Genomic DNA, 72089 nt, shown 5'->3' with positions numbered 1-72089 from the left:
GTATAAGAAAGAAATTGTAAGATTAAAAGAAAACCTGTAATCAACTATATGCATGCATACACACAAACACAAGTATACATACATATCCCTATATGCACACAAAATCATTCGCAGAATATGTAATTGTAACTACAAGAGTGATTTAATTCCTTCCTCTTAATAAATCTATTGCTAGCTCCAAGGCAAAGTGGACTGATTAGCCTCAAGAGTTTATATCAAATGGACTAAATAGCTCATAATTGTCCAAAAATAATTGTTTTTCAACCATTTATTTCGAGGAAGAATATAAAATAGAGGAGAAGGAGAATTTGATGCCCAGGATTAATTATTATTTTTTCTTTTTTATTCATTTTGGACATTTCTAATTTTCTACCCAGTAATGTATTTTGTTTCTTTTTCTTTGTACAAATTATGAAGAAATATGTCCATATTTAAATGTTTAGAAACTATAAATAATTATGCAATTATCAACAATGTTATCACGTTTGTCATATATTCTTATAACCAAAATATCTTTCACATAGGAGTTAAGAGAAGGTCATTAGGACAAGCAGATATTGTTTAAGTAATTGTGATGTTTTGGAAGCTATATAACATGGTATATATCTAATTTTCTCTGATCCTATAAATATTTAAGTGCCATTCCCCATTTTCCTTTTTCGCATATACTTGTTGAACACCATGCTATGAAGATGACTCTTCCAAGAATATGTCTTTTTTTTCTTTTGTTAAATTAATTTAAAAGAATCCAAAAGTATATTCCATCTTCATAAACAGAAAGTAGTTCTTCAGATTGAAAATAAAGTTGGCAGGGTGGTTTTTGTTGATTTTTGTTTTTGTGATTTTTTCTTTCCTTCAGTAGACTTTCTTTTACCAGAAACTGGAATTCTGGGAAGGTATTCTCATGGTTAACTGTTCTCTCAAATCCGGAATAGTTTCTCCCACCCCCCAATATATGTCCATGCAACAGAATTCTATTTATGCTACAAGAAGAGTGCATAATAGCGAGGATATGTTAACGACAGGTACTAGGAATGCAGAAGTATATGGTGAGGAGAAACGGAGGACTGAAGCACAGCTCTAAATGTCACGACGACTGAAAATTATGAACTTAATGAGGTGCTGCTACTCCTACAGGACTCTGGGAGCTGCTTAGTAAGCTTTGGCTGTGTCTATAGGGTCTTTGAAAGGTGATTCTTGAGGTAGAGCTCAAGTACATCAAATTATGTAGCTTGTTTTAATTGTGCCACTTGTTGTGGCAAAAACCTCCATATGAACAAGTTACTGATGTTGTCTTATCTTGCTGGCTAGGTAGTCAGCACCTAATTCCTTAGTAAGATAACAAGAAACACAACAGGCAGGTACTTTGTTGGATCGATTAGTTTAAGCTCGAGCATGAGTTTTAGTTCCAAGATAACTTGACTACATAAAGTACTGTACGTTTTTTTCCAAGAAGGTCTGCAGTAGCACTGTGAACTTCCATCAGCACAGGTAGAACTCACGTGAAACTGAGATCCAAAACTGGATCAGAAAGTTCCTAAGAGGCTGCAGTTGATAATGTTGCTGCTGATATTCTATCATCTCCTCTTTTGCAGAGCTAGCAAAATTCAGGGTTTTGTGAGTCATTCTATTCAGGGGGAGAAACTGATGATTCAGTCAGGCATTACTTTCTTGATGAAATTCGCTTTACAAATAAAGTTTTGATTCCCTGAACACAGCAAAAATCAAACAATAAGGCACAGTACTTTTGTTCACTGCTCCAAAACCTTTTTAGGTAGTATGAAAACTCTTTAGTTTCCTTTTTAGCTTAAGGTAAAGCTATCTTCTCCTCTTTGCTATGTATGTGGTTCTCTGAAAGTGACACCCACACAGAACATTGTCTAAGTTCCTGCAGCCCCGTTCTCTCAGCTGGTTTATTTATGTCTTAAGTTGTACAGGGCAAAAGCTTTTGTAAGCAAATACGTTGTCATGATCTAATTTAGTTCATGGCACCACAGGTGTGATCAAGGAGGGCAATGCATCATGGCAGAAGGGCAGAAAGTTTCCAATTTTATGTCCTTAGGCAAAACACTGGCCAGAAAACATCTTCATCATATGCAACTTGTTGTTAGCACAGATTTGTGTGTTTGGCATGGGACTAGTTAGTGGTTTAACCATCTTTCTCCTTGTGTGTTAGCATATCTTATATGAAAAGTGGTGATTATGGGTGTCAGGTTCAGTGACGTCTAATCTAAACATAATAAGAATGAGCAATGATTTGGCAGCAGATAGCTCATTAACACTAAATAGTACCTTCTTGTACTGGCACTAAGTTTCTGGCACTCAGTTTCTTCCTAAAGGGATTTCTCTATCTGTGCAGAAGTTTGACCACAGCACTTTTCTTGCCTATCCTAAGAGGTCTGAAGGATCAGGTTATATCACATGTTAGAGCACTGATATCTCTTGCTTAAATTTGGGCTGTGAAATGTATTTCAGGCAAATACGTTACATTTCACTTTTTGTTTTCGTTTTGTAAATGAGAGGGATTTTAAATCTCTAGGAAAAAAGCTAACATTGTCCCTAACAATAGAATATACTCATAACAAATTATTTCTATGATACAGAATAGATCCTTCAGCTTCACTTTGATATTTATCAACTTATAAAAGCAATCTGCTTCTTTAAGTACTCCATGGCCTTGAACATTAGTAGTTCAAACTATAATTTTCTTTGGATGAAACCGCTCTTTCTCAATTCAAATAGCAGCAGCTTTGATTGCTGACAAAAGGCAGAAAATAACACATCAAAATGAACTAGGTTAAATTAATAACAGAGGAAAAGTAGTAGAATATAATAAATAGCAAAGTAAAACACAATTTTACTATTCTGAGGTGCTCACTAAATAGACATCTTGTTTTTCAAGTGGTCATTAAAGAGCAGAAGTATGAGATTTACTAGAAGAACATAGATCAGTGAACTAAACAAATTAAACCTTAACAGCTTGCTCATTCAAACAGGAATCTATTTTTAAATATGCATCCTCAAAAAATCAGCACAGCCCAAATCTAGAGCTATACCATTCACTATAATAGTCACATGCTAAGTGTTGCATGCAAATACTTTAAAAGGTGATGTGACATTATTGCACATTCAATAGGAAGGGGCCACACTGCCCATAACAGCCCCATAATGGGGCTTAGAACGCCATTATTCCCTGTAACTTCTGCCTACGTTCCTCTCTCTTTCATGGATCTCTTGAAAATCATTTCATTATTGCCAGGGTTTTGGTGTCTGTTTATTCCCCTATATCCAAATTCTCTACTCCATCGTGCCTCCCATTTTCCCATGCCATATCTCCATATAACTCACTTACGTGAAGGCTGATATTCAGATTATATAGGCAGATATTTTCCCCTTTTTTCGGAAGGGTCTGTCACGTTCACTCCTTAAGAAAGGGCCACTTTTCACTACCACTTTTTCTTACCTTGTCATTACAAGGTTCCCAGATCTTTCACTGTCATAAATTCTTTATCCTAGATCAAGTATATCCATACTTTCATTTAATCTCCCACCTTACCAGGAGTCAAAATATCTTCAATTTCAGCTTGTTTTCTTGCTGAAACACAATGCTCTCCCATTCTTATTAATACTCATAGTGCCATATGCCTTGCTTTTACCTCTGTTCTCTCCTTCACATTTCTCGCTAATAATTCCTCTGTTTTATTCTCTTGCTAAAGTCCCTGCATTCTCCCCACTCCTTCACAACCATCATTTCTGTCATCTGCTATTTTTTTCTGTTTTCTGTCAGAGAGGTAAGCCTTTCATGATGTTCTCATTTTGAACTGTAATAGGAGGAGGTGCTGAAAGAAGACAAAAGGAACGAAGGTAATGATTCATGTCATTATCAAAGTAGTAGAATATTTTAAGCTGTGGAACATCTGCACTGGTCAGATTAATTGCACATATTTGTTATTTCTTAGGACAAAATGAACCAATTGCATGCACCAAGACTATGGATATTGGGCATATAAGCAGACAGGTAAATTAGCCTGTTACAGGAGATTCTGTTAGAATCAGATATTTGAGTTGTTTTGCATGTTCTAGTTCTTATGCTAAATAATAAAAAATAAGAGATTGTGTGCTAAGCATTTAGTATGTAATTTTCTTCTATCTCAAACTCCGGCAATATAGCTTTCCTATATAGATCACAGCAATGGGTCCTATAACGCCAGTGAAGCACAAAACATACAGATGCCATTAGAAGACATCCAATTTATGCAGAGCCAATAAAGTAGCAATTAGATAACTTACATCTGCATAAGCTAAAATAGGCAAGAGGAGTTAATTAGAAAATGTTTTGTCTGCTTGTTTTCTTGAGGAAATTACATTACTAAATTCTTCTGCCTTGTCCCTCAGAATCCCTTTCAGAGAACACGTGTGGAAGAGAAGGAAAGAGCTAAATTAACTCTTAAATACTTTCAAATAGCTAGAAATTTACCTGATGACAATGCATTCTCTTGAAAAAAATCAGATCAGGCTAACAGAGTGCTTCCACTCAAGGATTCTTAAATAAGTGACTCACTGATGCTAACAAAGCCACAAAATATTTTATGCCTGTATAATCTGTTCATCTCTTGCACTTTGCTCTCTGACTAGGAAGACAGGCAAAGAACTGTGTATCACTTACCAATATCCCTATCTCTATTACAAAAGCTCAAAATCAGCTCAGTCATAAATTTTTGAACACCTTTCGCTTCTCAGCAAGCAGAAGACTGTGAGTTGGACCTTGAAAATTATATGCTATGGAATTAACATCATTTTTTTCTGGCAGTTTAGTTGCTCAGTGATAGAGCCCGTCAGGTCTTTTTTTCTTACAAACTGAATAGTCAAATGAAAATGAGCTTACAAGCTAAAGCCCATAGAATTAGAGGAGTTCTTGCCTAGAGTTTGACTTTCTGACAAACCTTTGCTTTTCCTCTTCCACTCTCCTTAATGATAGTTTATTATGAACTACATCCTGTGTGGCAAAGATTTCCATTCCATATATTTTTACCGTTCTTAGCTTCTTCAGCTTCTGCTCCCTGGATGCAGATATTTTCTTCTAGTAGAAGCTTCAAAAGCCCAAGAAGAATTAAAACAAAGTCACATTTGGATCATGGCAATAATGGTCAATTTCTTCCCTGTATGTCTTGTCCTGAGGAAATGCCTTACATGTTTTTCCTGAAAAAGGCAAAAAATATACACACGCATGCACACACAAATAGTGGTAAAGATGCTTTCCAGTAGGTAAGCAAATGAACCTTTGTCAGAAGAATAATTTCTAAATATAAAAAGTATGTTAAAAGGAGTCTAAATAAATGATATAGCAACATAATGATGTGTTTAAATAGAATTTATGTATTTGGAAAAATATGAGGAGTCATTAAATGTTCGGGTGATCATTTTTCAGAATTGTCTTCTATGCAAAATATAAAAGCAGTTAGGGGTTAACACAGTCAACCTGAAACTGATGAATCCTCAAGATATTTACAATTCTATCTCCACAACTTCATTTATTGATCAAGTTGATTTATGCCTTTACCTCTGCAATTCCTGTAAGAGCTACAGACGTGGAAAAGTGAGGTGATTTCTGTTTTTACAAAGGCTTGTTAACTGTACTTTAGTTTTCCAAACCAAAATAAATGACATTTCAGATGCAGTTCTAATGGTATGTGAGCCCTGCTAAGTTCACAGAGATGAAAGGAAAATAATAATTACGCTATTTGTTATAAATGATTGTATTCTTGATTATTGTAAAAATTTATTTATAGAATTTCCTCATTGTCTTCATTCTTTTGTTTAATTTTCCCTATTTATTTTTTCTAATTTTCTTTCTTTTCTCTCACTTTAATAAATATTAAAGAATAATAAGAAGAATATTCTTCTTATAAGAAGAATAAGAAGAAGAAAAGAATATTCTTTTCTTTGGATTCCTTCCCATTCTTTTTGCCTTATAATGTATTTCTTTTCTCTGCCATTTCTCTGCTTATTTCTCAAGACTAGTGGGTTTTCTTTGTTATTGTTTTCATGATCTCCCGATAGTCAAGAAATGATGAAAACACTATATTAAAAATATTTAGAGTGAAATTCTGCCTTCACATACCCATATACAGTATCCAAGCTCTCAGACAGGTTTAAACTCACAAACCAGTCATGAACTCTACATATAATTTGACATTATCTGCAGAGGTCCTATATATCTATGTATTTTATGTTTCAAATTGTATTGCTGGGTTGTGTTTTCAGTTCTATTCACTCCTTAATGTCCTTTATTCACAGTCTGCTGAGTTTTCCTCTCCTTAGTCTATGCATTCTTGAGTAATTTGAAGTGCTTGTCTTCTCATAGGGGCTTTTGTTGTGCCTAATGTCCTCCTAATATACTATTTTCATGCAACCATCTTGTTTATTAATGGAATCCAGATAAGAGAAAAAAAAAAGATTAAACGTCTTCAATCCACTCCTGCTTATTCTTAGACTAGCAGCTTCAGATGAGACTGTCCTGAAGTGGTTGATAGCACTTTTTTGAGCACGTAACTTGAAAGTCCATAATCCTACCTTTTGAAAGCTACTCACAAAAGCCTCTAGTACTTTAAGTAACTGAGATTGCACCACCTATGTACAACAAGTTTCCCATCTAGCTGCCATCTCTATTAAAATTTCTTCTAAAATATTTTTGTCAGCATTTATGGGAACATTTATGCTTGACGTTTGACTGGGTTAGCTCATCTGTGTTCAGAAATTTACACGCTACATGTGTCAATATTCTCACGTGAAATACTTATGGGCCTAACCTACCACCAGATCATGGTGTTCATTGAGGCTGACAAAATTTCAGACATATTTCAAACATCATCCTGTGTCATAAAAACTCAGTGAACTGGCAACAGTTAATTTCATCTCATTCAAGTTTAATCAGTTTTTTCACATGGGCGTCTTCCAGACCAGAGGAATTTTCCTATAAAAGAATCAGACTAGATCATGGAAAAAAACCCAAGCCCCTTCCTCCCATTCGCTTATTTGAAGGACTGGAGAGGAAATTCCCTCTGTTTATTTTTCCTAATATATTATTTTGTTTCAGGTTGCACTACTTCAGTGAAGTGAGCAGACCACATACTCTTTAGATGGATCCCCCAGCCTTTAAAACAAGTCAAGTTCAGCTGTATTTCTGCTGAAGCCCAGATCCCGTTCCATGTTATTCCTTCCTGCCTTATTATTACTTGACAGGACAGCTCCCTGGGGGAACTGTGAATATTTTACCAACAGCCATCCCAACTACTGTCTCCAGACAAAAGAAAGTGGGGTCCTCCTTGCTGCACACAACAAGAATTCAAATCCTTAGTTTTTTTTCTCCAGGTAATGACTCCTCCATGATCCTTTTTTTTCCTGTTAAGAGGTCAGATTTGGCCAAATGGGGAAGAAAAGGCAGGAACTTTGGCTTTATTCTGGCAGAGTGGAGCATAGGGCCTTGCTTTTTAAATAACTTAAATGTATGTTAGTGAACCCTTCCTCCTCTGAAACAAAGATTTATTCATTCAGGCTTACCTTACCAGCATTACTTCTTACTGGCTCCACCACATTTTAATGTGGTTTTGCAGTAGTGTCATAGCGTAAATTGTTTAACCATTCCTACATTAATTGTCAATTTTCTGTGGTCAGAATAATATACTTCAACGCTGTGTTATGTTTGTACTGATACAAAAAGTAGAAATTTTTATAGTGGCGATGAAGCAAAATCAGCAGGTGTGATTATCATGATAACTACACCCCTGGGTGCTTAGAAGCACATGGCTGCATCTGGTCCATAGTTATCTCTCCAGGGGTGAGATTATTTCATGATAACCACACCGCCCTAATGGCCCATTGCTTAAGTAGTATTCATGACCCTGACATAGAATCCTGCTCACATTGAACAGACTGAATTTCTCCCCCATCCCAGCTGTCTCTACTTTTATGTTTTTAATTTAATTGTTTCTTCATTCATTTCTACTCATTAAAGAGGTGCATTTAATATAAATGCAGAGTGCATTGTGTTTAATAGCACAATTGCAGATGAATAAAATGGATACTTCAGACTAAAAGCGATCTAGATTCTAGGTACAGCACAGCTGATTTTGTACCACACATCTGGTGGAACCTGACCAGCATTACTTGCCATGAAAGTCTCAAACCAAGATTCAGGGATTTTTCCAGTGCTCTGAACAAAGAATAATGGCCATTACTCCATCCCTGTACTATTGCTAGGAAAGATGTAAATAAAGAAAAGAGGGCAATGACAGGAATTTTCTTGCCCTGGTCACCTCCCATAGTCATTGACGAATAGTGCAATTTGGAATTAGGCTAGGAATGCTCTAAGCTACTACACACGAAGGACTCCAGAGGTCAAGGACCTAGGTTTGGGAAATGCAGAAATGAGTTTATTGTCAGCCTTGGGTTTTCTCTCATCTTCTGCCCCATGGCATATGCCTTTACCTGTGGCAGGGCTCTGTTGCTGTATTTCTATGCCATATGTCACTTAATTAAATCTAGCTAATAGTGTGGCATGGTAAACACTGCATAAGTATTCTGTGAGTCCTGAAAGAAAATAAGTACTACAGCTGAAGAAATTATTTTTTATACTTCATACAATAAATTATTTTGCCACTTCCCTTTAAAGGTTAATGTATTTTCCCAGCAGTTTAAGCTGAGCACAAAGGCTCAGAAAGAGACACAATGACAGGCAAGTGAGTGCTACCAAGTAAAAAACAAAGGCTTTCTTCCCTTTAATGGGACTCAAGACACCAATAATCTCGTCTGGTTTAGCTGATAAGGGAAGGCACAAGATGGTGAAATGGATTCAAAAGAGAAATATTTCTTTATTAGACACATTCAACTTACTTTTTTTTTCTTTTTTCATAGTAATGAAAAGCTAAGATGCTCACATTTCACAAGGTACTAACCATTCAATGAGTTAAATCAATATTTTATTTTTAAATTGAGGGGATGCCACAAGATATTTCTTAATTAATTTTGTAATTCCTAAGAGCAATTAAAAGGATTATTGTGAGAATGACTGTTGTAATTTAAATCAATTTTAGTCATAAAGTCATTTTACCATGATATCCTTTCTCCCTAGCAACAGTGGATCAGAGCATGTCAGAGAAGTGAAATATGCCCACTGAATCTAGGCAGAGTAAGCACAAATTAGAATATCTGATTGCCTGAGTCTCACATCTTCATTCAGTCTGAGCAACATGGCTTTTATCTTTTAAGGTTATACTTCAAGAAATTTCTATAAACTATTTTGCACATAGAATACAAAGAAAAACTATTTTTAAATTAAAAAATAAATTTGTATTTTCTGTGCCTTTTTTATGAAGCGTTTGACACAAAAGATATTGTGTCATGAATGAAAAAGCTGGGAGGAACGGAAGATCTATGATAGGGATGCGAGTCATTCAAAAAAATTGTTACACACATTATTTTTAACATTAATAAGTAATATAAAACTTAGAAAAAGCAAACAAGCATGAGCTTTTAGACAACTTACTTTTTTACATCTAAACTTCAGATCCACAAGTATATTCAAGAGGTAAGGAGCAACATAGCACAGCACTTCATTTTCTCTTTTAACTTCAGGAATCCCAGCTCAGTAATCCCTCGAGAGCTCAGTGAATAGTTTAATTCTCCCTCTAAAAGGGAAAAATGTCAAAATCCACAGGCTTTCCCTCTTAGAACATCTAAACAAAATTGTCTTCCAACGCAAATTATAGCTTTGCTTCTCAGGTAGCCACTCAAGTGCCTGTCTAACGTTGTTCTGTGTCACATACTACACATGGGAGAAGCAACATGCAGTTACATTCTACAGCAACTTCAGATATTCCAAGTTACTTCTTTGTGTACTTTTTCTTTAATAGCACTTTTGTGGAAGCAGGGGGAAAACATTACTGTTTATCTCTCATCCTTTTCTTGAATTTTACTAGTAAATACCTCTTTTCCCTAATAGAATATGAATTAGTGAGACATAAGGGGACAAGCGAGACATTTAAATAAATTCACCAAGCTCCTTCATTCTCCTGGTGATACCTCAGCAGTTCTCACTGATCAACAGTGCATGAGGTACTTCTGCAGAAAGAATGACTACCCATTCAACAATTTCAAATGCAAATTAGAGGTGTAGAATGCAATTTTTCATTTCTAAACTGTAAAACAAAATGAAAGGAATTTCCCTTGCTTAACATAATATTCTTTCAATTTTAGTTGTGTCAGCCACAGGAGCAAACGTTATGCTACTTTACTGAATTGTAGTCTATTTGGGAAAACATGTAGTTGTGCAGAATTTTAAGCACTTGGGCAAAGCTGAAATGACATGATTTAAAAAGATTGTTCATGTCCTTAAAGCTAAGCTATATTCAACTGTTATCTTCTACGGAGGCCACGTTGCTTAGCAGTGTGAAGTACTGCGTATCAGAGTGTTTATATGTAGCTCAACTTATTTATGGAAACATATTTTCAGCTGAAAGGAAGAATTAATTATTGCATTCTTAGGCTTTTAAATATATTTCTTGTCATATGCCTTTTCAAAGAGGGAAAAACTTTTTTTTTGAATGAAACACACTTATCAAAGAACAGGAAACATTGAAACCTGCCTATTTGTTGCATGCCTCGTTTGGAACTGACAAATTATAAGACAGTCAAGAAAGAAATTACCTTTTTCTGTTAAGTATGGAGCTGTTTCAGATATAAGAAAGTGCGCGGTAATTAGATAAGGAAAGTAAGACAGCGGAAAATAATGATGAAGAACACCATTACTAAGTCTGAAGAAATGAACCCTAGGTATCCATACCACAAGGTAAAACTTGGCAAGTAGATAAAGGGGAAGTATCTTCAATATTAATCCAGCATTATATGTAATAATACCATTATGATTCATTCTTTTAACGTTACACTATTGTTGAACTTTTAATATATTCACTGTGGTTTATATTCATGATTAAAGTGTACAGCAATCCATACATACAGGTTCAGTTGTATATTTTATTTCACTAAATAAGCTAGCTGACTTAAACAAAGCCTTTCAAAGGTTTCTACATTCTATAACCTAAGAAAAAGCCTGCATTATTAGTGATGATAATACTACCAATGATAAAGGACCAGTTTTCTAACTTTTATCTTGCTTTAGCGTTCTCTCATCAAATTCGAACTCTGCTTTATACAATTTTTTTGAAGGATGAATTAAGTTTATGTTTTCTCTGAACCACTGACAAACTGTACTCTGCATAGCAGATTGCAAAGATAGAAACTTTTGGTCAGGAGATAGCCAAACACTAAGCATGCCTTTTTAAAGAGCAGACTCTTCTTATATGAGACATAGGCTAACGTAAGAGTAACTGTTTATTACAAAAAAAGTTTATGAGGTTTGTATTCTGATTTTACCTACATGTACAGAGAGAGAGAAAGATACAGAAATGTTGCAAAAATTCTCTAGAAGAGTAAAAAAGAACTAAGGCTACTTTCAAAGCCTTAGATTATGTGACAAAAAAGGAGCCTTATTTTTATTCCTCTTTGAAAGTAAAAGAGAACTTTGAAAAAACAGCAATTTTTTAAAAAAGCTCTTTCATTTTTACTCATTTAAGCTCCTTAAAATCTTCAGAACGTAAACAAGAATAGCAATGTTTAGAAAATGTTCCAATTAAGAAATTGGTTAATTCAGAGATGTTCTAAAGAAAAAGGAAACACAGGACTCTGGAGTACTATTTTCAGTTCTACCCAGTGTAAACATAGCCCGTACAGTGAAACAAGATCACTTCACTTTTGGTGGAGAGCTGCCCTGGCAGTACCAGGACAGGCCTTCCAAAATCCTTTCAAACAGTGTACATGCAGGTTGTTCCTTGCGTAACTGAGATGACAAACTTCTTCAAAAGGTAAGTTATAATTTCCTGGTGCTCCTACTGCCTGAATAGTGAAACTATGCATAATAAAGCGAGACCATTTAGGCTACCAAATAGAAAAGAGCCATGTAAGCATAAAAAGACATATATTAACCAAGTAATGCATTTTATGACAATGGTTAAGCAACTTCCTTTACGTATTGAATAGTCTCTACCCTCAAGAATGCTGAGGGGAAGAAACAATGCAATTATTCTCAATAAGACAATGTGACCAAATCACTATTAAAATGAAAGATACTTTTAAAAATCCAATTTACGCAAAAATTTTAAGAGCTGAAAGCTTTTATATGCAATTGAATGTTTTGATTTATTAGAACAAACATTTCAGGTCTTGTTAAAACAGATGAAACTAAAAGAATCTATCAGAAGAAGAACTGGATGAATATATTTTAAAGAATTTCCACCATAGAGACAAAGACTATCTCCCTATCAAATTGATGGAAGGGTATTATCCTACTACATATAATGTAGCAAATTGCCTATTCATGAGCTAAAGTGTATAGCGAAAGATCTCGTGAAGGAGCGGAGCCAGCTGAAAAATGGCAACACCTCATTTTGAACCCAGAAAAACATGAATGAGATATGATCTCCTTCTTCTATGGATTTATGGACAAGGAACATTTGTAAAGCACTTGGAACTGATCCAGCTCATCTCTCTGACTTTCTCATCAACCCTAGATCACTCTTCCCAGACCAACTTCTCCACTGCTGTAACAAGCAGAAGCTAAGGACAGCAACTCTTCCCTTCCCCCCTGCAACCCCTGTCTGAATCTACACAGCAAGTTTTCAGGTCGGTATGTTTCTACCTTATGATTTCATAGAGACATACTAAAAAGGTGAAATGGAGTTGTGAAGGGCTAGTTAGTAATAATTTTATTTCAAAGCTTTCAAATAGGTGATTTGAATGGGCATCTTGTGAACAGATGGTTTTCTAAGTTAAGCACCAACAGCTTCTTTAGTTAAATGCCTTATCATTTAGACCACTTATTTCTGGAGAGGCTATATAAGCTAAGCTTTGGTAAGCCAAAATAAACAGAGGAATTAAATTCACATCTCACATTCATTTTTCATTCTCAAGACAGTGCTTTGAATGGTTTCTTCTGAGGACTGGCTTGCTTACTTTAGGATTATGAAAGTTAGGAATTTTTTTATAGATGATTTAGATAATCTACAATAACCCAGCCAAGACTGGTAATCTCATCAATGAAAATTTTTAACCTATTTGTAAATATTTTAATTACCAGGAATACAATGAAAAGGCATGGTATAACTTTTGGAAGTAAGGTGCTGAAGTAATCATAATAAGGTACTACAGGTAAATAATATAGATAAATACAGGTATATAGTAATAATAAGGTGATACAGATGAAACCACAAATTAAATTTTATTTTTATTTAAAAATTTAGGCAAAAAATTAGGCAAAGGAGACTGCCTCTGGAGTCACTGTCTTTTATATTGGTGCTTTTCAATTATCCTTTTCTTCCTCTAATAAAGAAATTATCATAATAGTCATTATCATTTTGTTTTTCCGTAGTGTTGACTCTCTATCAAATGCAGATGACTGCAGGAGGCCAAAATTGTGCTAGTCATGATACTAAGCCTGGGGTCAGGTATCTGCAGTAAGAACTGACCTATATATTTTATAGAATATATTTGGAAATTATCTTAACACTTTCAGGATTGGAAAATGAAACAAAACGCTTTATAACTTTTTGTAACCTCTTATAAATTATATCCTTGCTTTTGAAAGTTATTCTGCATTTCTGTTCTACATTTATGCTCACCATTGTACATTCTTAGATCTCTGTCAGGCCAAAGATCCCATTGTCACAGTTTTCTTTACAATAATGCAAGTGTATAATATGCTCAAGCCAAACCTGATCTTTTCTAAGTTACCTAATTTAAACTTATAGACTTTTTCATTATTAAAGATATTTTTCAGTCTTGCAGTCACTCTCATTATCTTCTCTGAAACATCTATTAAAGTCTATTTACGTCCCTCTAAAAAAGTGAAAACACTTCATTGTTGCCATAACAGGAGTATAAGGATGTTTATATAAAAATGGATAATGTTTACAATTATTCTTCTCACAGAGAAAATATGAGCTGGATATGGTAACTAACACCTTCTATATAATAATTCCAAATTATTATTGTCTTTTCTTTTCTTGAAGTTTGAGGATACTGCTAGAGTAAGAAAATCATTAAATAACTTAGGTAACAGTTTTGAACTGTTGTAAGGGATTTCTTCATCATTCTGAAATGTAATGGTCTCATCCATTTCTTTTTCCTCTTTTGCATCTTCAGTAGGGGACAGAAATATCTATTTAATATTTCTATATTTTATGTATGTTAATTGCCATATAAAATGACCAGTCAGCACCTCTCTGTTCTATGACATATTAGCAGTTTTAAAACTAAAGCCATTAGTTACAGGGTCCAATAGGGATTTTCCATCCCTCAAAACGTTAGAATCTGTATTTTCTATTATAAAACAAGCTATTTTGAAGTTGAATTAATTTAATTAAATTCTTTATGAAGTCAGATTAGATGCTTAGAATGATACCTTCTGGCCTTACCTCCTGTGAAAGTATGACTGAAAAGCTATTTTTTAAAAAAAACACTTATGCTAAGTACTTTTCTAGATTCTGATTACTTTTGACAGGAAAAGATATACATTAAAAACCAAAAAAGGCTCAGGATGTTGTCTTTAATGCAACCATTCTTACCATAGCTAGTTATTTTGAAGTCTGATCTTTAAAGTCTAGTATAGTGAGGTTTGATTTTAACACATACCTATACACAAAATTTAAAAGAAAGCCACTTTTAAAAACTGCGTACGTAGATATAGGGAATTTTGAATATATTGACAGCACTATAGATTCAGGATTGTTTTTCTGATCTAATCAAAAAGTCAGGCAGAAAGCATCCTTATATTTTAATCTCTAAGGGAGTGGACTTTCTCACTAGAAAAACTCCTTAAGTATTATGGTTTAACAGAGTGTAAGCACACAGTACTTGGCCTGTCATTACCTTAAATACCGTGCATTCAATTCATAAAGTTGTGTAAAACACAGAATATACGTGCCACTCTGTATTTAATCACTCCTGTAAGTGAGCACACATAGGTGCAGATGAGAACAGGCCAGTCATGTTGCTAATACGTGGAAGCCTTGGTCCTGAGCTGTTTGATGGGACAAGATAAAATGTACAAGGCAATAAGGAAAGGAGTTAAATGGCTGAAACAAGGAAGTGAGTGAGGGCTAGACATCTATATAGGACAGAGGAGGGATTGAGGTCTGCTCAGGTTATTTACTTATCCGATAATTTGGATATATAGCATTTTGCTTGCATTTCAGTTGGTCAGTACATAGACAGTAGGCTGCAAACTGATATTTAGCTACTGAAAACCTTTATGAGCTGCTAGAGATGCCACGATATAGGGTAGTTGATATCACCCCCTAATGGGCTTTAAAGTATAGATCATTTTCTAATGATGAATATTTTTCACAAAAATATTACTATTAGGTAAGAATATTACAGTTGCTAATCATATCTTAAAGAATATCCTGCAAAAGTTGAAACCCAGTATGTTATACAGTATGTGTTTATCATACCAATGGCCAGACAGAACTCAGAGTGGGACAGAATCCTTGTATCTGAGTGTTTTCTTAACAGGATAGTAACTTTAAGAATCCAGGTGGAACCTATTAAAGTTCTTTCTTCAAAGTCTGACATTAAGCTCAGCAAGAATCTAAGCTCTTCACGGCCCAGCTGTTTACCATGAATGTACATTGTGTAACACACACTATCTTGTCTCTAGACACTGGGAGAATAAATAACACAAAGAATACAGAAAACACAGAGAAAACAAAGAATAAATAGAGGAATAACATTAATTCATTCACGAACCTAAATTTTGCCTAGTTTTCAAAACATCTCTGTTTATATATTAATTACCTAATATATGGCTACGGTATAACATACGTTATGAAATGGCATGTCAGTCTTCATTCTCAGTCTCCCTAAAATCTAAATTTCCTAGAGCCATTTGATATTTTTCCCCACTGGAAAGTAAAATCCTGCATTTTACAATTAACCAGAGAAAGATGAGGGAAAGGACCCGCTCCTGTTCTCCAAAAGACTGTATTGCCTTGTAAAGGCACACAAAAAGATTGTTGTAACTGATCCAAATTGCAGACACTTCACTGTAAACTATCATAAACTTCTTCAAATTGTATTAGTAGCGGTCTTCGACTATGGCTGGGTTTTTATGCATTTTCTTTTGACACTGGTGGCCGTAATTGATACATATTTTTCCTTACAACACGATTTTCTTATCAACATGAATGCTGCATTTCAAATTAGGACAAGGAATAAAATGCTTTTGACAGTTCTTCAGAATTTTTCAAACGAATTCTTATTCCTTGTGACAAGTATTAGGATACTTGTGAAATTTCATTAATAATAAAACAATATTTTTGGAAGGTAAAATTGCATGAAATTCTATAAATGTGTTTGATTTAGCCGGGGTTACTGAGTAAAATAAATAAATAAATAAATAATAAATAAAATAGTTATCTGGAGAAAAACATTCCTGAAAAGAGTTTTTGTAGGTGCTTGATGCAAAATTAGCATAGTCCTACTGCAAATTTTAGACTGCTAAATCCTTTCTGGTAATTTTTGGAAGAGTTTGTTAGTTGTGTTCACCACTGGAAAACTATTTTTGTGCTTTTACACACATTTCTGTTGTTGTCTGAGACTTCGTGCTACCTTTCTGTGGCTATCGGTATCCTGTATAGTATGTGCCTTAAAGTGTTTTTTTAAATTGCTAAATTTGAGGGCAAGAAGGACCTAAATTTCTCTTATTTTCTACCTTTAGGGCTGAGGATGTCCCAAGATAAAGGTGGTTCATTCTTCTTTAACTTACTAATATTTTTCAGAACATCCTAAGTTTCAAAGTAAGCTGACTTGGCTCTGTATGCTGTGGATAAAAAGGTTTAAGATTCAGCGAGCTTTTGATCTCTTTGGAAGATATGATTTTATTTTTTTTTCTGAAGTGTTCATTCCTTTCAGTCCTTTTCATTAAACTATAGAAGAGAACTAACTTAACTAAACACTGCAGAAACTTGGGGGAAAAAAAGAGATCTGGTGCAAATTCGTCCCTAGAAATGAATGAGATGGTGTAATTCAACCTTAGTAGGGAAACTGGCAGCTATTCATGATTCACAGTTTCATTATACCTACCTGTTCCTGTGTAGACTAAACTCACAGAGCTTAACATACATGTCCTCTTCTGTTTCCAGTTTTGGATAGCTATCAAAGGCATATTATCTAAGTTCTTTGTATGAAACAATATTAAAATTGTTATGTAAAGGGAAAAAGTGCCAGTTAAACACAATGTCATAAAAAACCATCTTGGCAATATCCTTTGATATTATAATATCCAACAATCCCTTTAGATTTTTAACACATAGCACCTCGTGTATTTTAGAATCATTTTGTAAAATTCTAATAAATGGATTTGACAACTGCTGCTTATTATTGCATTCATGCTTTCACAATATATATGTTTCAATGATACTGACACTTTTCATGCCAGTTCAGGGAGCTTTCATGCTGGAATTTGACTTCTTGGACCTTTGAATGGTGTTAGTGATCCCAGTAAAGTTCTGATACAAGGAGGATACCCTCAATGACATTGGTGTCATTTTTTAGATGGAGTTAGATTTAGATTACTTCCTTTAGCAGTTTGTCATTGTCCACCTTGTCCCATCTGTTCTTGAGATATACAAGATATATTTGTCCTTACAAAGTCATTTCTTTTGCCTATTTGTTTCTAAGAATCGGGAAAAAAATGACTTAGGTAATAAAAAAATTACCTGGTTCAGCTTATACTCCCAGTTTTGAAGGTGCAATCCCTAACATAATGAAAGAGAAGAATCCTTCTTTCTTCAGACATTTCAGATCTTCTTGAACTGAAAGTTCAGCTTACTTTTTTCACAGAGGTTTTGAAGCTGTTGCCTACTAAGAGTTACTGATGTAGTCACTTGGCATAGCTGGAGAGGCACATTACAACAGTTCTGTTTTCCAAAAGGATTCAAACAGTAGCACAGACTCTACTGGCTGGTGTTCTTTTCCCCACAAAATCCTCCCATCCTGACACTCCTGCCCATTCATGAAGAATTCTGCATTCTTTATAAAGCAGACCGCCAGCAGTACATACCAATGCCTCTCAGTATGTCTGGTACTATGTCAGGGTTTTCATGTTTCAAGTCAGTTAAACTAGCCAGCATGCATATATTAACTGATTTTAGTAAGACATTATCATTGTTTTCCACCAGGACCAGGGTGACAAAGTTATTCACATGATCTGAACACATTTAACCACTACCACACTGATGATAGCTTAGCCATTCCTTCAACCAATGAAGAATTTCGTTGTTATTTTTGGTTTTTCTTATTTGGCAACTTTTGGTAGATTTTTTATTGCCTTAATTAGTGGCAATTTCAGGTTTACTGAAAATAGCAGCTACACTTTGGCATATACCATTAAATATTTACTTTGTGCCCAAGAGTATTTTTACTGTCATTTCTTTTATGAAAGCTGAAAGATTGGTTTATGATTGCTGGAGTGACATCTCTTCTATGGAGATTAAAGCCATGTTTCCCAGTTTCATACACTAGATGCAAAAATTCCTTTATTAAGAAATCTATACCTCAAATAGCCCAGGAAAGCTTGAAAATTGGGAAATTAACTGGTATAGAAAGCTGCACAGTTAATATTCTAAGGCTCTTTCTTTTTTCTGCAGTGTTCCCATCACCTTTTGCAAATACCCCAAAAAGCAAACAATCCAATAGCAAGATTCATTTACAGGAATATAACACATCAGCTCAGCAAAGAGTGGCAACCATTTCCATTTCAAAATAGATACAGTTCTATAGCTGGTTATCTGAACTGTAAGTACACAGAAGCATAGGAATTGAAATTAATACTATATGGTGGAGAAAGACAAAATGGCTGGAGAGGGCTGAAGAGAACAGAAGGTGATGAACTCCTTATGTTCAACTCAAAAAGAGCAGAAAGAAGCAGCCAGATGTGGATATGCCTAGTTTCACTCCGATCATGTTGTTTCTTGTGTTCCTTTCTGTATTTTTCACCTTTGCCACTTTAGATTGCAAGCTGTTTGTGAGTTAAAAAAAAAAAAAGGTCTCCTGTGTGTTTAGAAAGCACTTTCTAGTTTTTAATACTACGAAATTCTACTTAATAAATATATTTTTAAAATGTATTTTTGGTTTCATTTGCAGTATGTTTGCCAGAAACAGAGGTCAATACATTTATAGCCAGTAATTGGGCAGGAGGTCAGAAACATTATCCAATGTAACTTTTTTCATCTTTAATTAAATTTCACTTGCATGCACTGCAGGAATAGCTACTAAAATTAAGTTAAATAGCTCTGTATTTTAATGTTTATTAGTAGAAGGTTTAATGACAACAACCCCCTTCTGCAAGATGAACAATTTTAGTCTAGAAACCAGTCCATATATGGTTTTTGTCAGTTTTATTTCTTATATGCCTAAAATTTTCATTTTTATCAAAGCACAATAGTGGCTGTTGATAAGAAAATTAGCAACTGCTTCTTGCTCTTCCTTCATGAGATTAGGCAATTCTTTATCATCATAGGCAGATACAATGACACACTGTAGGTCAAGAATGAGAAAATTTAATTGTAATCCTCTATCATATTCCTTATTAGACAAGCAGATTAAGAAACCAGACCTCAAGATATTCTCGGTGTCTATCATTGTGACAAATTACTGCTGAATAAAGTCAAGAGACATACAGAACACAGGGGCCAAATCCAGCTTCGTCAATATTAACTATAAATTTTCCTATAATTTCAAAGGAAAAAGGATGGCTTTACCAGCAGTTCTGCATGTCTTCTAAAGCTAATAATGCATTTAGTTTATATTCTGTGTCCTGAAATGCAAGCATTGTCCCCCCTGTTAGGTTTGCCTAGAAGCATTGTGTGTGCTCTCACCTGGTAACAGAATGTATAGTGTATTTATGCTTGGAAATATTATACTGTTGTTTATGCACAGAAAAAAGCCTTGAAAAAACCTTTGGAAGCTGTCTAATCCACTTCACTGTCCCTGGACAAGATCAGTTGTATTTAAACCGTTCCAAAGAGGTATTTTTTAAACTTGTTTATGAAAATCTCCAGTTACGCAGAGTCCACGATTTCCTCACTTGAACTCGTGCTTACCTACTCTTACTGCTGGCAAGTGTTTTCTGCTGTCTAATGCTATACCTTCCTTGGTTCAGTTTTATTCATTATTTCCTGCCTTATTTCCATGACAGTTTGTTTACGCTCTTCTTATTTTCACAAATCTGGTATATACATACTTAGAAAAGGTGATCCTGATACCCGCAGCATTCTCTTCCCTAAACTAATCAGCTCCAAATATTTCAGTCCTTGTAGATTGCCTTATTATCCTTCTGCACTAATCTCTCAGTAGTTATTTTGTTATATCTTTTCTGAAAGAATAATGCCTGCAGCGGGATACGAAACACTAGTGGAAGCTTTATTAGCGCAGAGCAGAATAGAGGGCAGACTTTATGTGTCTTTCCTGGGGCTCCAATGGGATAGTCTTTTTCTGCAGCAGTGTTGCACTGAGCCACTCCACAAGATCTGGTCCAATTCCTAAATTCTTACTTATGTTCTTATGGGTTCCTGGTCCCCTAACCATCCACATTGTACTCATATAGGATTACTCTCAGGATCCCTTTTGCTGTAAATTATCCTAATCTTTCTCCATTTCAAATAAACTCAGTGGCTAGGTCGAGCTAGGGACTCTTCCAGTAGTGTCTATGGATGGGACTGCATTAAGTCTTGCTGCTTCTGTACTTCCAAGGGTCCACCAATATTCCAGCAGGCCTTACCTTCTCACTTGCCATCAGGACACACTGTACAGCAAACATCTTTGTGATTATGCAAGAAAACTAATACTGAGCTACATTAAGTTCCTTGTTAAGAAATAGTCTCATAACAATCATCGGGCAAAGAACTGCTGGGCAGAATATACAGCTCTGCTCTAGAAAGGCCTGTGAGGCAAAAAGCTGAAGACGTTCAAGCGCCTTGTGAGAGGTACCAGACTTAGAGCACTCTAAGTGGTACACTCTAGACTGCTCAAGAAGGGACTAGCCACAGATGCTAATAGTAAACCAATTGCCCAGGCAGGCAGAAATCACCTTGGAGTGGATCGCAAGGACACTATAGATTGCTAGATATTGTTGACTTGTGCTGCTTAAAAAATAGCCATGACTGACCTGATCTAGTGCTTCTGATAGACTGACTGAGACTGGATTTGATGACCTCCAGAAGTCCCTGCAACCAGCACGTCTACTACTACACAATTCTGGGAATCTGTGAAGGTCCATTATAAGCCCAGGTCATATCCGCAGAACTACTGTCTGGCCAGTCATTCCTCACCTAGCATTTCTGTAGCTGTTTACTCCTCAGTGTAGCACTTTGAAATTGTCTATCTTGAATGGCATCATCCTGTTTATTTCAAAGAGGTGTCCTAATTTGTCAGGATCATTCTAATCTTGCTTTTCAGAAGGGTATCCTTCGCAGCCTGGTATCCTGTGCAGACTTAGTAGGCGTACTGCACACTCCATCACTCGGGTAACTAAGGAAATGTCAAATAGCATCAAACCAGGGAAAAGACTTGCATAATGTCATGCAATAAACCCACTGAATTTGACAGAATTCATTTCTGAGGGATCAGTTTAATTGTTAAGTACAGCTTCAGTAGTGTATGCTAGCTAATTTTGTCTTTACTTTGCGGACTGGCTTGTGTCCACATTGCTCCTTCTACAAAGTATGGAAATACCCTTCCAGATCACATTACTGTGGCTTCGTATGAAAGTGCCGTGGGACAAAACACAGCTTTCTTAAGTGAATTCTGGGGACCTACATTCAAGTACCTGATTCAGCCTGTTCATTGTCCAACTGATAATTTTGTCTCTGTTCTCAGGCCTGAATTTCCTTAAATATTTAACTGTGGATATAATTCTGCATAAAATGCATGTGATGTAAGGTGATAGGCTCCTCGGCAATCCAGAAAACAGTCTCAAAGTGTCTGAAGTCTCTCTGCATCTAAAGAAAGTTTCCAATTAACACATACACTAACTGAATTATGCCATTAAAAAAAACAAAAAGAAAACTATACATTCCAGATGTTCACACGCACTGAAATGGAGGCCAGGTTAAAGTCCCCTGTGTTTTCACAATGCAGATGGAACTACTTTTTTATATGAAAATGCACTTGATATAGTCAGTAGAACTGTGGCCTCTCCAGAATGCTCTTTCCTGGAAAGGATATTAACATACCACAACATCTAATAATATAGGATTAAGGATAATAAGGAATAACAAAGAAAGCAAGGAAAACCAGGACTTAAGTAATTGCGTTCAAGAACTGGTTACTGTTTATCTAACCCTTCACTCAGTGACTTTGCCAAATTACACAGGAAATGTAGCTGAGAAAATGTGTGGTTTGATCTATTATAGGTAAATCCTGGCAATATTATTCAATTACTCATTTCTGGAGTATTTTTTCCATCATATAGCTACTTCTTTCCAAACATATTTTGGATGTGTTTGCACAGCTCTCATTGTTTGTGCAATCTGAAGAAAGCTGCCACTCATTTGCACTTCAGCTGTTTTGTTCTTCATTTTAACTGGGATATTGTTATTGCTTTTTTCTTTTTCTTTTCTTTTTTTCTCACTATTATTCTGGCTGACATGTTACTTAGTTTTTTATTTTTTTAGATCTGGCAGATGTCTTCATCATCATCATCCAATTAGAAGAGAGTCAATGAGCATGCATGGACACTAAACAGCAGTATGGTAAACAGTAAAATGCATAGCACTTACAGGTTATCTCTTTGGGGCTGTATTACTATTAATATTAAAATCTCATATACAGAGAGTTAGAGCACAACTCTAAATGTTTTAGGTATCTATGCAAGATTCTAAAGCCATGGAGTTTATACCTAATGTGTAAAACTATGCTTTGAATATATAGAGGACATAATATGACATTTTTTTCTTTCACCTAAAATGTCCGTGTTTTCTAACATCTGTAACATCTAACGTCATCTATTGCAACACTTGCAACAATTTTTAGGTATTTTTTCCCTCTGAGAACATTTGTCTAACACTTTTTTACTCTTCTATTGGTGAATCAGCCAGTCTCTTCACAGAGTTTCAAATCGATTTTGGACTTAGTCATTCTAATCAATACAATGAATCTTATGAAAAAAGTCTTCCAACATGTTGCTTGCAGTAAATAAAAATTCCAAAGGTGTTCAGCAGTCTGCCAGAGCCAGAAGTGAAGCTAGCATCTTAAAAAACACAAAATTGGGGAAGACATGCACTCTTTGTGGGGTCACCTACTTCTTCTAATTTTATGCTGTGCATCACAGTATTTATTAAACAATGATGGAAATGGCATAAAAATCTTTAAAGTATTAAATAGGGAAAAAATAAAATTTAAAACAACTATGTAGTCTAATAGTTGTGGTTTTGGATAAATAAGCACACTGTAGATTTAAAGTGTTACTTTTCACTGTAGGAGTGTATTTGAAGACAGTGTAATTATTACATATACAAAGAACCGGAAAAGCACAAAAATAAAAGAAAAATGTACTTATCCCATGCCATGACAAGCTTACTGAGGCTTTAAATGAATATATATATTTATAAAATTGCCTTTGACAATTCACAAGATCTGATTATGTGGCAGGATGCTCTGACAAAAGATTTGATTATATGGTGCACTGAGCTGTGGCTAGTAAATAATAACCTTCTCCATTCATGCTTCTACTTGTTATTGTTAGAAAAGTGGCACAATATTGAAAATTAGTAAGTGCCATAAACAAATCAATTATTGATGCAGGACAGCATGTACCATTTGGAAAAGGTAACTTATTTTACTTCTGCTGCATCAAGGAATTTCATAAGTGGCTGCAAGTGAAATGTCGATCCTTATGCACAGGCCATAAGTGAGCCAGAGTGAGTGACACAGGAAAAGTTTTTGAATATTTTGTTAGAAAAATATTGTAAACTTATATAGATACCAGTGTTTCAGTGAGTGTTATTAGATCAGCTCTGGTCTGAAGTGAGAATGTGCTTGGTGATAGGTAAAACGTTCAAAGTGGTTTAAATGATTTGGCTGGCTGTGGCAAATCTAGTCCGGTGGTGCAGACAGATGAGAATGTATTTTGCCTGCACCCTTAACTATCTGGAGGCAAGTCAGTTCCTTCCACATGGTGCATTCCCTGGTTTGCGAAACGCTGTGCTCTACAGCTCTGTGCATTACAGTGGGCAGAGGGTTGTTATAATGCAAGCACAGTACTCAATTCCCAGCCCTAGCCTCCCAGCACAGCATCTGGGTAAATGAATTCAGTACTCTCTGAACACACTCATGTAGAAGGATGTAAGACCCAAATCTGATGTTGACGTTTAGGATCTTAAGTCTTAAGTCAATAAACTTTAGAATCCACTCTTGCTTTAGAAAATGGAAGCAGAAAGTTAGTTACTAATGTTCTGCAAATTTTATCGCAAATTTTATCTGAAACCTGCATGGACTTGGGCATTTGTATATAATATGAAAGCACCATTAAATCTGGCCTTGATTTTATTAACCGGTCTTGTCCCCTTATCTTCATTCTTCTAATTACTAAACTGTCATACTCTGTCATCCATGACTGCAACAGTAAAGCCTTTTTAAAAAACACTATTACTGTATGGTTTGTAAGCAAAAAGCCTGAGTTTAAAAGAAGAGTGACAATAAACCTCACAAAATGTTTTTTGCCACTTTCAGTGTATTTGCAGTATGTGAAAGAATAAATTGCAGCAATTTCAAATTTCAGCAATGAGCTGACAAAGGTGGAGTTTGGCAGGACAACAAACATATCTATGTAAAGATAAAAGTGTTGAGGAAACTTCACACAGTAAGAGAAATAGTGTCTTGTCTGTTTAGCATACCATAGTAAATCTGCCATGTAATAACATGAATGGGTAACACAAAAGTAAGAAAGAACAAAATAAAACAAAATAAAGCAAAATCTTATGTGGAATTTGACATTCTTATTAACTACATTTTTCCTTTTCTTATTATGGACATTCAAGTCTGCTCCAAATCTTTTGTCTCTTTCAAAATTAGTTTTCAGATCTGTATCTTATTTAAGAAACACATTACATTAGAAATAATAGCAATAATAAAAACTTCTTACCACTTTCTGAAATAACAAACTCTAAATAATAGTTTCTGTAAGAATAGCACATTTAATATACTTGAGGCTGTTGGAAGTGTCATTTTAACATTTTCTGTGAGTATTTAATAGAATCAAACAGTAAACCATAATATCTGAACAACTACAAAAACTCTGTGTTTGACACAGACATACCACAGTTCAGTCAAGCAGCATAGCATGGAGGTTAATAGAAAAATATTTTGAAGTCAGGGGCTTGTAAGGATTTGAACAGATAATATATAAACTCACAGCATAGTATTCTAACCCACTGTATTCTGCAGGTACTCAGGTACGATACTGGCAGAATGGCCAGGTTATGAAGCCTGCTAAACCTGTTGACTTGAACAGAACAAAGTCCTCTAGTGATATAGAAACGATGTTAGTCAAAAGTAATATTCCTGTCACAGTATCTCAGCATGCTTTTCTTCATACTTAACAGTACTTACTCATCAGAAAGTCACGGTAATATGCCATTTATACTGCAGAAAACTGAGCAAAGACACCAGTTAGTTAGGTATTAGCCTGCATGCTACTAGATGCCATAAAGACTCAGAAAGATTTTTTTCTTCAAAATAATTTTCTTCTGTTCTCTCTTCCAAAGCAGTTTTCATTCATATGAAAATATTTATTAAATAGAATGCTTGGATAGGTAGGATTTTTTTTTGAAATCTTACAAAGATTGACAAAACTTATAATGCAAAAACGTACTTAAAATATGTTTAAGTCTTTCCACTCTGGAAAATCACGTTTCACAATAGAAACTGAAATTTTCCAGCAAAATCTTGTGTTGTTTTTAACCACGCTCTTAAGTGTTTATTTCTATCATACACTGCATAATGATAGGCTTGAAATTCTTTGCACAATGAAGTGTCATGTGATCTCACTTATCTGGTCATACTGAATCATAAAAAGAATATATATATCTTATCTACCTGCTATATGTATAGACCTTTGTATACCTTTCCCTCACATAGCTGAAATATTTAGTTATGATTTTAAGTGCTAAAAGGTCCAACTCTTCTCTAAGATATGTAAGTACAGCATAGGCAGGTGATTACAGCATAAAATTCTACCTTTGTTAATACTCATACTATCAGGAAAAATCAGCATACTAAATTTCCTAGTTCAAAGTATCAAATTGCTTCTTAGAAGAGAAACATGAAACACTTGAGTCTAAAAATAAATTAACATTAACTGAATGGGTAGAACTTAAAAGCCCTCCTAAATCATTTTAAAATAAAATGAAATTTAATTTTATAGTAACCAGTGTACAACATATCAATTTTAGTAGTCTATAAGATGTTATAATAATACAGGGTATGTAACACTGTGAAATATTATTTTCAATATATTGAAATATTTCAACAAAGTGAAATATTATTTTTAACAAAAATACACAGAAAAAATAGATAATTTGCAAATTTTGTTTTAAGGCAAATAGCAAAATTGCTCCTAATATTTCTACCTTGTTGATTTTTTTAAGTTTTAATTATAAATGGGAATGAAAACAAAAATGGCTTAATTTATAATCTGTTAAATAACAAGAACATCTAAAATAAAACTTTACTTAGAAATTATGTTCTTTAGTAGGTTGCTAAAGAGGAAAAATGCCCAAATATTAACAATCATATCACCCATCTGCTAAGCAGTGCAATGCTCCCTATTAAAATCAGAAAGGTTTCAAACTAAACTGAGGAGCCAGAGTCAGAGGGATGTATATGACTGAAATGGAAGCTGTTGAAATTTCTCTGTTAAAAATTGTTTCCGAACTATAATGGTATACGGTTCCCTCATCTTAAACCAGAATCACCTAAAAATATACACGACATTTTTTAAAAATGGGGAAGGAGATGGAATTTATCTTAGATAAAGCTAGACAAGTAAATTTTCAAGTGTTTAAAGAACATATTTTGAATGCAGTGGAAATACATATTGAAACAAAACTTATTTGAAGTTGGAGAATCAAAAGTGTTGAAATAGTATTTATAAGGGTTTTATCTTTTTTTTTCCTGATTATTTATCACTGTAAAAAAACATGACATACCCAACAAAAATTCATGAAATGTTTTGGTTTGGTTAACATAAATGTTTATATTTTGAGGAAAATAAAATCAGTTAAAAATGTTAGCTATATCCATCAACAGCTTTGTCAGTGTAACTGGTTGCCTATTCTTTGTCTAATGGACAATTTTGACTACCTCCTTCAGTTTCCAGAGAGAAAACAATGTTTTCAACAGCCTTTCATTACACTACAAAATTTGAAGTTTAAATTTAAAAATATACTGTACAAAGACAAGGATGCATAAAATAATTCTGTTAAAAATAAGTGTAATATTATGCAAGATATTTCCATTTAAGAACCGAGTAAAAGATCACACCTCTGTAAGACATTAATACAGTGTGATTAACAACAAACGTTTTTTCCCACAGATTTATTGCAATTAAAATTAAGAATGCATAACCTACAGCATACTCTCAAACAAGAAAATATGAACGTCACAGCCTAGTTTTACATGGTGTAGAAAGATTTGCAGATTACTCCTCAGAGAAAACAAGATTACAAATGATTCAAGTGATAGAGAGATGAATAATTCTTAAGGACATAGTAAAGATGTCAGTGGAAGATGTAGGCCATTGGGAATGGCGCATACATCAAGTTGTTCAACCGAGACTGCCATACAAACCTCTCACGCAAATTTTTGGGGTAGATACAGCATGAGAGTGAAGTATTTATATAATTGATGTACTTGTTTTCTCTTAGAGTGAGACCAATCAAGAAATCATTTATAAAACCAGAAGAAACCCAGACATTTTTAGTAGATTTTTGTTGGTAGTTTTGGCAATTTCTCCATTTACTTTAACTGATCTCTCTCTCTATTCCCACACTGTCTATGCTAGAGATTATTTGGAATATAGATGTAGACATATTGCAGGGATTTTGCCTGTAGAGGATTTTTCAATGGTTTCATGGTACTATTGGGAACTAATTTACTTAAAAAGATAGGTGAGAGAAAGAGATACATGGAATATGAGCTGAATTGAATAGGTGGATTCTGTTCTCTTCAAAACCAAATCCCTCATATAAAGCAAGTATTTTGATATTCCTGCTTTGTCTCTAATTTCAAGGGGACTTCCAACACCATAAACTATATGGAAGCTTGGAGAATTTAAAAAATAGCAGACAGTAGAACATGTTAGATAAAGGAAACCAAAAATGAAAAACAGTTGAAAGAGAAAAAGGAAAGTATAAAAAATCAGCAAAGAGCAGATTGTTGGAGTCAGGAAAGAAAGATGGTTGAGAAGACAAAGAAATAAGGGGAAAAAAGAAGAAAAAATAAAACAGATTAAGCAAGAGAAATATCAAATCAATTATGAGTTTGGTTACCTAGCCAACAGATTAGAAATAGAAAAATAATAAATAATAGATATACAGTGAGAGCATGAAAATTGGAAAGACTGCTTAACAAAAAAACATATAAAAAGAAACAATGGGCTTTAGCTAGGTATTATATATGGGCTCACAGGTCCATGTGGCCATGACAGACATCTATGTAATTCTACATAGTGACTTAAGCCATCTTCTATGGGGGCATGTGATAATTTCTTTGGAGGTTTTAAAACTAATGTGAGTAAAATGCCTCATTCTTCAGACACTGTCTTACACAATTGGATATAGCTGAAAATGAACATTAAAAGAAAAATAGGACACTCTTCCCTGTTTTATAACCTGATTATGTCTGTTTATAGTATACTCTGATCTACAGCTTCACATCAGCTCAAGAGTGGATCAGTCCAGGAATGCTGATTTTATAAATGTATATGTTCAATAAGAAAATGTTTCCCATTAACAGGAAAACCTATGAGCTTATAACATTACATATTTAAAAAATATACATGTGAGAGAGATAGAACTTCTATTTTTTCACTTTCCTGCCTTCTCTCCCTTTATGCTTTCTACATATTCTATGTTTCACTGCAAAAGTGATACTGTGCCTGCACCCATGACAAAGCTGTACCTGTAACTTACAGAGCTGCCATAAAACTGTTGTGTTACAGACAAAAATGGTCCAGAAACTTCTTACCTCTCAGACTTACAGAACAAGCTGCAGAATTTATGTGTGTTAGTACTTTATGAAATCTCCTTGTAGGTTTATGCAAGTTTAAATAAATGCTCATTCTAATCTGAGAATTCGAGCCTACTTATCTTTTGCATGCTTACATATCCTGGTAGCAGATGTTGGGGAAGCACTTGAAAGGAAGAAAAAGCTTTCCATTTTTAACTCAGTGAATTTCAGAACAGAGCAAGCAACACATGGACTTTTAATGATAATGTTTGCCTACAGTAAACAGTGCACTTGGTAAGTCTTGGTTTTATTTGGGCTGCATATACATAATTTCTAAAGTACATTTTACAAAATGAAGAAAATTCCTGCAAAGTACACTTGTGAATGAGTAAACAGTGTAGGGGATTAAGGATCTGATAGTCCTGAAATACAACCCAATAACGGGCAATCTAGCTGGATTCAGAAGCATTTTAATTTACTGAGATGAACTTTTCCCTTGTATTCACAGTAAAAAAATATAGATTTTTTTTTTAACTTTGGAAACTAGGATTTAAGCTATAAAGCCAAGGCATGCCAGGATTTTCCATACAGTGTTTTAGCCACAATTGTCTTTATATTCAGCTTTGTAGAGAAGTTTTGGAATACAAATTGTACTCCCAGTACTGAAGTGCAGCAAGATGAAGATAAAATATGTATAAAAATAATTAAAGGAAATAAAAGAGAAAAAAAAAGGTAATGATAGACAACAGAACCCAAGCTTTTGGAAACATTTCTAAACCTAAAGCTAGCTAGAAGTTAGCATAATTCATCCATTCAGGTGTACATCTTTCCTCCTAAACTTAGTGTGATTAGCCCTATACAACGAAAAGGAACCCAGGAAGATCTCTGAAACAGCTGGAAATATCATCCTGACTGAGAATGGACAAACTGAGACCTTCTGTCATGCTTCCCAAGGAAAAGAGGAAAAAGAAGTGCTACAAATTCCTAATAGATGAAAATGAGAAAACCTTCTATCCCAGAACAGTGAGTTGCCTGGTGTTAAAGTCTTAGGATGTAAGAAAAAGTGACTAGTCTAAAACCATTAGATTTAGAACCTATCAATGTAAAAAGTAGAGATTGGACTGGGGTGACTGTGTCTCTTGGTAAAGAACTACCTCAACCAAGGAAACTTTTGCCCAACTTTACTTTTTAGGTGATTTGCTATTGAAGGTGAAAATATCAAAGTCACAATTTTAGGAGATAGAACTAATGATGCCCATCAAGTATCTGCATTTGAAGTGAGCTGTTAGTACACCATTTACTTTTTCTCCAGATTTCAGTAATTTAGTGCTTGAAACAAACTGTAACTGTAAGAAGATCTATGAAAATTCTTAAATTCTGGTAAAATTATTCCTTCTCTTGAGAAAAATAATTGAAAATCTAAAGTGAAAACTGAAAATAGAAAATCTCACTTTACTTTGTCTCTTTTGCACTTTAAAGCAGCAAAATATTATTCTCACTCTTTTGCCTACTGTATGAGAAACTATTTTCACCCAACCAATCCCAAAAGTTGTTTTTTCAGGACAATTTCTGGTTTACTACCCACCTAAGTCTATTGAGAGCTGACACTATGATCTCCCTATCTTTTTAAATATTCCCTTACTGGAGATAGATTGCATTCATTTCCTTGTTCTCCTTGTTCTCAATCAGGTACTTCACAGAAATTCTTTGCGTACTGGAGGCTGGTATGGTTATGCTGATTACGCTGAATTATATCATGATGACTCTGTACACGGGCAGTACTCCTCATATGATAGTCAATTCATTGTATTGTACTACAAGAGCCAGATACCCAACCCAGGTAGGTCTCCACTTGAATAAGTATCCTACTGCAAGCTTTTTCTCATAGCTCTGAGCATCCCTTTAGGAAATATGGTTATTTTTATTCTAGCAAGGTCTGATGTGAAGAAAAGAGCTGCTTACTGCTTACTCTGAGCAAAGTATCAGCTCAGAGTGAAAAAGTAGCTCCTAGTAGGAATGCTCTCCTTAGAGATTATAGCCATTCTAAGTAATACTTCATTTCATTTTGGTGCCTCGTATTGAAATTTGTCCACTTCATTGCAGAACCTTCCAAAACAGAAATATGGAGTTTATGTGTACACCAGCTCATGCTTAGAGCAGTCTGTAATGCATCTTTTATCAGCTGATGTATAACCAGGGCTACCTCAGATTTTCTGCTTCTCTGTGAATGAGGGAAAATTCATGAACATTTTCACCACCGATGACGGATACTGGATTTTATGGCAGCAGTGATGCAATAAAGTGCTTGGAAAATAATAACTACAGACTATTAGGAAAGGCACTTAGGTAGTCCTCTATTTTTTATTATAATTTTTATCTGAATATCAAAAGATCACTCTGCAGAACGCTCTGGTCAGGAGGTGATGCAATTAGCTATCAAGAAGTCACCCCAGAGGTTCAAAGTTACAACCAGTGAAAAGTTAATGTTCTGTTTATTACTGATAGATTCTTAAGACCTCAGCCAAACCAATTTGTTTGTTTTGTTATCTACTCTTGTTTAGACTGTTCATCAGGTTTATCATATTGTGCAGTTTAACAGTCCCTCACCCTTTCAACAACAGCCAAAATAGATTAGTTTTTGTGCCATTAAAATTACCTTTCCTTTCCTTCTTCTATAGGAGCTTGTGCTGTTTAATAAAGTATTTAGCTAAGGCTAAGGGAAAGCAAGCAAACCATCTTAATCAGGAAATCTTGACAGTTTGGGGCTATGTTTTAAGAACTCCTTTAGATAATTTCCTCTTACATATGAAAATATTGGAGAGTTCTTGAGAAAACAGTGTGGTAAAATTTTTGACTGAGAAGAGATAATATGAACTTTACATTTTTCAAATACAGCTGGATGCAAATAAACACTTTCAGTTAAATAAAATAAATTTAATTTTTATAAATTAGTCCAAGTTTAAATTAATTTGAAAATTTAATGATCTTGAGTGCTATACATTTATTTACTTTTTAAATAGGATGAGTTTTAGGGGTTTATATGTAGCTGTAAAAAATTTGGATTTGAGTGCCATCTCTGGCATGAAAAGAAATGCCCCTTCTGTTGCTGCATACTGTTAACATGCACGTAAAAATTCTTCTTGTTTCACAAGTTCTGCAGACTTGATGCTAATGGAAAGTAATAGAGAGGAATCCATATCATTAGGTCATTTTTTTCCTGACCAGATACATAATAAAAATTGTTGGGTTTGCTTTGCTTACCTTTGATTATTCTTATATTGCCATAGGCTTTCACTTTCAAGAAAAGCATTGCTATAAGACATTATTAATTGTAAGACATGACTCTAAAATGCTTAGCTTACACAGCTATTCAAAGCTGGTACTCTGTACTACACCTAGTCTATCTATTCCTTATTACTTTTGGAACAGGTGCAGTTCACAGTAAATTTTACACCAGTCTCATAAATACAGCCTACATTCCTGCACTGTTAGGCAGATGAAGGCTGCAATAATGAGTTGCCAATTTGTTGAACACCTGCCATGCTGCTAGCCATAGCTCTGAACCTCCACATTATCTCATATTGTAGTTGTGCAGGCATGTGCACGCTGGCTTTGGGAAAAATAATTTGCATGATCCAGAATAGCTTGAAAGAGCCTGCTGACACTGGAACTGGTAGGAATACATATAACTACTCTTTCTCCTCAAAATATTAAAAATGCCATTCCAACATGAAAATAAATCTTAATCAATAATTAAATAATATTCATGATAAAACACTAATACAATAATACAACAGAGCACAAATACCTGGGGAAGAAATGAAAAGACCCTCAGAATTGCCTTTGCCATGGAAAGGGTAAGACTTTCTCCATTTTTTCCTTATTAGTAGTATTATGTTTCACTATTCATTGATATATGTTTTTTTGTCAGAATTGTGCATCCAACATTTTCATAATAGAAAATTCTTACACCATTAGGTGTAATAACGAACAAAAAATAAATAAAATTTATATTCTGGATTTGGTCATATTGTGAGAATTTCATTTCCATTATTTTACTTTTTACTGTAATAAGGTTGCATTTAGAAAATGAATCACTTTGAATCGGAAAAAAAAGGAAATCTTCGGATTGGCCAAAACATCTCATTAATTTCAATATTTTTTCAGATTTGTAAGTGAAAGTATTTCTGAGTGACACACTAGATCATAATGTATGTTCTTCAGTACTGCAGCATTTACAGATTTGGGGAGCAGCAGAAGAGGCTGACTTTGTAGCTTAGTATGCAGTCACTTTTAGAGAAGGAATAGAGTCAAATATCTGCTCTAAACAAAAAATAGCAAAAATTTGTAACTCTACTGCTTTATCAAGTGTAGGTACCTTACTTACTTAGTTACCAATATACAAGATATACAACCAGAATTGTCTTACCTAAGACAGTGAGAAGGTTAAGGAGTTGGACTCTACAGTATGAGAGTCTTGGAGACTCGTCTGAATCTTTCTCAAAGGTTTCTTGGCATAAAGATTTCCATTTGTGTCCATGAGTTGCTTAAAAGATATAGTTAGAGTGACTGAAGAAGAAAGGCAGGTTTCTGCATAAGCAGCAGTATTAACAATGCTTGGTTTCCTATGACAAGTGCTCTTTATTCCTTAATCCACCCAGACCATATGCCAATGTCTTCTCCGTCAGCCCTGCCAGTCAACAAACAGCACAGTCTTGTTGCTGTACTAGTAATGCTAATTGTTCAACTGCATACACATGCTGACTGGATGGCTATATGCTCATGCTATGTACACTAGGCACAGCCAGTAAATGTATGTTGGGTAATTCTCTAATATGGACCGTTTGCAAAACTGGTACAAGAGCAACTTCTAACCTTTGGCTAAACTTAGTTAAAACTGACTAATCAGTTCAATTGCTATTGGGGAGACACTGAAAAATAGACACAATAACCATCAACACAACCACATTGGCCTCTTTTTCTTAGTTTAAATGCTAAAAATAAATTTGCTAGTCCAGAAATTGCCTGTATTTCTTAAGCTTCAAAATCTAGAAATATATATGAATTTTTGAATATCCTCCTGAATCTTATTTTCAGATATCATGGTGTGGACTCGTGAACTACTGGTGATGTAGTTATAATGCAAGTTCCCTTAGGAGATAATTTGTCTTTGATTTTCTTTCCAAGTGTAATTTTGAATATTAAGACACAAACTGTTATTGAAGCCATAGCATAAGTAGGAGGAAAAAGAAATCTCTGAAACTTATGAATCATGTGGTAGGGATCTAAAAATCTATGTACAGTCAAGGGGAAAGATTGGTGCTCAGCAAATTAGAAAATCAAACATAGAAAGTGTAGTATTTTGTTTCAGTTCTGGAGAAAAAACTGTCTTTCATTATCCGAAGTTAAAGTCAAGTTTCATCTGTTGTCACTAAGAGTTAGACCATATCTAATCTTAACCGTTTACTGAATCTTCAATTGTTTAGAATCTAACATTTAAGACATTATACCAAATGCACTGGGCATTTGCAATGCATTATTGTCATTTACATATTTCCATTGTTAGAAGGAGAAAACTGAGATGTCTTGATAGGCCTGATGTAATAGAGAAGAGAATAGGGACACTGGTGTAAAACAGCAGGGATCTGTCTGTCTTTTATACTTTCACGTGAATGTTTCTTAAACTCCTATCTATTCTTGCAAGCTGCCAGGAAAAATTCCACATCCAATGCTGAGAAAAGTCACAGTATATTCTCTTCAAATATCAGCAATCTTTTGTGATTGTAGGCTTTTAAATATTCTTTCTTTTCCTTTCTTTTTAACTTTTCAGGTCATGATGGCACTTCTGGTTAACATTTTACATTTTGATACAGCTTTATTCTGGCATTTAACACAGCTCAAGAGCTGTGCACTTGTCAAAACAATAAAAATCTGCAGTACATATGATTTAAAAAAATATCTAAGTAGTGTTAGCATCAACAGGAAAGAGAGTGACAATGAAGCATACAACAAAAGTAAGCTTTGCTTATAGGTATCCAGCAGTAGTGATCTTAATTTAGTGCAGTAATAAAGAATAAAATGCCAATATTTTACTAGAAATGAGGAAATGCATGTCCTAATAGGTGATAGGCCAAAGCAGTAATAATTTTAATCACAAAAGATACTTAAACAGCATGATCCCAGACAAATGGATCAGAATCTTTTACTGTGTGAGTTACTGGCTAAGCTTTTTTAGGTAGATTATTGTAGTGAGAGCAGATGGTCTCAGTTTATGCCTTTTGTTCTGCACAGTTATTGATGTGGATGCTAATATGGGACAATAAGTGGGCTATTTTTTGTGTATAATTGACATTAAATGGGTAATATTGAGGAAGCATTATGACTAGCTGACAGATTCAAATCCATGTAGTCCTTACTAAAAATCACGCAAGTTCAGAATGTTGTAGCCAAATTACCACGATAATTATCTGCACACAATGAGAAACAGAACAAAGAATCAGCAGGGAGAAAAATCTTTCAAGGGTATTTATGGTGTGCAAAGCACCACAGACAGTAAAATTTCAAAGAGCTAGAGGTGGCGTTCAAGCATCCATGCATCCACAAGTATATTTGTATGTGCTCCATGATATGAGCACGTGTTCTATCCACACTGCTATTGTGGTAGTTGTGAGTACAAATACCTGCAGAACTGGTCTGTGGGAGCACCGGCTTTCACCAAGGAAGATCAATCTTTTGCAATCTCTTATTAGGGCTGCACCTTTCTTGCAGCTACAAAATAGCATAATGGTATGTCTTATCAAAATTATTGCTGATAATCAGCAATATCATTTATTCTTGTGTCAGAATTGTCCAGAGAGATTGAGAATCAGAAAGCCAAACTTTTCTGCTTTTTCTTCACCATAGTGAATATTTGAAAGTTTACAAAAATCAATTTAACCTTTAAAAATAAAATAATTAAGAAATACAATACATTTCTTATGAATGTTGAGGAATCTATTTTTGGAAGGTTTTAGAAACAGGTTAGGCTAACATCTGTCAGAAATGTCATCCAGAGAGTTGACCGTGCCTGAGGCAGGAGAGATGGACAAGATAATCTCTTGAGGTTCCTTCCAAGCCCATTTTCTGTGATTCTGTGATAACGTACTGCAGTAGACTCTAACTGAGAAAAAACATTCAATTTAACTTGGTATGTGAAAGTTTTAGAACATGAATGAAATTTGCAACAGTTTTCTAGCTCAGATCTGAATCCAGACCAGTTCAAAAGTCCTGAGACACAGATATTAAGCACACGTGTACATTTGTCAAACAGGTTCTTATTTTTCTCCTTAACTTTAGCATTCAGTCCTAGATCGTGAGCAACAAGCTTTAGGATGGTTATGGGATATTAACTACTTGAGCTGGATCCACCCTGATTTTAGCAATCTGCAATTTAAAATATCCATTATGGGGGAAAAAAGGGATTTTCAGCAAAGCTAATATGAAATCTAGGTCCTCCTAGTGTCACTAAAGGTTTGGTACTTACTTTTTTTCACCTGTTTAATAAAAACAGGTTTTCCTAATGATGAAAGAAAAGGTACTGTTCTGCATTTTATAAGCCAGATCAGTTATACAAGTTAGACAAGCTTTTAAAATATACAAATGATCATGATGATAATATATTTTTTTTTTCTTCAGGAAACAGCATCTTCTCCCCAGGGAACTGCAAATGGAAAGAGTCAATGGACTGTTTGAGAGGAAAGTCAGCGCACTTCAAGTGTTAGCATCGGGATGCTGAAAGATATTTGGACTCCACAATCATGCAAAAGCTATAGACCCACAAAAAATCCTACACTAATAGCAATGTAAAGTGACCTTGGAATGTTGTATATGTTAAAATGATAGAATTTCTGGTTATGAATCCTGATCAGAGGATTAGCATTTAGGACTACAAATCTGAAAAGATGTCCTGGTGCTGCCAGAAAATAGCTCTATCATCTTCGCAAATCACAGCTTCTATAAGAATGTGAGATATATTGTTGAATTGCTATACAAAACCTTCTAATTTCACATATCTTAAAGTGTTTAGTTACAAGTAAATACTCTGTAGTAAAACACACAGTTATGTAAGACATAGTACAAGCATCACGAAAATGCTTTACAGGCTTCTGATATTCATACTTTCCAGCAGCTGGACCCATTTAGTCTTCACATTCTTAAGACAGCTGTGTATTTCACTAATTCTGCAGTTTTTGTATGATATTATTCCTTTATGATAATGTGTATTTAGATCTAAAATCGCATCCTGGACAATTACGCACTTCTGCATTATCCTGAGGTGGCATAAGCGGGCATAGCTTGGTGGACTTCAGCGGAGGTTTGTCAATATGCATCTGCTTGGTAGTTGGTTGCTTGTTTTCCAAACAACATATAATTTAGGAAGATTGAAGGTGGGTTTTGTAAATCGGTAGTAGGATGTTACCTTTTATTCAGATGACAGCTAAAACATACACACAATATGAGAGTGTTTATTTATTATGATGAGACAATATTTACTGGGTCCTAAAGAGAATTCAACTAAAATTGAAAAGAGACTGCTTTGTTTTGCTGCATTCAGTTTCTGAAAGAAACATTTTTAAAGTGAAAAGGTTTCTGTCCGTCAAGGGAATTACAGCTTGGCTTTTCATTGAATGTGCAGTGATTTACCTTGTTCCTATCTTAGTCTATGATTTCATTAACCCTTGCACGTAAGCTATAGGTACGGGAAAATAATGGGGACAATGTCTTGTCAGTCATCACTGTTTAGGTAGGAATCTTTCTGCTTGTACTTGTAATCAAATCTTCATGTTTTATTAAATTAAAAATCACATTCTTTTCATGTCTCAGTGTTTCTTTTCCTAACTTGATTGGAATTTTGTATTTTAGGGTTCTATGCATGTAATTGTTGAGATAAATTATTATCTAGGAGTCATGATCAAGTTTATTTGTAAATTGAATCTCAGCTGTAGGGTAGTGATACAAATCTGCCCTTGTATTCATGTGCATATGTTTCCTCCTGACTGCAGTGAGAACTGCATGTGTCATCCAAGGGCAGAATGACAGAAGGCTTACCAACTCTTTCTTTAAATGGAGATTTACATAGTAAGCAATTTTGATACGTTTGCTGAAAATGGTTTTCTTATCTATGTTTTGAAGACATGTTCTCTTTTTTTTTAAATCAGTTTTCAATGCGAGTATTTGGATGTTTCCAATATTTCCACTTTATCGTGAAAAGATCACTGTGCACTCAATTTTTTGTAAGGTATGGTATGTCGCCTGTTATCCCAGAAGAGTTTAAATAACCTGATTTATTCACTTAAAAAAGAACAAAATAGGAGGGAAGCTCCTGCTCTGACTTGGTTTACAATAAGAGAAGAGAACAGATTTCAGACTGTGCCTCATGAAATAAGTGTTTTCAGCTTTTTTGAGCAAGTTTTAGTACACATAAAGCTCATAGTACGCGTAAAGATGCCAGAGTCGCTCAGTCAAACGTTTACGTAGCTTATCCAAAAGAGATTAACAACCATCTTAATATCATTAAGCCCACCTCCACAGGGGAAAAAATCTTTTTGGAAAGGAGAATTACAATAGAATTGCAATATTAGCTTCAAAGTGTTAGCATAGCAGTCTTTGATTGTCTTTTGCAAAAGCTACGGTGGACAACAGTTAATAATGCTTTGAAGGGAAACTAACTGCAGATCTACAGTTGTCTTTTACTTTTCTTGCCTGCAAGCTGTTCTTACTTGGTTAACTTCTGTCTTCAATGGTTTTATCAAAGTGAACCTTTTCAAGTGTGTGTTTCCAAGCAGTGTCTATGAATCTTCCACTATTTTTTCATTGGGAAAACGATACATTATATGATTCAGTATTATTAGCCAAGGCTAGAATTTCAACTAGCTCTTACTTTTTTGGTGGGAAAGATGCATGTTGCAGACACAACATTCAGTGTATAATTAAAATTTAATACTATTTTTAACAGAATTTTCCATAAACTATTAGTAACCACTTTAAACTAAGCAATATTTGATATGAAGACTTGATGTAAAGAATGTTATACTAAGTATTTTACTCACATCTCATTCTTACACTGCCTGCAACAAGCACCTCTATTTCTGGTGTCCATCTTGCATTTAGATTTCAATAATTTTGATGATATTGCAATGAAATATGTACTTGCATCTGAATAATGTTTGAAATTTGAAAGTTAATGAAAACGTTGAAGATTCAAAAAGAAAAAATATGCATATGTTATTGAATCTATTCATGTTCATATTCCTTTATTAATTCTATAAATCTACTGAATCTATTAATCAATTATCCTTTGGGAGCCCATGATGTAAATAAAATGAAATAAATCTCAAATAAAAGAAATCTCTTCTCTTACTCTGACTATTCCATTTCCACTTCTCTCTTGAACCCAGTTGTACACAGAGACAACAAATATCATGACTTTGTAGTTCACATGGACAATGATCTGCAGTATTATACAGTTACTAGTTTTTTTCTATAGCACTTTAGCCCACTGCTGTAAGGCATTTCTTTAGCAATAGGACTTCTTCTATTTCTTTAGAGGACAATTGGGATCTTCATTGCTTGCAATTGTTCTGCAAGTGCGAGTTCAAATAAGCGTTTGCAGAAGCACTTGAGGACATATAGAAATCTTGAAAGTACAAAGCTTTTCACTGCAAGTAGAAGACAATGTGAAACCCTTTTTGAAAATTGCTGCAAAAATTTAAAAATACATATATATAATTTAGAAGATTAAAATAAGGTAGTTAAAACTGCCTTCTGGCCAAAAAAGGAACAAACTTATATTATTCAGGAACAGCTATATTTTTCTGCTTTTATTCATAGTTTTTAAACAACTACACTGAACACTTGAGATTCAAATTTGACATACTCACTACTCAGAAAACTCTGCAGCACTATCCCTAGAGAAACGCTTCTCTCTTATGCAAAAGCATTCCTAGTAGCTATGTGGGATTCTTTAAAAATGTCATTTCAATTCTCTAATGCCTCTTTGACCAGTGACAGTGTTCAAAGAGGATTTTAAAGGCACCTGCTTTGGATGGGCATGTTTCAAACTGAGCAGCACTTGACTGTTATTTTGATGGCAATAGAACATTCAGTTTGCAGCCACATTAACTTTGTGTCTAAGCTGAAAAAGAAAAATCTGGGCTGACGCAACAAACGTGCAGTTATTACTGCTTGTTGTCAGTAGGATATAGAGCCCTGACACATTGCCATCCAGTTTGTAGCACAGACCCATAGCCATTGTATAACAAATATTAAACTGTAGAAATAGTCTGGATAAAACAGATATCTAACCTGTAGGATATGCATCTACTGTGGGACCTGGAGTGCTTCCCAGTGTGCTCTGACAGCACCTAACTCCAGAATTGGATGAGACACAAGCACACATCATCTTTCCCCTGTTTCTCTCCCTCTCAGTAAATGAAAAGCTCACAGTTGCCGCAGTTGCCAGACTAGACATTTCCAAATCTTTCCCCACAAGGAAAAACCACCAGACTTCTGCCCCCATCTCCAAAGGCAAAGAAATTCTTCCTGAAGGGTCGTAGCGAGGACATAGTGTATTGGATAACAATGTTAATGCAACAAGGCTGGCAGCAGTCTTTGTATGACAGACTTGTACAAGCATGAGGCAGCACTGGGCATCCTCCCTGATTTGCTATAGCAGCAAACCTGGGCTCGCTTCTTTGCAGGGAGCTGGATGACATCCTCTCAGCAGGATGACAAGGACTCCAGGGCTCACCATGGAATTTCTCTGTCCCAGTCACAATACATCCAAAGTAGTCTAATTCCCCTTCTTTCTGTCTTCAAAGTACATTTACTATACTGAGCACAAAACAAATTAATTAAACAAAACAAGTTAGAAATTACGGCTTGATTTTTCAACTCCTTCAAAGAGTGGACTTGGCTTGTACTTTGTTGCTTTGGAAAAATAAGAATTCCAGATTAATTTCAGAACTACATATCTCCCACCTCATTTTACACCTTTCCTTACAAAAGATACACAAGCTGAAAGTACTCTTTTCTGTTTAATGGCTCAGTTCTGAAGACTTTATGAAAGAAAAATCTTGATGAACTATTGTTAGAAGGAAGGAAATTTATTTTTCAAGATCTCTAACATGCTACAGTTGATCTGAAATAAATTAATTCAAAATACAGTAATAAAAAGTATTTGTAGTGTTTGCTTCTGACGGGAACTCTTTGTCTCTTCGATCAAAGCCTAAGACAGACTGATACATCTTCAAAGTGAAATATAGATACCACGCATTCCTAATATGTCTCTATGTGACAAATCTATGTATTTCACTATAGTATCTGAGGACTAATAGGAATAAAAGCAAGCCACCCACTCCAGAGAAATAGCACTTCTGGCTTATAAAGGCTTTCTAGCCAAGCATCAAGCAGCACTAGAGATGGATCAAAGCATGTGAATAAAATGTATTGGCTTCGTGGCTGTATTTTAGCATCCTGACACCGTATTCTGAGAACATTCATTATGTTATCAGGACAAACAGATCATCTATTTCAGAGATCCCTTCTTTTTGTTTTTCCAATTTAGCTGTGGAATCTAGCTCCATTCAGCAAGCTATAGCACTGCAAACTGCAGGCAGCATGTGAGGATGTGGTACGTATATAATATATATACTTATAGACATTTTATATATATATATATATATATATATATATCCATATAGAATATGTGGACACACACATATGCAGACACACACACACATGCATCCTGACTTAGATTTGTAGGACAATGAAAGCAATAAAATCCTAGAATCATATTTCACTGGGGAGATTCTTTTACATGGCTTTCTCTACATGGGAGAAACAGCAGAGGCCCTCCCAGTGTTAAATGCTAACTATGAAATCAGATAATGTCTTCAGAATCACTTTTTGGTCACTTGCATGTGAATTAAAGTTTGTAAACATTTTCTGTTGTTTTGAAATCCACATTTACTCTTTTTCTAAAGTCAGAAATATATATCTTGCATATTCATGCAGGTTCCTGACCCTTATCAGACATCCTATTACTATTAGACTTACTTTAGATTGTAGTTATTACCATTAATACTCAGAAAATAACATCCCCACTGAAGTAGGCTCAGAGATCCTTGGGGAAATACCCAAACTGGCAGCCATAGCCGTAATTCTTTAGGGAGAGCATTGTTTATCTTTTATAGCACTGGCCCAAAGCCAGCATGGAGGGAGAAGACGGCAGGCTCTGCTTACCCATGCCTTTGCTCCTTCCCATACAACTGTAATATTTCTCCTGTTAGTGTCAGTCGAATCATTTTCCAGTGCTATATATACACACTCCAGGTGTGTACAGTGGAATACCTAGGTAAGGACTAACAAGGTGGTGTGCAGAGGGCAGGCTCCTGAGGTTTTATCTGAAAAGGGGTTCAAGTATAGTGTTGTAATTAGGCTTTTTGTTGAACAGTGATTTAAGGATTTAAATTCCCTCTCATATACAAAAAAAGGGGAAACGTCATCAAGGACTCAAGGAGAGAATTCACAAAACCTTTAGGATACCTAAAGGAAATGGCAAAAAGGGCCTAATATGATTTTTTTTTTTTTCTATTTTACAGACTTGCCTGAAATGCTGTGTCGGTTGCTTCGTGAAACCAAGACCCAGAGCTCAAATCGAATTCTTTCACTTAGGAAACTGTGGCAGCAATTTCCAGAGATGAGCAAGCTAGCCTAAGAGCTCACCACTGCTGAAAGAGGGGATCCTATTCCCCCACTGACTTTCTTTTCCCTCTAAGAAAAATGTGCTTTACTATTTGTCATTCACCTCTCTACTGCTTGCCAAATCCCTTTATGAGCTTTTGCAACTCAGTAACTTAGGGGAAATAAAAAAGAGGATAAATATCTGATGGATTAATTAGATGAATCGAATTATGGGGTGTCCAGCGATAGTCAGAGTTTACGCAGGGAGAAGCCAGGATAGTACAGCTGGGAGCATGGAAAAACAAGACTGCCCCTTTCTGGCAAATGGGAGACTTTAGTTACTCTTCAAACCTCAACCTAAGTTGCCTGTTTGGATCAGATAAGAGAGGGCACAAAGAAAGGCTAATGTGTGCTCCTGATTTCCCAGGTAATTTCTCCTGTTTATATAGCAAAAGGATCTGGAATCTCACAACACTTCCTTCAGGCAAGTAACTGAAGTCAAGTGATAAAAGAATAATTAGATTATATTATTAACTAGCATAATGATTATTAATGATTAATAATCATAGTGAGCTCCCTCTGAAAATGAGGATGCATATAACATTAAAACTAGTTAGTATGAGATGATTAGCTTAAACTCCGTCTTTGGGTCCTGAAAACCAAATTAGACACCTATGAGATTTTTTGGTCATTTTTTAATTTGTTTTTCCCCTTCTTGTTTTACCCATTTGTTCGGCCATGCACACACAGTTTAGCACAGGCAGAATGCTAGAAATACAGTATCTACATTGAAAAATATGCTTAATATAACTCCAGTGTAAGTCTGAGAAACTCTATAAACATAGAGAAATCCTGATGGGATGTATTACATTTCTGTAACTACTTCCAGTTCAGGTACAGGTCACTGGTGTAGTACCCAGTGACAGGGGAACAGTGTGCTAATGCTGTCATACCATCATTTCAGAGCATTATCTCTAGCATTTAGTTTTTCACCAAGGTATCATCTTATCTGGAGAAAACCAAGAATTCTCCCAGTCTTTACGATTTACAGTACTATCAGTTAACTTCTGTTTTGAGCAATGCTTACAGTGCTTCCAACTCTTCATCACTGAGGAAATAAATGTTTTATTTTGCTAAAAAATTATTACAACAAATTATTAAATATATTTCCCAAATAGTGGTAGTGAACCATTAATTTTATTTTAGTATACATGTAAAAGTGATTTGGCTTTTTAGGTTTTACTTATATTGCCAGTCAAATGATCAGGTTTTGAAAACACGTCAGCCTTGATACAACACTTCTGGCAAAAGAATGGTGTTTTTGGGCAACTAACAAGTGACTACTGTACCTTTCTTTGCTTTCCTAGTGCCCCTAGGGTGGCCACAGTATTGTATAGAAAAACAATTCTTAAAACAGTGTTTGACCAAAATCATAAAAATGTGAGGTTTTCAGATTTCTCATATTAGTGTTTTACTACGCTTTTTATCTTCCCTATTACTGATCTGTCTTATTTTATTAGCATAAATTAAATGAAATTTTGAATGAACATATTTGCAGTAGTTCTCCAGAGCAAACAAAATGAAATCTGCCAATTCATTTTGTAAATAGGCCTTGGTTACATTTTGTACTTACTCCATATTCATACTCCTTTAAGAGGCTTTACAGATGGCAAACCATACAGACTGTTGAGAAAACTCTAGAATTACCATCTGAAAATGTTCCCATAGTCACGCATTCTCACTGATACCTCTGCATATTCATAAGCTTTTGGGAATCTGCACTGAGCTCTTAACGCATCTCCTCCACCTTCCCCCCACCCCACCCCAACCTGCACAGAGACCAGACTGTTATTCGCTTCCATTATTAGAAGTATACTTGTGCCTGCAGAATGTGCTTTATCTTCAGCAATCATATGTTGCCACACCAAGCACATTACACAAATATTTATGTGGAAAACACAAAAACTTCCATGGGCATTGTCTTCCTTTCTAAGGATGAAAACTTTGCAATTTTAGTAATCTGAAAGCGTACACAATGAACACAGCTTGAATGTTTAAGTAGGGTAAATGGCTGTGTTCGAGATACAAAAAATGTAATTGCGATTAGTAATATTTTATTGAAAATCAATTGTTCAAAAAGAAAGCACTAGTCTAGGATGTAGTAAAAAACCTGAATGTTCAGGTTTCTACAGTGCATAATAAAGAGTGCATACCTGGCATTTTTATTGACTTCAGTATCCTACGTCTCACTAAGGCCTGCAAGACACCCATTGCATACAGTGTGACTGTTATTTCTGCACGCTGAAGGTAATCACCTTACCAAGACTTGCTAGGTGTGCAAACAATGATATACACACAAAAGAGAATCAGGGAACTACGTAATGCCTTTTCAGTCACTTCTTACCTTTACATATTCAAGGGGAAAAAGATGTATTTGCATGGCAAAAGTTTTGTCACTGGATTACTATGAAATTTAAAAGTGTATAAGTCTATATTTGATGAATTTTTCTTCTTTTACGATTTTTTTTTTTTAAATACAAGAGATCATTTTAAGAGCAAAAGTTCATTTACTAGAACTTAGGCTAATTACAAGTTCTTCAACAGTATCATTTTTTTTCCTGTCAGTGTACAATTAATCTTTACTTTTTTGGTGATGTTTGTGTCCATTTGAATCTCAAGCCTTTTCAGTTTATTTGCCTCACTATGGGATGCAGAGCACCAACCTTATTTGTAAATGAGGCCTGGAACTGTCAAGCCCTTTGATGCATGAGAGATTTTATGCAAGGGTCCATTTGCAAGTGGATTGCTCAAATGTGAGAGGTGCCTTAACATGTAAACAATTGCTGGATGAGGGCCCCAAGGAGATTTTGCACACCATCATTTTATTAATTTATCTTATTCTGCACAAACTTGGTGGACTACAGACTATGCTGTTGACTCCTTGAGCAAGTGTTATTAAGGAGAACATTAGCACGGCTGAATATGGATCTGCAATGGTGACAAGAACATTAGCTTGTTCAGCATCTTTAGCCTGTTAATTGATATACACTTATGCTTCTGAAATGCAAGGTTTAAAACTGCCAGTCATGCTCGTTTATTATAGACCACCAAAAGCCAGCTGCCTAAGGACTTTTCAACAATATTTTTTCCAATATTGTATTGATTTAGCAATAATTATATAGTTGATGGAACCAACACAGGAATATTTGAAGATGTATGCCTAACAAATCATGCTATATATTTGCCAGTAGGTAACATATCACCACTCAGCTTTTAGAAAACCTGCAGTGGTATACAATTTCCTGTGCATAAAGGTTTAGTCTGTTTAAGACCAGTGAACAACACTGCAATAAAAATTAATCTCACTTCTACTATTTCATCTGGTGACCACAGAGAATTATACAAATACCAGGGGCTAAACATTGGCCCTTCAGACATTTTCTAAATGCTCAGAATAAGGAAAATGGAAGATCTTAGAGGCTGAAATAGCCAATCTACTCACACCATCTAATTTTAGTCACCTAAGTAAGTGAATTAGGAGCCCAGACTCCCTCCATTATCTAACAGTGTCTCGAGAGAGTAATTCAAAATACTGAGGCTCTACCCTCGTTTCCAGCCTCAGGTGCTCCTCATTGCTCACGACAGCATGTGCTCCGGCTCTAAGCTCAAGCATCTGGGTTGGATGGGATTACTGTGGCAATGACTTCAGTAGTGATGCAGTACTTGCTTCTTGCTGCTTAGGTATGTTTCATGTCACTGTGTGAACTGGTGGAGGGGAAAAGTAGAACCACAGACCTGCTAGCTTGGAATTATCTTTGTTTCCTGGAGAGCTGCCCCGCAGCAGTCTGCGCCATTCGGTTTCTGCACATGTGATTCTGAAGACTCCTATTTTGTTCCTCCACTTGTTTTAATTCAGTGGTGTTAACTCAGGCAGACACTACTTCTTAAAATAAGCAGTGTTTTTTCCTTTTATTTTCCTTTTTTTCTCCTCCCTGAGGATTTTTCTTAGTCTATTTTATCTACTTCTTACACTTCTAATACTATTATTTGGCACCTATGATAAAGGGTCTCATCCCCACTTAGATCAACTGTACATAGCAGACTAAAGTTACTTCTTGATCTAATTGGCCAGAATCTTAAAAAAATTCTGCTCTTTCTGCAGTGCATGTATACTGATATCTGTCTGATGCACTGTATTTTTGATCAACCCTCCCTGCTCCCCTCCATAGCCTGAGTATTAGATTTTGTAAATTCACCCAGAACGTTGCTAATTGTTGCTGGGAAGAGACAGGAATTCAAATAAGAGTGTGACTATCAGCTGTAACTGCAGAAAAGTCAGCTGCTAGTCACAAAACTTGCAAGGATGATGACAGAAAGGCTAGCAGAGAACACCCAGTTTCAACCAGATTTCCTGAAATACATTCTCAAAGATAAATGCATTTTGATACAATCAAAGAGTAGTAATAATATCCTAGCTTGGAAGTTTGGTAATAGAAGAGGAAGCCAAGCAGGACACAGCTGAAGGAACCAAGACAAAGTGAAATTGAAGACAAAGTGAAATTGAAGACAAAGTTGGTCCTTACTGATATGGCATCATCAGATATCCTTAGGGATGGATAAGACCTATTTTGTTGTAACCACAGTGCTGTATTAGAATGATAATGCATATCTCTAAGAATAGCATCTCCCACACTGTTCTAAATAATTGATATTCTCAAGCCTCCTTACTCCTATTTTTTGGAAGTGTGTGTTTGTAACAGTTTCTGGAACAAGAATTCTTTGAAAAAATCTGGTTCCATCTCTCCTCTTCAAGTTCTTTTGAAAGCATAAACTTAGCTATTTCTCATATTAATACAGATAATTATATTTTGTATAATATTGAGAGTTTCTCTGTCTTCAAATTAGGCTCTATGGAAAACTGACAGTTCTAAGATAACCTTCAGATGGTCACTGGAGCTGCTGCTCTAACAATGATAAATTATCTGTCGCTCTTAGAGCAGTGATATTTGTTCTACTTCTTGTATTTTTGACTAACTAAAAAGAGCTCTGTGCCTGTGCAGGGTAACACAGTACTTCCCAGTAGAACAGGTGATATTGAACTTCGCCACCCTTTTGATAAGGACAAAACTCAGACACAGTAAGGGAGGGAAGTTAGGTACAAGAATGGGAGGAGTCAGTGAGGTTTTGAAAAGTGAAGATAAAAGAGATGGTCTGGGATTTAAATGAGACCTGGATGAAGCTAGTGGAAAGGATGGGAGATCTATGGACAGGATTCTGGGCTGAAATTGCTTGAATGAAGACTGGGAGAGGTGGGACTAGCTGCTAACATATTCTGCCATGCGGAAGAGGAACTGGGTTCATACTGAGAAACAGGAGAAAATAAAATAAAAAAAAAGCCTGTAAAGAGACATTTTCTGCTGCCACCTTTAAATAAATAAGAAGTTCCGAGTTAGCGACAGCTGCTCCTGCGAGCTCTCTGCTCTGTGCCCTGACTCCTCTTTCATAGCAGCAGCTGGAAGAACCAGGCCAGAGGAACCTGTTGCCATCTTGTTGTCCAGGTGGGAGAAATAGACACTAGAGATTCAGATAACACGTGCTGCTCAAACATATCCTTCAGCACAGGTGAGGTTGGCAACATTCAACCCCAACTATTGTACCTGACAGATTTGCCAGTACTAGCCAGTGCTAACGCTCTACTCTCACACCTGGAGCAATTGGGACTAATAGATATTCACATACCAAAACAGAAAAAAAGAAATACTTCTAGCAACCTTGAAGAAAGTGGTAACTTAAACTAAAATGCAGTATTACAGTCACAGTGTTTGTGAAAAGGAGAAGAGTTTTAAGGCAAATGATCCTAGAGAAGGCACAAAAGTAAAAATTGTCTGGCACAGAAATGAAGCATGTGGTTCAAAGAAATATGGTTAAGATTTCATACTATCAAATTTAAATGCATATCCTCCTATGAGTAGTACTCGAGTAAAATGTTTTAATGGACAAATTTAGATGGGGTAGAAGAGGTGCTAAGACAATAGGCAAGTTATTAAAAACACTAAGTTGGAGACCCTGTTGCTTTCAGGAACTTTTCAGTTTCTTCAGTAGAAAATGCTCCCTTTCTCTCACCACGAGCCTATACAGTTTCTGAAGCTATATTCAGCCAAAAGGAATAAGTTCCTACCTATCAAACATCTATCATTTTACAACCTTAGCTAATTTTAATAGCATTTATGCTTCTACCAATATAGAAATTTCAAAGGTCTGAAACGCTTTCACATGGAAGAAGTATATGATTCATACATTTTTAACAAGGTAAATTATAGGTTTGAAGAAGCTTTCTTTCCCTCCTTAAATCCATTATTGCGCATTTCATTCACGGTATGTGTTTATCACAGACAATTGGAGTGGACAAAAGCAGATTTTATCAGAACAAACGCTGTAGATTCAACCTCTTCTATTCTTTATAATGGAAATAATTTCCTTATTTTGGCAACCTATGGGCTTTTAACACCATTTCCAGTCCATGGAATATGCATTTGCGTTTTGTGGGAAGCTGGGCAAAGGTAGAGAGGTGGAAAACATTTTTATAATAGAAAAGTCCAGATATCTATTTTTCCTGAAAAGTTGTTTTCTACACCTTGATGAAGTTTCAGCTTACTAAGAATGTCCATAGTGTCAAATATTTTATATTTTTTGTCACAGAAACCTATTATTATCTGCTGGAACTGAGCTTTCTTCCAACAGCAAAGTAAATTACACTTGCTTATTTTGTTCCTTTCTAAGCCTCTCATGTTGTCTCACTGTAAGAGAAATTTAAATACTGAGGACCAATTTTTTTCAAAGTTTTGTGCCTGTGTTCTACTAATACCATAATACCATTTAAAGGTCTGCTTGACTGCATGCGCAAATCTTGCCCTCGAATAGGGTTCAAGTGCCATAAGCTGTGGCAGCAGCAGTAGCTGGAAGTTTTCTTTTTTTTTCCTTTTTCCTTTTTAGAAGTCTTCCTGTTTTCTGACCCCAAAACATAGATTAGGCTGGGACTCCTCTTGAGGATGTGATTCACAAGAAGAAGCCAAAGACCTATTTGAGACTAAGCTGGACTGATAAACTCTGGATGTTTTTACATTTCCTTTTGGGTGATGCTGAACTGCCCCAGGAAGGCACTGACTGTCCTCCAGTGAGTAATGGGCACTGGGACCACAGGACCTGGCTGGGGCTGGTCTGGAGTAGGTGTGCATAGGGAAGGTGTGAGCTCCTCAGAACGGACTGTTTCATACTGCGGGTCTGGTCCTCCTGGGTCTGTTAATGCAGACTTAGCTTTTCTGTTTTACAGCGCATTGTCCCAAGACTGAATCCTTACTGGATTTTACTGTCTACTGTTCCATAAGCCCACAGCCCATATGTTTTTTTTTGGAACGTGTTCTGCCCTTTGAACGTAAGAGTATTATAGACAAGAAGTTATGTGTTTGAAATGTGCTGTGAATATTCAGGGCAGTTAGCTGTAAGGAAATAAAAGCTCTTTGCTTGTTTAGAAATCTAAAAACCCTTCTTTCCAAAGGAAATCTCCTCATACATACGCAGGCAGTCTACAAACAAGCCAGGTTTCACTAAATATTGACCTGACCCCAAAGCATTCTGCTTAAAATTTTGTGTGGACAATCATTTTTATGTAGGAGAAGGAAAGAGTGACACTAACAATCAGTCTCTAATTATTTTATACTGGCACACTTGACTTTACGATATTCAGGTTACATCCCCCCAAACTGGTACGAAACAGTGTAAGAAATATTAAAATCTGTTCTTTAATATTATACTGAAAAATAACTACTATTTTGATCAATGGAAAATAGTCTTTTCTCATACCTAAATTCTTTGTTATTGGCTAGCTCTTCGTCTGTTTATTTTTAATTATCTCTACTATGATCTGAGATCATTAATTATTTCTGTGTAAAACAATGTAGACCTCAGTGATTTTTCTCCTGACTCAATAAACAGCCAGAAGAATGTAAACTAACGCTTAAGAATTTCCATATGAACAGCAGCCAAAGCTACTTTCTATGGGTAATGAGGGCTGGGAGGAGTGGTTTCACACGTCTGATTTTTGGAGTGTCCTCTTTAGAATGTTTTACAGTGGGCCTTTTTACCACTCATTCAAAAAAACAGAATCACTTAAATAATGTCTCCTTAGACATTTAGCCAGCCAGACAACTTAGAACCTTCTTATTGTCCTATGTATCTTTTCACTGAACAAATGAAAAACATAAGCCATTTCTTTCTTTTTTCTTTTTTTTTTTTTTCCTCTGGGCCTATAGAAAATTTTGTTCAGGTTTATATGAAAATTTTCAATCCAGATACATAGAAAAAAATGAAGAAAGACTCATAAAACTCATAAGAAGGACTCACCTTTTTAGTGCAACAGCGCAGTGCATTCACCCAGTAAAAGGAAATGCCAGTTTGAGTTTCCTCCATTGCTCTAAAGGATATTCACACCTCCTAGAGGAATGCTCTAACCTGCACTATTAGATATGCTGGAATAAGGTGCTCTGGACATCTTATTTTGACAAATTCTGTCTTTATATGAATCATTTAAATACATTCTGAAACAGGAACCAGAAACCGGGCAAATGGCTTTGTCAAAGACTACAGGGTCACATGCATTCTTTTTTTGGCTCAGTGAACATTTAAATATTTTATAGGTGGTTGAAAAGCTTCCCATACAAAGACTGAAGTTACTAAGTAGATCATCCATATTCTAATAAAAAAATAATGTATACAAAAAGGAATAATATTAACAAGGGACTGATATCCTTCTCCTTCAAAATACATTATTGTCTTGCAACCATATCCTTTCTTAGAAGTGAGAAATACAGGTTGAAATACCTTCAGCAAAGGACAGACTTTAACCTGTGTAAACAGTCTAGTCATGGCAGTGGAAAGCAGCTGTTCCTGTCCCCGATGAATCAGAAATTCTACACTGACTCCAAACCAATACACTTTGATGGGCTTGGTCTTAAGTCACAGGTAGCTTCAGATCAGCTGCAAGATTAACTTTCAGTAAAGAGACAATTGTAAACTAAAAAAACCCACAGAAAATATAAATTGTGTTATTCCCTACTTGGCAGGAAAATAAATTATAGCTTTTTAATACAGTAATAAAAATTAAAAAGCGTCTTCATTAAATGTTATTATTCATCTTTAAGTACTTTCTTTTAAAATGTAGCATATTTTGAATCACTAAATTCACATACTAAGAGCACAGAGATACCCAGGTACCCATGTTATTAGAAATAAGCTTTCATATAACATTTATATGCTCTTAGATCATCAGCTGTGGAGTAAACCATAATCTTATTTCCATACTATCTTGCACTATATGATAGATATTGAGATCTATTTTTCTTTCTTCTAGTGACAGCTTTCTTACAATATTGAATTACAACACATTTTGGGGTGGAAGATTTTTCAATTTGAGATTTCTTTCTGATAAAATGACAGTATACTGGCAGGAGCATATTTAGTGGTCAGCTCTTTTAGTAACATATTTTCTAAATAAGAACATCTATTTCACAGTCACTGTCTACTTTCAGGGTGAACTGCCGTGGTTTAACTTCTAAATGTCAAATTCTCTCAAGAATTCCTACATACTTCTGAGCAAGAGTCGATGAACTGATTTTCCTAACCCTTGAGAGAAGGCTACAGTAATTCCACCATTGCCACTGTCATGGAGGACTGTCCAGTCCAAAATAGTATTCACAGGTTAAGATTCACTTTTATATATACAAAAACGTCAACAGGAGCTATGAATTGAAGAAAATATCTTTATTAGCTTTCATAAGTAATGTTGTAATCTTTTCTTCAATGAAAAATGCATGGATCAGCCTTACAAATTAGGTACAAACATTTTAAAAGCCAGTATTAAGCAAAATTCCTGCTAATGTTCTTCTGCTTGTATGTAAAGAAACAAACTCATATTGTCTTGTGGGTACTTCATATGAAAATTTTCACACACACAACGATAAATTTGTGTGCACGAGTCCTACAATAGACTGCAGGATCATGAAGTTTCCTGAAAGGATCATCTGAGTTTATCCTCCAAGAGTAAGGGAAAGTTTCTTGGAAGAACACCCTGCTCGTATCTTCAAAATGCCAGTCAAACCTCTGTCTACCTTTCTTCCTGCATAGTTAGTCTCTTTGTCACTGTCTCATTAAGAAAGTGTGACACAGAGCATGGATAAGAGGTGTGTAAGGAGGGCTCATTGCAAACAAACAGAAGTGACTTCAGTTGCCTGGAAAAAATAAACACAAAACGAATCAAGTATTGTGACTGTCCCTGTGATGGGATATGTATTTCTCATGCAAGCGACATTTCATGGCTTTGCAACCTTCCTGCTTCTATGGAATGGGTGTTGACTGTATGTAACAGAGCAGGAAGTTGCTCCTGTGTTTGAAATTTACTTTTTTCCAGGAGGAAATATTCTAAATCTACTGATATCCGGCATGCATTGCTAGTTTTTCAGCTGAGTACTTTATACTAAAAAATAGTTGAGATTTTAAAATTTATCTCAATTTTTTAAGATTCTTCACTCAGCAATTGTTTTTCAGTGGGCCTTTTTATTAGTAACAGATTTGCTCATTTAGCCTCACAGATTTAATCCAGTTAGAGTGTTTTGTTTTCTTTAATTTTTTAGGGTTAAAGGGAGAGAAGAGCTGGAGCTCTCTAGTATGCTGATGTAATGCTATAACAGTTCCTACATTCTATGATTTATGATGTTACAGAAAATTGCTACTGCTGTAGGAAGACTCATCTTCCTCAGGAAAAAAAATATAAATTACTGCAAATAAAACGACTGACACCTGGGATTTTTTTCCATATGAATAAAAGTGATATGTCTACCATGTATGGCATATAGCACTGTATCAGAAAAGCAATCAGATTATCTCTGAGCAATCAGTGTTTATCTGTCAGCCACTGATTTACAAAAAACCTGCAACATGATGCAATAACATACAGTTCCACCTTCAAAGACCAAATATCTGTGACTCTGTGCTGGATATATCTTTGTATTACAGATCTATCTATATGACTTAAAAGAAATTCTTTGTATATATAAGAATTATCTAGCTCACTCATGCTTCCCTGAGTAGTGTATTGACTTTGGCCTCAGGCTCAGGTCCTAAGTTCTGTCAGGTCCTGTCCAGTTGTGCACAGAATACTTTTTGTAAGCTTTGAAACCCCTGAAACTATGAGTTAATGAAAGTATTGACAGAATCTTAAATAGAGCATCCTAAACATGATGTTGTAACAATGACGATGTTTTTTTTCCAGAGGGAGAAATCAAGAATTGGACACAACTAGGATGGCATTTATTTATTTAGTAACAGGAGAAGCGTTGTAATTAACAATGAGAAAATGTTTTTAACTGCCAGTAAATGTACAAAGAATTCATGAAAATAGCACACAAAGGATTTGTTCTCTTGGATTGAACATTGAGAGGCAGGGGGCATGAATAAGTCAAATGGAATGATATGAAATAGCCCAAGCCTGCCTGTCTCTGTGTTGTCATGGCATTTTCAAGCACTTCTATATGCTAATTCACTTTTTTTCCCCTCTGTTCTGATTTCAGCCACTCATACTTTACAGCTGTATTTGTCTAACTTTTTCCTTATTATTTTCAATTTTTAATGTGACTTTCCTTTTGTGGAGGGTGTCACATACTTATCATTTGAAGACTGTCTAACCTGTAAAGCTTAGACAATGGCTGATACCACCCTGCTGGCCTGGTAGAATTAGATGTGTCAGAAGAACAGTTTCGTTTCCATACTCAGATACCCTTTAGTCTTTTGGAAGTAGTTGCCAGGAATCCAAATAGTGATGGAGAATTTTATGACATTTGTCTACCTGGAATTTTACACTCATCACTTTTTCTATGTATCACTTAACAAGAAGAAATAATAATAATAAAAACCCTCAATAAGCTATTTAACTATCAAACCCTCTTTTAACTTGCAATTTTAATTAAACAGGAATCTGTCTAGCTAAGTGTAGCTCTATTTCCATGAATCGTTATAACTGTTACTTATCTTTCAGTTTTTTCTTTTCCATCCTCTCTTATTTTTAACCACACATGGAAAAAAAACCCTCAAACTATTGTCATTCCTGGGATTGCACATTTTCCAAGAACATCATTCGATTGCGTTCCGATGAATTTTGACCCTTCAGAGTCCTAAGGCTTTTGGACTATTCAGTACCGTACACTTTTAAGACATCTTTCATTCTAACTGAATGCATAATCAGAGTGAGCAGTGCTCTTATTGTACCTTTTTAAGTAAACCCATCTTGTGAATTCTGTCTGCAAACAAGAATAGCAAATTCCTATTTTAAGAGGCCCATTTTGAATTACAATAAAGAAAAAATGACAATGAAAATGAAGTCTCTATAAGATACTGCAGTATGAGCTTTTTGCCTCTATCACACTGCACCAATTCCAAAAACAAAACAGCAGCAGGTTTTGTAGGCACAGTCTTAAATAATTGCATGCATAGTTCACAGAGAAATCAGCCTGAAAATTCATAAATCCAAACAACACTTTAATAACTTAAAAAAAACCAGTAAGTGGAATTCAGTTAGTTCACTACCGAACTGCTGGCCAACAGGACACCATAAAGTTAAAGGGTGCTCTGTAGATTTGTAATAAGATATTGCATTTTTAATTAGGTGTAGTTTAAGCAGGGGGAATATGATTTAAACACCAATTTGGTCACCAGCGGTAAGCTGTCAGGATCTTCTCTTATAATTCAAAGAAGAGGTGCTCCCCAACTGATATGGGCATAGAAGGAAAATGTTATATACAGAACTTTATCAAAAAGCTACTTTCAAAGCCCCCAGCAAAGTAAGCAACGAGTGATTCCCTCCAGGCCCCTCTGCACTGTCAAAAACTTACAGCCTAATGCTCCTGTTCCAACATACAGTGTGGAAATTCTTGTGCTTTAGAGCATAAGTCAGTCATTAAGCCTAAAAACACAGTTGATTTCAACAGTTTTGAAAGGACTAGTTTTAACTGAAATACGAAATCTTGCCAAAACCAACAACTTTAAGGAATCAGGTCAATTAAATGGAGTTGTGTTCTGGCAGAAAGCTGGAAAGGAGTCTAACAATGCTGATATGGCACCGTGTTACACATTCAGAACGCAATATTTTTTTTCCTGTAACCATTTTTGGTTACCGTTCTTTTTGCACACAAATTCCCTTTTATTCATCAATTCAAGCCCCTCCCAATACACTCATATATTTTAAGTGAGCGTAAGAACTTCACAAACAGCAAGTTATGTATGCCTACACTGGAAATTCTCTGTAAACTCTTTCAAATAATTTGGAACTAGCTAGAAATGGAAACAAGGATATTGCATCAGATATATCCTGACAAGGTGTAATCCCCTTTTGACGTGTTAGAATAAGGGGCAAGTGGTGATACTTCTCTACTTCCCTTTTTCCTACTGTGTACAGTGGATCAAACCAGTAGATTTTTTTCATTTAATTCCAATTCCAGTTCATCTATGACTGTAATTGCATCGTTTTGTCTTTAATTTAGGATGACTGTAATTGCATCGTTTTGTCTTCAATTTAGGTTCACAACACCTTATGAACTGGTCCACGTTAGAAAATATAACTTTAAAGACTAGAAAGGATTAAATGACAGCAGACAGACTTCTCTCTAGGGAAAGTTTTTGGCCCCCATTTTTACCTTTCACTAGCTCTCAGTCCCAGCTCTGTGCCACGGCCTCTTTCCAGCTTCCTTAATCAAGAAAATGGGGCTGGGAACCTGGGGAGAAGGTGCAGCCCTGTGCTGTCCTAGGGGTGCTAGTGGCAAAAGTCTTCAACAGAAAGGTAACAAGGGGGAGGAGGAACAAAAAGGAAGTACTATATTGCTGTAATTGTTCCTTGTTTTTTTTTACAATGCTGTTTCAATAAACACATTAAAGCAAAGGTTCAAGTACAATTCTGTTTCTACACAAAAATCTAATATTTTAATTTGTATTCAGCATGAATGAATTCCTGGTTCCATGTGTCTCGTTCCCGTGGCCCTTTTATTGCTCTTCTTTTTAAACTGAATAGTTCTCATCTTTTTTCTTCTTTGAAAAATCTCTGACTGTAACACAGTCATCTACGAGAGAATAACTACGCTGTAGGGACATTAATATATGAAAGCTTATGCTTCTGTCATTTTTTATACGTGTTATTTTGAGGAACACTGCAAAATAGCAGGGATGTGTTTGAGATGCCTATTATGCTATTAACACATTGATACGAGGAATTTTTCTCTTGGTCCTGAATAACCCGTTCTAGTTGATCCTCCTTTGAACAGAGACTCATCATAGGACTAGACCATCTCTAGGGATACCTTCCAACCTCAGCTGTCTTGTAATTCTCTCATCTCCCACCATATTTATTTGTTAGCACTCCAATGATTTATCATGTCTAATATATTGCTTAATTAATGTTAGAGTTTCAAAGTTCACAGAATAAATGCACATCATGACAAAAGTGAATTTAGAAAGTATTTGAAAAGTGTCTGTTCTCTGATCTCCTTTTCAATACTGAATTTCCTCCGAGATTGAGATTCCCAGCTGTTAATCATATTTAAGCAGAATTATTTAATCCTTATTTCTGGCCTTCCTTACCTGTATCTTTTAATCTTCTTTACCTTCTGCCACCTGTTTTTAGCTTAACAACATTAGCTCTGTGCAACTTTTTAAAATATGATGTGTAAAAAATACAATGTGTGCCAAAGACATCACATCAACTAAGGGACAAAGGTAGCTCATTATAGCCATAATTCTAGATTTTTTTGAATGTCTAAAATGTGATATTAATGTAAGGGGTAACCAGATGATGGGAGTATATTTCTCCTTTGTACCTCAAACTCAGAAGGATTATTTGATATATAAACCAAACCAAGAGTAGAGTTGGTAGGAAATTTCAGAATAAATCTTTTTTCAGGCAATTTCAATTTGACAGAAGGAAAAATTTGATGTATTTGTGTTTCATACATTATAAATCAAACTTTTAGTTAAAAAAAAGGTCTTTTTAAAATTGTGGTAATTTTCTCATAACTGTTTCTGTCCCACATTAAACTGGAAAAGAATTACTGTATTCCTCATGAAACTCAAAATGTACCCCCCTCCAGAGTCCACTTTTCAAATAAGGAGAAAAAAGGAAGGTGAACGAGATCAGTTTTATTTAATAGTTAGGTTAGACAGATTTCCTAGTGAATCATTATGATTCCTTAAAAAGAATTATCAGATGATTATGAAGAACGTCTTCTGAATTGAAATCTAACAACATTATCATTTAGAATAAAGAAGGGAAAACATGATGCTTTTCAAAGTAAATAGCATTATTCAACAAAGTCCCAAAATAGAGTTCAGCTGCTGAGCATGAAGTCCAAAATTCCCAGTGCTACTCCTTACCTCATTTTTTATCTCTGAAGTAGGTGCTATTACAGCATTTCTTTTTGATCACTTGTGGATAAAGTGGGGGAAAGCCAAGCTGAAGTTAGCACTCTAAAGGATCTCCACACCTGGACAGAAGTTTTATTAGAGCTGGAATATACTCTGCTTTCACTGACTTCACCCTGGCAGTGATACAGGCATCAGTGTGATTTCTAAATTAACTGAATAAATGTAACAGAATACTACAATAAAGGTAATAAAACCTCAGTTCAAGTTTAGAGATCTTGTCTTGCCCAGCAACCCGCTCTAATTGACGTGCCCTATTTTTCTGCAAACAGAAGGTGGTGGTCAAGCTTCCTTCTGCTCCTTGTCAATATCTCCTAAAAATAATAAACATCCTGTGATTACTATTTACGATACATCCCAGTCAAACTGTGCCTTGCTTACTAAAGCAATCACTTTTACAAAACAGGAAAAAAAAATTTTTGCTTGTTAATCTCTTATAGTCAGTCTCCTGGAGTGATTTTGCAAAAGCACATCTGGAAAGATACAGGTTTTGTATATAAGGAGACTAGAAAACTATTATTATCTATGTTTTTTTTTGCTTTAATTGAAAAAAAAATCAACAAGACTCTAGACTGCAGAGCAAGAACCCATCTAAAATGGACTCATGACATTCTCAAGAGACCAGAGAACTCCTTGAGCCAGAAGGTGTTCTGCTTGTTGCTTGTATAGAGCAGTGCTATTTTTTCCCTTCCTCTCGTGATACCTTAAGCTTTACGATTTCCACCTAATCTTATGCTAATCAAAAATAATCAATATTGCTGTTTTCTAAGTCTTCCCAAATCCATGCATATGAATTCCTCACTATAATGTTTTCTTTTTTCCCCAACATTTGCCTGCCACTGCGGTGTGTTTCTCTAGAGGATTTTCTACGTTTTTGCCCTAAGAAAATGGTGATCCTGGACATTGTGTGCAACGCCTGAATGGATTTAGGGGAATGAAGAGTTTTGTCAACAGTGTGAATGCCAAATAACTTGTTCATGGACAGAATAATAGATTCTATGCCAGGAGCCTTCCAGCCATGCTTTCACGTAATGCCAGCCCTTCTCACTGAAAAAGTGCAGCCCTTTGTGAGACCTGTCCAGGAGAACAAGCTCTTTCAGAAGGCCAAAGTAAAGGAAGCAGCACACTACTTAAAGAAATTATTCCTGGCAACACTCTGAACACCCTGAATTAACAATACTCTGAATTAATAGTATTTGTATGTTAAATATTGTGGCTCAAGAGGTAAGTTTGTATTTTCTAGTAAAGTCAGGGATATGTTAGATGAGTATATTAGCTGAAGATTTATGCAGCTTACTGTCAGTGAGAGTGAAAAAACACTGAAGCCTTCACTCAGCTTATTTCTTTATATGCAGTAAGTTGTATGCTGTGACCATTTAATTTGATTATTGCTATCTGTACTGAGACATTGATTAATGCAATTATAAGCCAACTTGACACTAATTTCATTAAAAGTCTATTACTTATCTGTCAGCATTTTCTCTGGTCCCTTGTGATTCAAAAAAATGTTGGTTGGGATTCTTCAATATGTGCTCAGTTCCAAAGTTTCCTAGAGACCCTTAGCTGAGATTTTACAGCCTCTATTCTAATGTCACCTGTCATTTTAGATCATATTACTTCTTACTATAGTGTGTTACACCATCCAGTTTGGCGAAGGTGCCAAACTAGGCAAGCCATTAGAGGAGCTGTAGGATGATGCAAGCGGATTGCTAAAGCTTCACACTATCCACACACTCTTACAACTTCCGCTTTCGAAACTAATATATGAGGTGTCTACATGATGACTTAGGAACAATTCTCATGTTCAGTCTGTTCTACCTGAGTGTTCTACCACTTCTGTTTCAGGCTGAACTTTAAGCATATACTATTCATTCCTCCTTCCACCTTTCTGTGTCTCCTTTTCAAGAAAAGGCAAGGCAGATGTGTGATGAGGTGTGATGTGACCTGGTCAGGTCATCAGCCTGAACTGTTAGGGATCAGGATTTTGGGACGCACTGCAGAGCATCTCGCTCCATAGCTGAGATGTAACCTTAGGTCGTAAGTACCTAAACCTGACTTTTATTCTCCATAAGATTAGACTTTTAAATACTGCAGGAGGTATACAATGCAGTACAGCAACAAGCAGAGATTCTACCCTGGCTCCTGAAAATATAATGATGTTAGCATTGAAACGCCCTAGATTACATAGCACTGGCTTTCAGCAGTAATATTAGCTTGGGTGAAGTGACATGCTGTTGACGTACGCTGCCTCTGATCTCTGCCAGCTTAGTATCCTCTGCTCTTCTCTCTGTTTTATGGTGCCGACACTTGAAACCTTAACTGAAGGATGTTTAAGGCAGTGACCCTCTATTTTACCTTGGTAGCCAGTGCATCCCAATACTTTCTGTTTATTCTTTCTGCCCTCCCCATTTCACGGCAATGTCATTCATGTGTTCCTAGGACCCTGGTGAGTTGTTAAAAGAAGGGAGAAAATTCAGACATGCCTCTCACTTATTGCAAGACCTTTAAGGCAGAATCTAAGTGACTGGAAAGAGATATATTTACTAAAATGGGACCAAGAGGATATGTTCAAAGTGTCCTGAAATAGAATCTCTGACCCTTTGGAAAGGCAAGAAGCTTTTCAAATGCAAACACCCTCAAATAGCAGAAAGTTTAAAGAAAGTAAGAGAAGGCAGAAGTATCTGGACATTGTTTGGGGGTATTATGTTTGCACATAGGATGGACGGGCACCATTCAGGTGTAAAGAGTGAGACAAAGCATCTGGCTCAGAAAGTAGAGCATATCAGCACCTGTTACACAAAACTCCCCACCACAGTAGAGTTCACAGATTACATTTGGGATGCCTTTTTGAGGAAATCAAAGGTTTATTAACTCTTTAATCATTAAAACTCTACCCTTTTTGCATAGCCTTGGACTAACAGCTTTGTGAATACTTTGTTCTCTGCTCCACCAAAAGCTTTTATACGCAAATATATCCAGTCTAAGGTCAAATTTGATTTGAGCACCTACCTCTAGAGAATACACTCCCACAGAGATGGCAGAGAAAGGTGTGAGAACAACCTCTCAGCCTTTGTACGTGCTACAGAGCACTAACAGACACACCCACCCACACTCAAATACATACCCTGAACTTGCGCATGAAAAAGTGCATCCATGTATGTCATTGTTATATAAATTTAAATCACAGGTCACATTGCTTTCTGCATTTACTGGAGATAATTCTGCTACTGTCAAAGCCAATGGTAGATTTACTACTAGTTTGGACAGTAAATGTCTGTGAAAGACTGACGAAGGCTCTTGGATGTAAAACGAATGGTGTGCACCCTGATCAAATTCACCTAGAAGACAAAGGGACAGGAGATGTGATTTCTCAATGGTTTACTATTAAAGCAAAGTATTTAAAAAGACAAGGGTTATGATAAATAACCTTAGGAATCAATGGGAGTTTTGTGCTAGATTTCACTAAACTAAGATCAGTAGCAGGCACAGAATACTTAAAATGCAAGCAAATATACTGATATATTTATAAAAACCCCTATCATAAAATGAGAGAGATAATCCAATTAAATTTTCATAAAAGTGCATTATGTGAATTGTAACCAGTATAATGTACACAAAACATTATCTTTCAAAAAAAAAAGCAATAAAGTTGCCAAATAAACCAATGAATTTCATAAATAATCTGCATTACAAATCTGTGGAATGCAACAAATCAATATATTTTGTTAGTCAACAAACACCTCAGAGATGCAAAACAATTCTTTACGTACATAATTCAGTATAGCCCCCATAAATGCAATAGTTTACATTCAGTGCATCTCTGCATTTGCTTGGTATCTGAAATGAGGATGTTTGAAGTGTTCAGAAACAAGGGGAAAAATCCCCAAATAAACAAAGGAATATGTTCATCTATTCTGATGTGAGTTGAAACATATATACACTTACAATGTCTGGTTTGTACACTGATTGTATCAAATTTGAAACAACTCTTTCACATAAAGACGAAATTAAAGAGGCAGATTGCTAAATGAGATATAAACATGATTTCACTCAGGCTTGATAATACGTGAGGCTGAAAGCTGACAGTATCCTTACTTAAAATTATTCTAAACAGGGGATGTCAAATATTTTAGACATTATTGAAAATGGCTGTCACAGAAAATGTAAAAGGACTCCGCATATATTCGATGTGGCCTCATTGTCTAAACGCGTGAATCTCTACACTGACACAAAATTGCTACCCTGTCAGCACGTAAAAGGACGGATCATTTCATCTCTTTAGTGATGAAGTTTCAAATCCACAAAGCACAAGCTATCAGTCCTTTGAGATGATTATGATGCCTCAAACCTGACAGCTTGCGATGACAGCTTTCACAAATTCTGGAAATCAAATTGTTCCTGCATCTAACAGAAGAAGGCAGGTGTGCACAAAACAGAAATGGATGAGGCTAAACATGAGGATAGTGTGATCTTTATGTTCAGTGTAATTGTTAAAAGTTATACTAGGGAAAATTATAGATTTCAATTTTGAACCTCTTCATGATATACACAGATGAGGGCACCAATAACCCATATGGGTGCAAGGTTTGCCAGGAAAGGAATATCAAGATAAACAGATGGCTGTACCACTGCCATATGGCTCCTCGGAAATTGGACGATGCTATGGCATTTTGCCACAAGATAGATCTAGCGTTATTTCTGTGCCAATATTTTAAGCAATGCAAGGAAGGAATACATAACTATCTGCAATTAGCTGTGTTATGTAAATATAAAAAATAATAACTGTTTTATGGGAAATTTTGTAGACTGACACATTTCTGAAATGCAGATAGCAATTCACTAGAAAATTATTCGCCTCATCTCTTTATTTTTTGTACTCTTTACTCAGGAAAATGTGTTAAATAAACTAAGTTGCTATGCTGATGAGGCTTAATTTCACAGCTTATCTCCCTGTACAGAACAAAGAAATCCTCTAAGTACTTACAGTATTCATAGTGCTAAAAAAGCAGAGGAAAGCAAAAGTAAACTACAGACCACTCAAAATAAGGATAGTAATTCTAAAACTTGACTCAGCTGGATATCTGCACACATTGCTGAATTATTCAAATTTGACCTCCTACCCAAGGTCAAATTTTTGCCTTTCTCATAGAGCAAGTACTTAATAGGACTTTCAGAGGTGTCAAACATTGTTGTTTGAGTTATCAGGTATGCCACTGCATTTTCATGTAAGTTGTAATTAGTTTTTTGCACAGCGTAGTTCCAGTTCATATTGGAATTTTTTTAAAGAACGCATGGAAGCATGGTGTGAGGCACATAAATGCTACAAAGGATACCTACTCATAGCTTTGCCTTCAAAAAGTTTAGGCAAGAGTTTGTGAGTTATAACTATTAAATTATTTGCGTTCCTAAATCCCAAGATTTGAATTTTTTTTAGAATTTGTATTCTCTAGGCAGATCAGGATGAAAATCCCACTTACAAGGATTCTAATTACTCATAAAAAAAAGTATGAAATAGTACCTAATATTCAAAATCATCAACATGTCTTGAAAGAGATATAAAAATAATTTTAAAAAATCACATTATTCTTCTTTTTAAGAACATTTCAGCTAGGAGTTACATCTCATCAGCCCTGCATCTTATTGTTTGAATTCCCCAGCTGTACAGGTACTGAAAACAGGTAGAAACTTCTCAATGTTCTCTTACCTAACACTAGTGCTCAGCCTGATTCCCCTTGATTTCAAATCTTTGTTTGTAAATCATAAGCATAAAATAAAAAAGCAGGATAGATTCCACAATTAACTTGTGGACTGCCAGTCATAATTTCTCTCAAGGAAGGAAGTAGATAGAGAGCAACTGGGAAAGACACCTAAAAATCCATGAAGTGGAAATATCCCAGAGGAAATTATTGTCAATCTTAGTTGATGATGAGCATCTTTAGACATCTCCTGTTACTCTGAGTAAGTGTATCTGAGCGTACCTGAGCAAGATACACTGCCATCAGTTCCCTTCATGGAAGCTTCAGAAAATCCCTCCAGATGATTTCTTTTAGAAATTCATGAGATTTTCAGACGACCTCTGCACACTTCCAAGTTTTGATCTCCTGCCATGGCCATCACCAAAACGCTGAGCTTCTCAGCGGTCACAGCATTCAGAGTTGCAAAGCCTTCAGTATTCTCCATTTCCCTATAGTATTGTAGGCTTCAGGGAAATGTCAGCCATAGCTCTGAAGCACAAAGACAGTTCAGCTACTATAGAAAGCTCTGTGCGTTTTCTGAACTCAACAAAATTTTTCTCCATGTGCTTGCAAACTTCCTCCCTTTAACAGACTTGAATCCCAACCCACATCTCATTAGAATACCTGGCTCTACTGCAGAAGATTCAGAAGTGCAACCCAGTGCAGTGAATATTTCACTTTTTTATTGCCAGTCACACTGAAATACCCAGGCTTTTGACAGAGAAATAGAAAGTTGACCACATCTGTTGGCATGAATGACAACAGACCTTCAAAACCAGCTTGTTCTTCCATCTAATTATTATTACTATGAGTCACTGTTAAATTCAATTTCTATAATATTCTATTCAGCTATATTCAGCAGATTAGTTCTGCAAGGCTGGCTCAACAACAGCTCTTGGTCACAGTCTTTTAACACTCTGTTCAAGGGAGGAGAAGTGGGAGGAAAAAGAAAGAAGGAAGAAAATGAGAAGAAGATTGAGGAGAGGAGTTAAACTTGTAGGAGACTTAAAACAGTTGATTATCATGGCTTGTCTTATAATAGCAATATACATAACAGTCAGAATATTATGCTTTAAAATGAAAATATCCTAGGCATTCTGAAAGTCTTCTTTCAAGAAAAGGGCACTGTATTTATTGGCTGATACATGCAGATGTGTAAAAATCTAATTTTAAATATTTTCACCAGAATTTTTTCCACTTTAGAACCAGGAGGAAAAAAAATATGGGTTTTGGAAGGAGAAAATAAAATGTGATTTCTGCATACTGAAAGACTGATGAATTGGAGAAGGTATAGAAGCAGGAGAGACAAGTTGATTAAAATGTTTTCTTAATAACTTTGAGTTCCAGTTTAAAAATGCATTAGCTGTAAAAAATACTTGTTTAACATTGAAAAAGGTAACAATTTTTAGAATTTTGGAATATTTCCATTGTCAAAGCAGAATATTTTTACTTTAGTCAACCTCTTTTCCCCATACATTTTCCTTTTAAGATGAGTTATTGTAAAAACTGACACATTTATTTGCTTCTAGTGAACTCCCCATCTTCCACTTTCAGGCAGAAATTTTTTGACTAGTGCTATTGATATCCTTGTGAGCTAATCTGTTTATTTTGTGCTGCTGTTTTCTGCAAACTAGACTTTGACTCCTCTGAATTCAGATATTATTCCTTGTACAGCTTTATAGCAAAATCAGGTCTAAACTAACGTTGTTTAGAATACTGAGTATCACTTTAACCCCCTATTTGAAGCTACTATCAGAGTGGACAAGAGAATAGACAGATTATTAGCAAGACTGGGGAAGAGAAAGGTGAAAAAATGAATAGAGTTGTTTATCCTAGCGAAATGAAGGTTGGAAGAGAACTATACTGAAAGGAAAGTAGGAGAAATACTGTTTAACTAAAGGACAATGTTAGCACAATAATTGCTTATAAACTAACTGTTGAATGCTTTCTATCTGGCAGTAAGAACTGTTGAGCCCTAAAATAGATTGCATACGATGCTTAGGGAAATTTCTCACTGCAAGCTTTAAAGAACAGGCTAGACAAATGTTTTTAAGTACTATAAGCTGTATGGCATGGGGAAAGACTAGATAACTAGGTAGCCTCTACAGTGTCCTCTCAGCCTAATTTCTATGCCGTGATTTCCCGCAAGAACAGAGGACTGGACCAAATTTAGTGATCAAGAGATTGCTTCTAGAACTATATTTTTATTGTTAAGGCAAATCAAATGCCCCAAGCTACCGTTTAGTTGGCAGAGGACTACACTTTTGGATAATATTTTAGCTCTGTTGCCTAGGATGGATATTTGCATGTACATTGCTAATGGGCCAGGTTTTCAGAAAGATTGAAGCTCCCAAATGGAATCTTACTTAGCACCTGGATAAAATGGGCAGCTTCTAAAAGTGCTTTTCACTGGGTGGATTACAGACAATTATCATTACTCGCATAAAAATCTTGAACAAAATACACAAAGATACTTCAGGAGGACTTGTCTGCTTCTAAAGAGCTCTTTCACATAATCCTTTGTTTTTTTTATAGGGCAAAACTTCATTCTTGGGCAGGGGAATATTTAACTGCCTCAGATTTCTACTTCATTAAAACAATTACCTACTAGAATTCTAGATGCGGGTGTATATGCTATGAAGGGAAATTCACATGACAATATTCTATGTGATCTACAGTTACCTTACTTTTTATTTACTTTGTGGTAGTACTGTGAAAAAGTACTACCTAGTCAAAAAGTACTAGTCAAAACTAGAATCTGACTTCAATACATAGTGATAGGTCAAAAATGATGATTTCCTGCTCCCCATAAGTATATGTAGCTATTTCAGTAGCGTTAACAATCTCTTCCATGACTATTTCATTCAAACTAAGACTTAGAAAACCTTATTTGTGTACAGCAAGTAACATGCATTTCAATTTGTGCAGGAACTTCATGTACTTGGCTGAATTTGCGTGCCTAAACTCATACCTAAATTTGCAAAGTCTATGTCCCCTAAAATACACTTTTACTTTGTTTGAGGCGCTGTTTGATTGGTATAACATAGCCACAGGTCACTTTAAGTTGGAAAGAGCAATTAGCATTTGTCCTTTAGAAAAAAGGTATTGCAGAAATTGAAAATGGTTGGTGGAGATGTATTTTCTGCTCATTTATTTCTTCACTTCCCTGAAACAGGGACTTGCCCTCTGTGACTGAAACCAGTAATGCCATAGCAACACATTACCAGTTGTGGGTAATTGAAATCCCCAACGGTAGCAACTCTCAGTTAGTTAAACCTGCAGCAGCATGAGGGTTCTTGAGATGTAGAAAGCTTTGCTATAGATGCCTAAGGACAGTGAGTTAGGATACCTAGGGTTTTCAAAAAGAGAGCATGCTATGTTAGAAATAGTTGTTTGTTTTTTAGCTTAGGCTATTAAACTCTCTGGGTATTTAAAGGAAACTTACTTTCATGCATTTGGGTTTTTTTTCACTTCTGATGAATGTTTAAAAATTAGTTAAGCATCTGTTTTCTTCTTAGTTTGAAGCAACTTTTGCTTTTAAACAGCTGTTAAGCCTATGATAATAGTCTTCCTCCTGGGAAAGGAGTTCTTTGTTGCCAGGTTCCAATACCTTTAAGATGAGTTGTTGAAAATCTCTAACTACATAATTTCTGCTGGGTTTTCTATTACATATTTGTGCCTATGTGACATGTGACTTTCTATGTGGCTTATCAGCACAATTCTCGTTACACATATTATTGTAATAAGTACAACCAGAGCTATGCTACTGACTCGCCTATTGTTTGAAGGAAGGAACACTATATATGAGATATGAATGGAGTGGGAAAGATTGTTCTGTCTTCTTTCCTATCCTGTTTGTCTGTGCACATATCTTCTGCATCTTTCAAATTCTTGCTTTTCTTCCAAAAAAAAGATCATACTATACTATCAACTATGCCAGAAGGCAGAAGGCTAATTTTCCTCAGAGACTCTCAAAGCATAAGGGGTTGAACAAGGAGTCTGCCACAGGTTGTGAAAGACAGCCCTGTAAAGAAGGAAGCAGCTACTTCTGAGCTTGTAGCATGCTCACTGTTTGCTTTTGTATTTCTTTATTTTTGTTTTGGTGAAAACCATCTTTGTTATGTGACCCTTTCCAACTGAGAAAAAATAAGCAGCTTTAGCAACGTCTAATGAAAACAGATCACTCTAACCTTGGCCTGCTACTTAGTGTGAGCCTGTAACACAGACCACAAGTATTGGGCAAAAAGCTTTGTTTCCCACTTTTCCAAGAAAACTCTTGACATAGGAACAAATGTTGTAGTTCAGACAAAGATGCAAAGAGACATCAAAACCTTCCTTCTACTACAAGACAGTAAATAGCCAGGAGTTAAATATGGATTTAGGTAAAGGCTGACTAAGAGATCAGTTCCTTATCTTTCTTACTGGACACTGCCTGCTGCTCCGTCAATTTTGTAAAAAAGTGTAAGATCTTGTGCTGTAACGCAGATCAATGATTCACAGTAGGTTAAAAAAATCATGTTGTTGGTTGTCTACACGTCTGAACACGTCTGGAATGTCTCCCCACAAACATCCCTGTAGCAAAAAAGGTGGAGAAGTGGCAAACCATACCTTGGTGATGAAAGAGAACGGCCATCTTCTAGGATGAGGTAAAAAAAAAAAAGCTTTGTGGAGCTGCAGCCTAAGGTTCAGGCTTCTGCTCTGTTTCACAACAGGAACATCAGCCTCCATTTTCCTGCTTTCCACCAACTAGGAAAATTGTGCATCTGGAGTCATTCATGTTCTCCATCTTTATATCCTTCTTTTCTTTTGTGTATGCAAAACCACAGTTTTGCATCATAGGACATATAGGCAATAGAGACACAAGAAAAAATAGAAGCAATAAGCATTATTTACAGGCTTGCTGAGGGGGATTCTTTCTGGAGGTTTTGCTAAAACCTTACATTGATTCTTTGACTGTTTTGGAAGTGAAAATCCATACCTTGAAGATACCTTGGCAAAGTATCTTTAGTTGAAAAGCCAATTTTATTTTGTTACTTTTTTTCCCCCTACATTTAAAATATCAAATGGCCCTAGGAGAGTATATCAAGCACCTTAAATGACTGTTTTTTCCTATGACTCTGCAGAGGTAATTTACAGGTGAGTGTTAATAGTAGAAGACACCTATCTCCTCTCACATCTTCTGTCCCTGATTATTTTTTCAACTATACAGTAATAGTAACTAAGGCATTGTGGGTAAGATTTTCAAAAATGCTATATGTTATCTTAAGGTTGCTTCATGAAAAGGAATGATTTTGGCAGCAGAGCTGGAATGAGCCCCAGTGTGAGCACAACCAGTAACAAGCTGACCTCCTCCTAGGCCTAGTTCCTGTCCCTGGTCTGCAGCACCCTGGAGAGGTCCTGAGGGATTCCTGAAGCTCCGTTTAGATGAAGCCATGTGCTGCGGTCTTCGAGAACCAGCCCTTACTCAGCCACTGTGTTTAACAAGACAGGTTTTACTCAGCCCAGGGGAAGGCCTTTCTGCATCCACATCTGAATTTTCAAGTGCAGTTATTAATTGCATTTTTTTAAAAAAGACAGAATTTATCACAAAACTGCAAAGAAGTCAGCCTTAGTTTCTACAGTAAGAGTGAAACTGATACAGTCTTTGAAAGGTCATAGGCAGCCGGACAGTAAGAAATGATGCTTTCAAGCTTGTTACATTTGCAGTGATAATCTAAAGCCATTAATCACAGTATTTTTTAGGAATGCTTGCTTTGTTAGGATCATTTATTCTCTAGGGAGCTTCTAGACGTAAAGCACTACATAAAATACACTGCCTATCTGTGTTCACATATCCTGTATGCAAAACTCATGTGAAATAGTAAGAGGTAATAATGTAAACTTGGCCAGCCTCTTTTGTGCACTTATCCCACAGGCCTTGCAACTTCTGGAATATCATTCAAAGCTGTATCAGAGGGACATATGATTGCTGATATTATCTCTACTGCTATTCCTTTTATCACTGCTGCTGTCAGTCTACAGCCTGTGTTACCAGTGTACAGTCTAGCAAAATTGCATTTGTAAAGCTGAAGTGGTTCCTCTCATGGGGTAGAAGGGGTAGGTATCTAGCAACTCTTATGAACAAAAATTATTAAAACAGTTCCTGACTATCTCCCAGAAAACACCATCCTTTAAAGTCAATTCATGTTTACCACAGCAGAGGAAATGAAAAGGGAGCTTTTATATTCCCAAAGTCAATACACATTTTAGCAAAGCTTCTTTAATGTTACAGAGGTGCAACCTTATGCAGCTTTGTACCTGTCACTATTTATGTGTCATCTGTAATGGCTTGTCCATCTGGTTATCAGGTACTTTATCATAAATTATTATACCATACTTCTTATTTCATCACATTTCTTATTTACATTGCATGCTCTGTATACGATATGATCACACATATTCCACATATGGAAAACATTTAAAGAGATTGCTATTACAATAAAAAATAGTAATTTTGACTTACCGTGTTACTATACAAAGAGGGAGGGAGATGAAGGATTATTCAGTGCACAAACCTGTTCTGCCTGCAAGAGACTGTGTCATTCTGCTAGCTCTATTCTTCTTTTTTAAATTTAAAAGAGTATCTGTCCATTGCAGAAAGGTGGCTGCTGTTTTGTATGCTTGTTCAAATGTTGAATGCAGTAGAATGATTCACTGTGTTTTCTCTTACAGAGAAATTCTGTATTGTTTTTAATAATATTGAATAAGTAATTTGGGGGGAGAGGGATGCTTTTTTTTGCACATGGAAAAAAAAGCCCCTACTCATATTGCAAGGTTTACATTATTGTTTGTTACTCATGCGGTGATGTTATAGCTCTTTTGAATGTTTGGACACTTTTTACCCTGTTAAGTGTGATAAACTGTGGGCTGGAAATATATGAAACCTGAGCATTTTAATTACTTTCCCAAAGAAGAATCAGCATAGTGTCACACTTGGCTGCTGAATCTGCAACGAGCTCCACACAGCTGGAAAAACGCAGCAGCAATTTCTGCAGCTAGCTGAGGTTTGATTCACTTGTTTCATCTGGGAAGTAGAGACAAACCCCTCGATTTTTCAAGAATTCATAGTAGTGAAAAAGTTTGCAGTATGGAAATAAAAAAGTACAATACATTTGTGACTGTTTATTCCTGAAGAAAAGAATCTCACTATAAAGAGTGGTGAAATTTATGATAAAGACTCTAAATGTTTCAAGCATAGCATTGATGAGAAATGAGTGATTCTTCCCTTTTCAAGTGATTCTAAGAACTTTTCTCTGTGATTATTTGTTATCAAATACAGATCCACAGATATTTAGACTATTTATATTCTTTATATGTTTTATCTATAGTACAATTATTTCTAGTAGCTTGGAATACTTGTTCAGTGTAATTCCTTTATTTCGTCTTTATCTGGCAGTGCCTGCCAGATAACACCTGGTCTAATCACGAACACTGGGTCAGACACTCTTGCAAGAATAGCACAGATATATGATGTCTTTTGAATAGAAAACTGCAACTGTAGTTTGACACATATGAACAATAGACTTAGCCAGGCTTAAGCTAAGTCTAGCATCTGGGTGCAGGATACCCTTTAAAACCTCAGTTTAGGGAATAAGGAAATATTTTATATCATTTAGGTCATTCAGAGTCTCTGTCTGATAGAACATTAAGAGATCCAGTCTGCTGTCTCTGAATATATCTGCTCCTTCATATGGATCAAAGTCCAGGGTTTAAGGTCTGTCAACCTTCAACCCCGTCTTTGAG

This window comes from Struthio camelus, chromosome 4, assembly GCF_040807025.1.
Source record: "Struthio camelus isolate bStrCam1 chromosome 4, bStrCam1.hap1, whole genome shotgun sequence".
Lineage (NCBI taxonomy): Eukaryota > Metazoa > Chordata > Aves > Struthioniformes > Struthionidae > Struthio > Struthio camelus.
This window is presented reverse-complemented; position numbering follows the sequence as displayed.